Here is a 71,232-nt window from a genome sequence, read left to right as displayed (position 1 = left end):
ATTACAACTATATCACATGTTATTCTATGATTAAAATTGATACTAAACGTTACTAAGGATTCTGTATGGTCTGGTACTGGAGGAGGTCCATGGGGGAGGTGAAAGTATGAATTACCTCGCTGAGCAACACCAACCCCAGTGACACCACTGGAAGCAGATGTGCCCACCCGGAGCCCACACCCACTTCCACACCATGCTCTGGTTTCCTGTGACCCTGGAATTTTCTGCCCTAACAGCTCCAAGCCTGCTTCCAGGGTCTGCATGGCCCCCTTCCCCCACTCTATCCTCCCCAGGTGCCTCCAGCGGGTGCATCTCTAGGTTTGCTGCTGTTTGCATCGGGGTATGTGGGTGGAGGTGAGATGTTAGGACGGGGTGTCCTCATGTTTTGGCACGAAGCCCTTGCTGTACAGGTTGGTGCTGACGATGGGAAGAGAAGGAAGGAATGGCCCGAGGGCCAAAGCCCTAGGCTAGCTTTTCCCCGATGCTATTGTGTTCCAAGGAGTCCAGGAACTCTGAACTCAAATCTGGCCTTCCACGTTGTTATAATAGCATGTTTGTCAAGGTTGGAGGATGAAACATATTTCATTTAAGAGTTTGTTAAGCTTGATTTTTAACACTTAAGTATTTAAACCCATTGCCGTGGAGTTGATTCTGACTCATACAAAAAAAAAAAAAAAAAAGGTTAAGTGCTTGGCTATTAAAGAAAAGGTTGGAAATTTGAGTCTACCCAGAGGTGCCTTGGAAGAAAAGCCTGGCAATCTACTCCCGAAAAATAAGCCAGTTAAAACTGTATGGAACAGAGCTGTCCTCTGACACACATGTGGTTGCCATGAGTTGGAGTCAACTGGATGGCAACTGGAGGTAGGTCCCCATTTTACACTTGCCCCAGGCCCTGCAATTTTTGGAGTGGGCTTGACTTTCAAAGCCCTTTTTATCCTCCACAGACAAAATATTGCTTAGTCATCGCAGTAACCCTGTGAGCTGGGTATGATCATTTTCATTTGCCAGTGAAGAGTCTGAAGCTCAGAGAGGGTAAGACACTTGTCTAAATTCAAATAGCTGGGAAGTGGCAGAACTTGGACATGAAATCAAATCCTCCAACTCCACCTCTGGGTTTTCCTACTGCTCTGACCCCCCTCCTGCGTGGGGGAGCCCTTCCCCCTTTAGGAGGTGGAAACTTCCCCCTCTTTGGGTGCCCAGCCAGGTGGCAGGGGCACGCGTAGGCGGGGAATATCCTAGAATGGCCTCACCCCAGAGAAGGCTCTAAGCTGGGGGTACCAAGAAGAGAACCCACTTAAAAGAAAGAAAAATGAGAACCTTGTTGCCTGTCAAATTGGTAGTTTGAGACAGCAACTATTTCAAAACCATAACCTCATCATGCCTCCCCCGAGAGCCCCCCTCTCCCAACAAACTTAGAGTTTTCCATTGTAGAGAAAGGAAGAAATGTGGCTCTAATCCCCTTTGTTCCATGATTTCATCTCTTTCTCTCTCTCTTCTCGGGGGATTGCAGGCAAACAGAGTTGGAGGAGGGAAGGTGGGGCAGGGAGGGGAGCCAATACCCTCTTTTAGTGGTCTGGGGGTCATCCTAAGCTTTAGGCAGAAGGGAGGGGACCTGGAAGGGACAGTCTATCCCCTCCCCCATCAGGCAACAGAGTGGGAAACCTGGGAGACTTCCATGAGGCTGTCTCCCCTTCCCTCCTCTCTGGCCCACACTCCCCTCTCCATTTCACCTCCTCCACTCTGTCCCCAGTGTTCTCCCGCCGCTTGAGTGCAGGCTTCAGTCATTTCTCATCCAGATTTTGTAACAGACTTCTAAGTGGTTAGGACTCCTGGTTGTGCAGTGGTTTAAGTGGTCAGCTGCTAACTGAAAGATCTGTTCAAACCCACCAGCCACTCTGCAGGAGAAAGACGAGGCAGTCTGCTTCCATATAGATTCCATAAAGATTAAAAATAAAAACCTGTTGCTGTCGAGTCGATTCCTACTCATAGCAACCCTGTAGGACAGAGTAGAACTACCCCATAGGGCTTCCAAGGAGCAGCTGGTAGATTCAAACTGCTGACTTTTTGGTTAGCAGCTGAGTTCTTAAACACCGTGCCACCAGGGCTCCCCATAAAGATTACAGCCTTGGAAACGCTATGGGGCAGTTCTACTCTGTCCTACAGGGTCACTATGGGTTGGAATCAACTTGACGGCAATGGGCTTTGGTCTAAGTGGTTGTAATGGGTTGAATTGTGTCCCCCCAAAAAACATGTTAAGTCCTAACCCCCAGTACCTGAATTGTAACCTGTTACTTCCCCCCAAAAACCCATTATCCCAATTATTGTCTGTGATTTCTGTGGCCATTGCAATAAATTATTGAACCCAGCCGAGTAGTAGAGAGTGCTGTGGGAGGGATGGCTGGTGACAGAAATGGTAAAGAGGGAGGAGAGGGGAGGCATGTCTGACCTCTGCCTCATAGGAATCAGCCTTGGGCTGTTAATCTTGACTCTTCTTACCCCTTGGGAAGTTAGAGGAGGTCAGACACTGCCCTCATGCCATTTTTATAAAGTCTTTTCAACAAATGATGCTGGCAAAATTAGATATCTATCTGCAGAAAAAAGAAACAGGATCCATACCTCACACCATACACAAAAACTAACTCAAAATGGATCAAAGACCTTGTCTTAGTCTGAGTTCTCTAGAGATGCAAAACCAGTGAGGTGTATATATATACAAATATATATATATAGAGAGAGATTTATATCAAGGAAATGGCTCACGAGATTGTAGAGGCTGGAAAGTCCCAAGTCCATGGGTCAGGCTGGAGGCTTCTCCTGACTCATGTAGTTGCAGGGGCTGGTGAACCCAAGATTGTCAAGTCAGACAACAGGCCTCTGGCTCACAGGCTGCGGAGACCAACAAATCCCAGATCAACAGGTAAGCTAGCAGGCCACTAGCTCACAGACTGTGGAGGTTGACGTATCCCAAGATCGACAGGTAAACTGCTAGCTCAAGTCACAAGAGCTAGAAGTCAGATGAACAGGAGCCAGCTGCAGGATCCAGACTGAGCAAAAGCCCGAGAGCCTTGCCAGAAAGTCCACCCGTATTGGATGCAGGCCACAACCCCAAGGAAACTCCCTTTCAACTGATTGGTTACTCGGAGCAGACACCATCTTGGAGGTGATCACATTATATCAGATCTCATCACGGAAGTGATTACATCATTATACGACTGCCAGACTACATCATAGCCACCAAAGCACTGAGAATCATGGTCTAGGCAAGTTGACACACAATCTCAACAATCATAGACCTAAATAAAAAGCCTAAAACTATAATGATCATGGAGGAAAAATTAGGGACAATGCTAGGGGCCCTAATATATGGCATAAATAGATTACTAGACATAATTAAAAATGCCACACACAGCCTAAGATGAACTAGGTAAATGAGACTTCCTAAAAATTAAACACACTCAACAAAACACTTCTCCAAAAGAGTAAAAAGAGAACCTATGGATTGGGAAAAATTTTGGCTGCGACATATCCGCAAGGGTCTAACTTCTAAAATTTATAGAAAACTTCAATACCTCAACAAAAAAAGACAAATAATCCAATTAAAATATGGGCAAAGGATATGAACAGACACTTCACCAAAGAAGACATTCAGGCTGCTAACAAACACAAGAAGAAATGCTCGCAATCATTAGCAATTAGAGAGATGCAAATCAAAACTACTACAATGAGATACCATCTCATCCCAACATTACTGACTAATAAAACAAACAGAAAATAACACATGTTGACGAAGATGTGGGGAGACTGGGACTCTTATACACTGCTGGTGGGAATGTAAAATGGTACAACCACTATGAAAAACAGTATGGTGCTTCCTCAAAAAGCTAGAAATAGAAATGCCATATGATCCAGCAATCCCACTCCTAGGTATATAACGCTAAAAAAATAAGAGCTGTGACATGAATAGACATATGCACATCCAGGTTCATTGCAGCATCTTTCACAATAGCAAAAAGGTGGAAGCAGCCTAAGCGCCCATCAACAGGTGAGTGGATTAACAAACTGTGGTACATACACACGATGGGATGCTATGCAATGATAATGAATAGTGATGAATCCATGAAACATCTCAGAACATGGATGAATCTGGAAGGCATTATGCTGAGTGGAATAAATCAATTGCAAAAAGACAAATATTGTGTGAGACTGCTTTTATAAAGTAACAACAAAAGGTTTACACACAGGAAAAAAAAAGAAAAAACTCTTTGATGGTTGCCAGGGATGGGAGGGTGAGGGGGGAAAAATTGCCAAAGAGACAGTAGACTGGTGTTAATATTGGTAAAGGGAGAGGCAATACATAATATGGGAGAAGTCAGTACAAAATGGCCAAGGCAAGAGAGGACACTGAGAGAAATGCAGGAATAAAGGACAACTATGGTATGGTAACTACTACTAGGAGCCCTGGGGGTCCAGTGGTTAAGAGCTACAGCTGCTAACCAAAAGGTTGTCAGTTTGAATCCACCAACTGCTCCTTGGAAACCGTGTGGAACAGTTCTACTCTGTCCTATAGGGTCACTATGAGTTGGAATCAACTCAATGGAAAGGATTTGGTGTTATGGTAACTACTAGAGCATAACCCATTGCCGATGGTACTGAAGGAAGACGTCCAAACTGTACTGAGGCATTGGCAAAAAACAAGACTCTGGGAATTGATGGAATACCAGCTGAGATGTTTCAACAAATGGATGCAGCACTGGAAGTGCTCACTTGTCTATGCCAAGAAATTTGGAAAATAGCTACCTGGCCAACTGACTGAAAGAGATTACGGCTGCTAATCAAAGGGTCGGCAGTTCAAATCCGCCAGGTGCTCCTTGGGCAGTTCTACTCTGTCCTATAGGGTCGCTATGAGTTGGAATCGACTCAACGGCACTGGGTTTGGTTTTTTTTTTTTCTTATAATCACCTTGAGGACTAAGGTGCACCTGACCCAAGCCGTGGTGTTTTCAATTGCCTCATATGCATGCAAAAGCTGGACAATGAATTAGGAAAACTGAAGAATTGAAGCCTTTGAATTGTGGTGTTGGCAAAGAATATTGACTATACCATGGACTGCCAAAAGAATGAACAAATCTGTCTTGGAATGAGTACAACCTGAATGCTCCTTGGAAGCAAGGATGGTGAGACTGCGCCTTACATACTTTGGACATGTTGTGAGGAAGGATCAGTCCCTGGAGGAAGACATCATGCCTGGTAAAGTAGAGGATCAGCAAAAAAGAGGAAGACCCTCAACAAGATGGTTTGACACGGTGGCTGCAACATGGGCTCAAATAATAGTAACAATTGTGAGGATGGTGCAGGACCAGGCAGGGTTTCATTCTGTTGTGCATAGGGTTGCTATGAGTTGGAATCGACTCAGCAGCACCTAACAACAACAACAGCTATAGCATAGACAATCCTGCAGCAATAGAATCAACAACAATAATCTACTAATGGATACATAGATTTGCCAAGAGGTGAGGGTGGGGATAAGGGAACACACCCACTGGCAGGTACAGGTTTGGTGGTAGAAATTTCTAAATATATGGTGTAAGTGCTCCTCATAGATTAAGATAGACAACAGAGCACACAAGTAGCACAGTCAGGGAAACGTCTTAGAGATAACTAAATTCCTCATGGGTTGAAGTTCCCAGGTTTGAAGCCAAAGGACCATAGACTCGAGAACCCCTATGTCAATTGTCACAGTATAGTTCTTAAAGACAATGTTCTACATCCTACTTTAGTGGGTAGCATCTGGGGTCTTAAAAGCTTGTGAGAAGCTATCTAAGATAAACTTTCCGTCTCGTCTAGTCTGGAGGAAATGAGAGTGAAAAAAATTAAAGGCTCAAGGGATCAATTAGTTCAAATGACCAATGGGCCACAGCCTACATGACCCCGAGACCAGAGGAACTAGATGGTGTCCAGCTTCCGCTACCCATCACTCTGACTGGGGTTACAACAGAGCGTCTCAGACAGAGCGGGAGAAAAATGTAGACGAAAAGATCAAATTCACAAAAAAGACCAGACTTGCTGGTCTGACAGGAACAGGGGAACCACCGAGACTATGGCCCCTGGACACCCTTCTAACTCAGAATTGAAGCCACTCCTTTCAGAAAAAGATTAGGCAGGCCTATAAAACAAACAATAACACATGTGAGGAACGTGCTTCTTAAACCAATCAAATATACAAGATCAAATGGACAACACCTGCCCAAAAACAAAGACGATAAGGCGGGAAGGGACAGGAAAACTAGACAAATGGAACCAAGGAGCCAGGGGTAGAAAGTGAAAGGGGGAGAGTGCTGACACAATAAGAGATTGCAACCAATGTCATGAAACAACTTGTGTATAAAATTTTGAATGAGAAACTAATTTGCTCTGTAAACTTTCACCTAAAGCACAATAAAAAAATAAATAAATAAAGATAGCTAATTAACACACATATCTACTTTTACTCCCTTCCAAACCAAAATCCCACTGAACAGCAAAAACTTTTTTTTTTTTTTGGTAAGACATAAACCCACAGGAACAGAGTGACCAGGAGACGTGACGACATTTTGGAAGCTTGCGAGAAGATAGATTTAACAGAATGGAGAAAGCTCAATCTTAAGTCAGCCGTGGAAAAAGCTGAGAACTAATTTGATGTTCATTGTCCAATTTCTAAAATCTCGGGAATGGTGACACCGGTATCCTCTGGAAGTGGGGAAGATGAGTGAGGAGGGCTCAACTAAAGCAGACCCTCTCTGCCCTCTGAACAGCTAGTGGCTGCAGGACTTCTCAGAGCCTTTAATAAACTGAATTTCTGCATATATTGAGACATTCTAAGAAAGACATTCACTAGGCAGCATTTTCGAAATACATTTATCCTTGGAGCTTTTTTTTTCCAAATCATCTTTTAACATCTTGAGGAACGTAGCTTGAGCAATGCTGTTAAAACATGCCAGTGCATCTCCTGTCTGGAGGGGAGATAGGAGGGTTAGAAACTGGCAAAATCATCACGAAAGGAGAGACTGGAAGGAGGGAGTGGGCTGAGGGGGAGAGTAAGTGGGAGTATGGAGTAAGGTGTATATAAGCTTATATGTGACAGACTGACTTGATTTGTAAACTTTCACTTAAAGCACAATAAAAATTATTAAAAAAAAAAAAATGCCAGTGGCTGGGAGAGGGCGTGAGAGGACATCTCCAAGGTTAGTCCAAGATGTCATTTGAGCAACCTCTTCACTCAGGTCAACTAAGCCCAATAATTTGTTCATTCATTCATTCGTTCATCAAATGTTTATTGAATACACACCATGAGCCAGACTGGGCATACTGTGTATACAAAGATGAATAAGACACTGTGTTTGCCTTTCGGGGGTTGGCCATCTCATGGGAGTGTGTTTTAGTTTCTTAGGGCTGCTGTAAGGAAGTACCTCAAGTTGGGTGGCTTTTAAGAACAAATTTATTGTCTCACAGCTCTGGAGCCCAAGAGCCCAAATTCAGGGTGTCGGCAAGGCCATCTTCTCTTCCGAGGCTCTAGGGGAAAGAAGATCCTTTCTTGTCTCTTGGTTTCTGACAGGCTCAGTTGTTCCTGGGCATGTAGATTCATCTTCACACAGCCATCCTTCCTCTGTCTCTTGTGTCTCTTCTCTTTTATAAGGACACCACCTCAGGTGGGATTAGGACCCATTCTACTCTGGTATGACATCACGTTAACTGATACCATCTTCCAAAACCCTATTTCCAAACAAGGTCACATTCTCAGGTGTGGGAGTTAGGACTTGAACTTATCTTTTTTGGGGGACACAATTCAATCCATAACAGGGAGTAATCAATTGTCTGCCCCTGGGGTAGCCCCATTTAAGTAACAGAAGGATCTAGACCTTTCCCTTTCTCTTTCCAGAGTCACCTTCCTTTAGAATATTTGGGGAAAGAGACATTGTCTCCAGGGACCCCTGGGTCGATCAGCCCTCAGTGCACCTTCCCTCTTGGCTCTTACCTGACTCGCCTCCCTTTGCCCCAATTCTGTCTCAGGCCAACCTGCTGCCAGTCACCTCCTAAATTCTACCAACACAGGGCTGGTGTGTGTTTTACAGACCTTCACCTGAGGTTAGAGGTAACACAGAGTTTCCAAGTGGGAAGCCACTTAAAATTGAGTATCAGCCATTGTTAGACCAGGGGTTGGCAAACTTTTTCTGTAAAGGACTAAATAGTAAATATTTTAGGTTGTGAAGTCCAAGAGGCAAAATCAAGGCTATTATGTACATGCTTATATAACAATAGAGAAACCAAAATTCAAAATATAATAATTACTGAGCACTTTTTTTTTGGGGGGGGGGGTAATGCTGATCTACTGATGAGAAGAATGGACTACTTTTGGGGGAATAATACTTCACTTACTTGGAATTCACAGTTAGTGTTCCCTATCATCAAATTGGAGCCCTGGTGGCACGGTGGTTAAGAGCTTGGCTGCTAACCAAAAGGTCAGCAGTTCAAACCCAGCAGCCCCTCCCTGGAAATCCTATGGAGCAGTTCTACTCTGTCCTGTATGTCAGAATCAACTCGACAGCAATGGTTTTTTTTTTTTTTTTTTGTTATCATCAAATTGATTGCAAATGTTCATTTGTAAAAACCATTTTTGGGTTGTATGTAGGCCAGTACACCATGGACACGAAGATGAGAGATTCCAGGGCCCCAGCCCACCAAGGACACAGAAGGAACCTAGAGAACAGGCATCCCAGCAGCACCTGGGAGACAGAGCCTTCTCCTTCATGTCTTATCCCTGCATAAGACACTGGCGCTGTGGCCACAAACCCTGGGCACGCAGAGAGGAAGACGGAAAAGCTAAAGCTAAAGTTCTCTGCAGCCTATTAGGATCAGGGCTTAAAATAGATACTAAGTTGAGTAGTAGAAAATAAACTCTTCCCTCTCACACACCTAAGTTTGTGGTCTGAGGGTTATGCCTGCTGCAAAGGTAGATGGTGGAGCTGGCTTTGGGGTCCAGATGTCTTGACTCCAAAACCACAGCAGCTCTCCTGCACCTGCTGTCACTTGTATTTTAGGTCTTTGTCCTGGAGTCACCTTCCCCAGCCAAAGGGAAGCCCCTGAGGGCAGGTCTGGGCTGTTTTCCTTGTCAGAGGCCAGAATCTAGCACACAGTAGGTGTTTTATAGCAGTGTGTTGACTTGGCTTAAAAGGAATGGGGGCGGGCCTTGGAGGCTTTTGTTCTTCAAGCAGGATTGGTCATCTTTGATCATCAATGAGCGAATATTCAGTGGGAGAATCACAATAGCTGAATTGAGAACCAGGACTTGAAGGACAGGCTTGACCTTTGCTTGCTGTGTGTGGCCTGGCTGTGTCTGGGCCTCTATTTCCTTCTCTGTGATGGTGGCTTCTAAGGCCTCTGCCTCCAAAATTCTGAGTCTGTAGGTATGACATGAGGTGCACTGCAGGGAATGTGGGGATGGGCTAATGGACTTGGGACAGACTTCCCACTTAAGTCCTTTGCAACACGGCTTTAAGGGCTGTCTCAAGGAGAAGGAGGAGGAAGAGGAGGAGAAGGAGGAGGGAATGGGGTGAGGACCTGTGTGGGTCATCCTTACAGTCTCATGGAGGGGTAGGAGCTAGGAGGAGGGGACCTGACTTTATAGTTGAAGAGAGAACCAGAAAGGTGAGGTTACTGGCTCAAGGTCATAGAGCTAAAGTAGGCTAGCTGGACCAGGCCTGGCGACTCTCAGACCAGCATCTTTTCATGTGTTGTTGGCTGTTTATATGTCTTCTTTAAGGAGCCCCAGTGGTGCAATGGTTAAGCCCTCAGCTGCTAACTGGAAGGTTGATGGTTTGAACCCACCCAGTGGGTCTGTGGGAGAAAGACCTCAAGATCTGCTTCTGTAAAGATTATAGCCAAGAAAACCCCAACGGGCAATTGCGCTCTGTGAGTAGAACTCTACGTCAGAAGGCACCCAATGACCACAACATATCTTCTTTGGTAAAATGTCTATTTAAGTCCTTTGCCCATTTTTTAATTGGGTTATTTGTCTCCTTTTATTTTTATTTATTTTTTAAGTCAAGAGAGCAGCGTTCCCATTGTGGTAGGGGAAATGAGTTTGTTTCCTCTCTTGGGCCCCACCCAGGAATCTTGCAGGACAGACAGGTTCTACCTTCCAGAATGCATCCAGTCTTGGCTAATCCTTGGAGGCTGAGGGCCCATCCTGGGAGCTTGGGGGGGCCAATGGAAGCTGTGGGGAAATGGACTCCTGCAAAGGGCATGATGGGAAAAATGTCCCTGGGTTCTCCTAGCCTCATGTATCCAGCAAGAAGAGCAGACCAGAATCTCCTGGAAGGAAAAAAAAAAGCAGAAAATTTTCCCATCTGTTGAGTATTAACCTCTGAACCATTTAACCAAACATTGGCTTCTCCTGTTATTTGATAAGGTGTATCCAGCAAAGGGAGATGAGAAAATTGGGAGGTTATTCTTTAAATTACATCAGCAGGGGGTTTGTTCCTGCCGCAGAGCTCGGAGGGTCCCGTCTGGGACATCACATCACCACCAGCACACTCAAGGACAGACTTGAGAGCTTTCCTCTGCCTGGGAGTTCAGGCATTCACAGGGATATAAAAAACGCAAGAGGGATTTAAAAATAAAGTCCATGCATGCAGGCTGTCTGCCCTGAGCCAGCGCTGCAGCGAGGGGTGATTATGGAGGAAGGAATGGTTTGTGTCACCATCACACAGAAATGTCCGATGGCTTTTCTGCAGAGACAACACCTCTCAGTCTTCCACAGACGTCGTGTGCAGACTTCCGGAGCTGTCGGAGACCTCCAAGGCCATCCTGCCTGCCCCAGCCCCCCTTCAAGCTATGTTTCTCAGTAGGATGGGCCAGCAAGCAGTCTAGACAGATAGGGACCTACAGTGCCGGCCAGCTGGCTTCTGCTGGAAGATCGGACCTGTCACAAGGACATCAGGGCCTGGACAGAAGGCCAGGAGCCTAGGCTTTGGCTGCTGTCTTTCGTTCAGCCCTCACTCCTGTTCCTCTTCTGACCTCCGACTGATAGGGGCAGGTTATCTCTCCAGGCCTAGGCCCTTCCCTAGCCCCATCTAGGAAGGCCTCACCTCAGCATTCTGTCATGAATCTAGTCCTTTCTTCTTTCTGGGCTTCAGTTTCCCTATGATTCAAAGGAGCTGGACAACATGGTCTCCAAGGTCTTGTCAACATAGTGGTGTTTGTTCATAGGATTCTTCTGATAGGAAGGAAACACCCCTTCTTTGCTTTTCCCCCATGACTCACAGCCCATTCATCAGAAGTCTTCCCTGCAGTCTTTTCTAGACCTGTTACTGAAGCTTCCCTCTGGTCCTCCCTCCTTGGTTTCCAGAACAGGCAGATCTTGCCTGCTTCCTCCACGTGGACTCCCTAGCCTTGTATCTCTGCTATGTCACTTCCTGCCTGACAGGAGAGAAAGGCAGCCCACTCTCCCTCAGCACTGAATAAGCGCCCAGCACTGTACTGGGCTCTTTCACATGTAGTTAGCTCATTTAATCTTCTTCACATCATTTCGGAGGTAGGGATAATTCCCATTTCAGCTAATAAAATTGAGGCTCAGAAACCGTGGCTTGACCAAGGTCACACACTAGGAAACTGTGGAGCCAGGATCCAGACCCAAATCTGTCTGACTCACAAGGCCAGATTCTTTCTACTACATCATGTAACACCTTCCCTGTGTCAGAGACTCCTAACTTCCTGGAGATAGGAGAGGCAGAATGGCACAGTGAGAAAAACATAGTATCTTGCTCCAAAAATCCTATTCTTTTGGCAGAGGGGAGAAGAAGGGGAGGGTTCAAGTCTCAGAAATGGGTTGGGACATGTTATGGATTGAATTGTGTCCCCCTGAAATGTGTCATAGATCCTAACCTCTATACCTGTGGTTATAGTCTCATTTGGGAATGGGTTTTCTTTGTTATGTTAATGAGACAGTATTAGTACCATGTGTCTTAGAGCAAGTGGGGATGCCACATTAAGATCACCAAGGAGCCAAGGAATAGAAGCTGAAGAGACAAGGACCTTCCCCCAGAGCCAACAGAGAGAAAGCCTTCCCCTAGAGACAGTGTTCTGAATTTGGGCTTCTAGTGTGAGGTCAGCTGGTAACCCAAAGTCGGCAGTTTGAATCCACCAGTTGCTCCTTGGAAACACTATGGGGTAGTTCTACTCTGTCCTATAGGGACTCCATGAGTTGGAATTGACTCAACAGCAATGGGTTTTAACTGTGAGAAAATAAATTTCTGTTTGTTAAAGCCACCCACTTGTGGTATTTCTGTTATAGCAGCACTAGACAACCAAGACAGGACATGACAACAATGAACTGGAGTCCAAGGCCTCACCTGTGTGAATTCATACTATTCCATTCCCCACTCACATCATGCAGGGTTTCATTGACCAGCCTATTTTGCCAGATATGGGACTATGTTGAGTCTCACACAACAGCCCAAATGTCACAATGTAAGGCACCACCATTTGCAACGCAGCATAGGTTTGTGGCCTTGGGTGAGTTCCTTCAACTTTTAGAACCTTGGCTTCCTCCTCTGTGTAAGTCACCTGCCCACCTCACCAAGGAATGGTGGACAGCAATAGTGAAAAGTCTTCAAGTCTTGGCTCTGATATAAAAAATATCGTTCATCTTCTTGCCCTCTCATAGTGCCCATGCCAAATCTCAACCATAGCATATACCTGGAAGATATTTATTGAGTATGTAATAGTCACTCAGCTTTGGACAGCCCTTCACAGTTTACTGAATATTTCCCACACACTTTATATTCTTTAATTCTCCCAATGGACCTTTCAGAAGGCAGAGCTGCCCTTGTTCCTGCCCCTAGTTTACAGAAGAGGAAACTGGGGTTGATCCTTTATGATCTCAGCTTGCTGAGGAGTTGGGATTCTTCTCAGAGCCCTCCACCGATGGCTTTCGGTCTCCCTGTCATTTGGAGAGAGCGAGCCTGTAAGGGCAGCTCAGCAGCCAGCTGTGGCCCAGATGTGGAGACCCGGCTGGCCACAGAGGAGTGGGGTGGATGGGAACATCCTCCCATTTCCTCCTGTGAAGATGGATGGTTCAGGGCCCACTGGAGGCTCGGCAGGCTCTGGCTCTGTGAGGCGGGAGGTGTGTTCATCTTGAAAACAATTCCTACCTTGTGAGGTGGCTACTTGGATGATGAAGTCAGAGGACAGGATGCTCAGTAAGCTGCCTCCCCTTTGCCTTTACACCACGACTCTCTAAATCATTTTGTTTAGGCTTGAGGCCCTAAGGGCCCGCATCCTGGTCTATGCCGAGGTGGAGATGCTAAGAGAGGGAGCCATCTTGGCCAGCATTTTGAAGCCCCTCCTCCAGCAACAGAGTGAACAGATACATCCACACAGAAAACATCCACACACGTACACACCCATGTACCCACATGCACACAACCCACATCCATGCACACACAAGTATGCACATGTATACATGTACATACACATGTGTGTACACACATACACCCACACCTCCCAGGAGCAACCATCAGCTCCCTCAAGCCCTCAGAGCTCCCTTGAGCCCCCCAGGAGGGGAGGGAAGGAAGCTGGTGTCATATATCATTTCCCTCAAACAGGCAGTGTTTCAGCCCAGAGGCAGCAGTGAACTGGCCTCGGGAAGGAGCCCCACTGGCCCATATATCACAGATACCCCAGACAGAGCCTGCTGTCAGAGCACTGTCTAATTTCCTTCCCTGCCTGCCAACCCAGATCCCCCCACAAAGAGGGTACAGAGGGTTTTAAGGGCTGAAGGTGCAGCATCTTGCAGTCTCCCCTCTGGATGCCGACGTGTGCCCGGTTCTCCCTACCCTAGACCTTTCACCAGCTGGTGGTTCTGGGAAGGGAACCTGGGTCCTGCAGGCAGTGCCATGGGAAGACGGAATGAGGGTGAGTGGGCTGGCGAGAGATGAGACGTGGGGCCGCATGCCACTCTCAGATTTCCTAGGAGAATGTTGTCTAGTAGTCCCCAGGGCGTCTGCTTTCTAATTTCCTCCAGGGGCACCTCCAAAGAGCGGAGTACCAGAATGCTCCCTCCGAGGTGCCAGGCTCCAGGGTCAAGATCCAAGTGATGTTTCCTTGGAGGGATCATAGGGGTAAGTGGGTTCATGGCATCCAAGCTGCTTTAATAGCTGAGTTACTGTCATATAGTGGGCTTGGGGGCTGTTGTGTGTGATCACGGTGTTGGAGTGGGTTGAGATGCGAATCTGGACCCAGCATCCTCCAAGCCCTTGACCTGCATCACTTCCCCCTATTGTCTTTCAGCAGGACCTCTCATCTGTACAGCTTGGTGCTTGTTAAACATTTTGCCTATAGTGTATGTTCATCATTTGTACTAAAGGCAGAGCAAGGTATAAAAAGCTTCATTTTTGCAGAGTCAGGAAATTGGCCCAGGGAGGGTAAGTGGCTTGTCTAAAGTCACACAGCAAACGTGTAGGAGAGCAGACACTAACACCCAAGCCTTTTCCTTTTCCTTGCTGCAGTTTCTTGGCAAAAGGAGAAGAAAATTCTGCCCAAACCTGGCCTGTGTGTATGTCTATCTGTGTCTCTGTGTGTGTCTGTGTGTGTCCATGTAAGGGGGTGTGGAGGTGGTGAGGCTGGGAGCTCGGGTAGGGAAGATGATAAGGAGTAAGAGATTTCTTCTCCTGCAATGCAAAGAATATTAAAAGCAAAGAACCTGAGGAGAGCATGGTCCCCACCAGGCAGCTGGCCAGCTCAGACACCGCCTGTCGCTCTCTAGCCAGTGCACTGGGCGCTTTAGGCAGGATTTGTATTCCTGGAAAACAGGTTTTAAATCATATTTTAAAATACAAATAAAACCATCTTTTGCAGGCACTGAGGAAGCCTGCTGCTTGGTGGGAGCCTGTGCAAGTTTTCTTTTGTACCATGAAGGATTCTTTAGAGGCTTTGAATTGGCCCTCCTGGATTTCCTCAAAGCATGGCCAGTCTGCTGAATGGTAAATAAAACCACCCATCCGGTCCTTGCCAAGATGAGCCCAGACTGGATGGCTGACGCCTTGCACGGGATTCTCAGAGCCCGGCTGAGCCTGCTCACTTCCCAATAGCGCTGGAGTTAAGCCCAGCTGTGGGCCCCAGCTCTGGGGACGGGCTGGAGTCCTGAGCCAGCAGCTCCAGTTAGAAAATCAATAAAGAAAGAGAAGCTCTTGTAGCCAGGCCCATGGTGAGAGACGAGTTAGGTCATGTCTCTTTCTGTTCAATCCGATATTAGTCCCGACCCTGATGTCACCTTGAAGTTATTAAGCATCACCCTCAGAGAAGCACAGGAGTGGCTTTCAAGTCCCTTATCAGGCATGCCTCTGAGTCTTGCTGTTGTCAATGGTCAGGCCCTGAAATCTGTTTCTTTGGCAACGCCAGGCCAAAGGGGGCAGGCTGTCCAGACTCCAGCCAGGGCTCAGGGCATGGGTGGGGGAATGGTTGGCAGGGAATCTTGTCCCCGGGCCAGGATCAGAGACAGCTCCCCAGAGGCATACAAACAGGGTGGGTATCTAGTGCCCCTCTTTGGCGCAGGGGCATGGGGCCATGGAGCATCAGACCTGGTGGCTCTGGAGGCTTTGACTGCATCAAGCCATCATTCTAACTGGCTTCTGGGCCAGAGTTCCCCTACATGGCCCGTGTCTCTAGCAATGGGGACTTCTGAGCCGAGAAACCAGGCAATACCACTAATTTAATAATTCCTTCCTTCCTTCGGTGAGTATCTATTGAGCATTTATTATGTGCCAGGCACCCTGCTGGGTGGGAGCTGGGAATAAAATGGACAGAAGAAATACCCTCCCTCCTCTTTCTTCCAGCTTGGAAAGCTGACCACAATGAATAAACAAACTACAAATAAAATAATTGTAAGTTGTCAAAAGACTTTACCAAAAAAGTGAAAAGACAAGCTGCTGGCTGGGAAACTGTCTTGGGAAACCACATATGAGACAAGAATCTAATAACCAAAATATCTATAAAACTTCAACAACTGCATCATGGTGGATCGCTTTTGTGTGGCCTTTCTCGCCATGGTCTTGTAACTCCCACCCAGGTGACTGGGCGAGACTGTGAAGATAAGGCAATTGTAGCCCACCAAGGGGATCGTCAGTTTTGCCATCCCTCTGGACTTGAAATGAGTCACCCCAGAGGCAGGAAAGAGAGGATCCTACCACCACCAAGGAAGAACAGCCAGGAGCAGAAAGCGTGTCTTTTGGAACTGGGATCCCTGCGCTGAGAAGCTCCTGGAACCAGGAGAGAGAGAGAGAGAGAGCTCAAGAAGCAGTGGCGGAGTAAGGACAGCAGGAGACAGTGTGGTGGGCTTCCTGGCCCACGGAGTGAGAAAGCTGAGCACCTTTGAGCAAGAGGTTTGCTGGCGGAGTTGAGTGGTTCTGGGCACTTATTGGCAGAGCTGAAAGAGCTTTGTAACACTTGCCTGAGCAGGCAGAGGTGAGGGCCAAAGAGGTGTGCCTGCAAGCACAGCTAAGAAGTGGCTGTCCTGATGGAAGACCTGTATCCTGTGCGTTTCTGAACCTGAATTGAAACCTGTTACTTCCCTAATAAACTCCACAATCTTGAGCATTGTCTGGAGTTCTGTGTGGCCATTGCAACGAGTTATTGAACCCAGCAGAGAAGTAGAGAGTGCTGAAGGAAGGATGGTTGGTGTCAGAATTGGTAAAGATGGTAGAGAAAGGAGGCATGTCTGACCTCTGTCTGCCTCATAGGAACCAGCCTTGGGCTGTTGATCTTGATTCTCCTTCTCCCTTGTGAAGAGAAAGGATGTCAGACGCCTCCTCAATGATGCTTTTACAACATAACAACAAAAAGATAAATAACTCCATCATAAAATGGGCAAAGGACTTGAATAAACATTTCACCAAAAAGGACATTCAAATGGCCACCAAACGCATGAAAAGATGTTCAGCGTCACTGGCCATCAGAGAGATGCAAATCAAAACCACAATGAGAAGCCATTTCACTTCCACTAGGATGGTTAACATTTAAAAAGAACAAAAACAAATATGGGCAAGGATGTGGGAAAATTGGAACCCTTATCCATTGCTGGTGGAAATGCAAATGGTATAGCTGTTGTGGAAAACAGTGTGGCAGTTCCTCAAAAAACTAAAAACAGAACACAATACGACCCAGCAATTCCACTCTTATGTACGTACCCAAAAGACTTGAAAGCAAGACTCAAAAAGAGACTTGTACGCCAGTGTTCATTGCAGCACTATTCACAATAGTCAAAAGGTGAAAACAACCTAAATAGTTTTTTAAAAAGTATAATGCTCAAGGCAAACCTTTTTTACTAGTTAAGCTAAACTAGTGTTCAGTTTTAGGATGACTTCAGGGGATATATTTGGTTTAAGCTTTCAAGATTATCTCAGGGCAATAGTTTCAGGGGTTCATCCAGCCTCCATGGTTCCAGAAAGTCTAGAGTCTGTGAGAATTTGAAATTCTGTTCTGCATTTTCCCCCTTTTGATAAACAAAATGTGGTACATATATACAATGGAATACTACTCAGCCATTAGGAGAAATGAAGTCTCGATACACACTGCAGTATAGATGGAGCTTGAAGGTATTATGCGGAGCAAAATAAGCCAATCACAAAAGGACAAATATTTTATGACCTCACTGATATAAAAAGACAAGAAAAAGCAAATGTATAGAGACTAAAGTTTATTAGTGGTTACCAGGGGCAGAAGAGTGAGGGATTAGCAGTGAAAGAAAAATCGCATTGATTAAGGGTAGAATTGCACAACCAGTTATTATAATTGCTGTCAATAAGTTGTATACCTGTAAAAAGTTGAATTGGCAAAAGTTGTATGATGGGTATATTTACAACGATGACCAAAAAAAAAAATGACCAAAAAAAAAAAGAATAGCTGCTGAGTCTGCTCAAACAAATACCTCATGGTGTCTGGTTCCTTGGTTTGGAGGTTTAAGGTCGTGGTTTCATGGGACATCCCAGTTAATTGGCCTTGTAATGTATTTAGTACTTCTATTCCACCTCCTAGGTCTTGGATAGTGCCTGGCATCTTAAAAGCTTGCAAGTGGCCAACGAAGACACAGCAACTGCTCTCTATCTGCCTGGAGCAACAGAAGAAGGAGAGTCGGAAACAGGAGGAGGAAATTGAATGTGTCATTAATTGCCTCCATGAACAACTGACTCCTTTGCCAGGAGAACAGAAGAACTGGATAGTGCCCGGCTACTACTACTGAACATTTTGATCAAAGATTCCATAGAAGAATCCTAATCAAAAATGGAAAAATGTAGAACAAACTTTCAAATTCTCATGGACTCGCCTTTCTGGAACCATGGAGGCTGGATGAACCCCTGAAACCATTGCCCTGAGATAATCTTGAAAGCTTCAACCAAATATATCCCTGAAGTCATCTTAAAACTGAACAATAGTTTAGCTTAACTAGTAAAACAGGTCTGCACTGAGCATTTTGCTTTTTTAAGAACCATCTATATGGCATCAAATTGACAACAGCAAATCCAAAGATTAGATAGGTACTTTAGGGGGCAGCGAGTTTATACCAGTGAGGGAGGAATAACTCAGAAAAGGAGGGTGAGAATGGTTTGCACAACTCAAAGAATGTAATCTATGTCCCTAAATTGTACATGTAGAAACTGTTGAATTGGTGTATGTTTTGCTGTAGATATTCTCAACAAGAACAAAATTACTAAAATTTAGGGGAAAAAAGAATTATAAATTGTGGTAATAGCTATGAAGTAAAAAGGTAGAAAAACAAAGATAAAGTGATAGTAGCTGCCAGGGATGATGGTGGCATTAGAGAAGGATATGGATTAAAAGGTATATTTTGAAGGTGTCTATATTTATTCTGGATTTGGAGCCCTGGTGGTGCAGTGGTTAAGAGCTCGGTTGCTAACCAAAAGGTCAGCAGTTCAAATCTACCAGCCGTTCCTTAGAAAACACTATGGGGCAGTTCTACTCTGTCCTACAGGGTCGCTATGAGTTGGAATCAGCTTGATGATAGTGGGTTTATTCTGAGTTTGCAGCAAATAAGACTGAGAAGGAGCTGCCAGTGAGAGCAGGAAGATCATGAGAGCCCAGGGTTGGGGTAGCCAAGAGAATAGGTGGATTGTTCATGGCTTGTACTGGTGATTGTGAGGAATTAGCTGGCAAAGGCCCCCTTTGCCTGGCTGGAGAATATACAGCTTTTAATGGCAAAAAGCTCAATGGAAGAAAGGCACCCACCACAGGCTCTCCTGGCTACTGGAACTGTGCCACTTTGGGGGTCCAGACTAGAAAGAACCAATCCCTGCCTGAAACCAGGTTCTCTTCTTTGAATAGTTCTCAGAATGCATCTTTCCATTCCAGCACCTGGCCCAGAAAAGTGGGTGGATTTCTGAAGCCCCGAGCCACCCCTGGAGTCCCTGGGTAGTGCATATAGTTAAATGAATTTGACTGCTAACCAAAAGGTTGGAGGTTCAAGCCCATCCAGAGGTGCCTTGGAAGAAAGGCGTAGCAATCTACTTCTGAAAAATCAGCCACTGAAAACCCTATGGAGGACAGGTGGGGCCACCAGGAGTTGGAGTCCACTCAAGTGGTTTTGGAGCTGCCCCAGACCCTTTCATTTGGAAACCGATTATCTACTCGCTTCATCTCTCTGCCCCTTGGAAGGGCAGACATACGCTTGTCTGTCCTTGATGCTCTCTCAAGGATGGAGAAACCTGTTACTGAAAAGTTAAAAAAAGTTACTGTCTGGGAATTCTTTGTTGTTCAGATCCTTACCAAGCCACCAGCTCTGGTCACAGTCATTGGCTCACATCAGGGAGTCACCTGCAGGTGGCCTTGTTTCCATTGCACAGCTTTGCATTTGAGAGAAAGCGGAGGATTTTTACCATCATGAAGAGCAGCTGGTCCTGGGTACTGTTCAGCCAGCACTGGTCAATCAAATGCCGACGCTGGCAAGTAGGCGTGCAGGACACACTCAAAAGACGCCAGAAAGCACTTGATCGATGTGTGCGTATGCACCTTTCATTTCACGACCATTCTCTACTCAATGGACTTATTAACCGTGCTACAGGGAAATCAAAATTCTCACACTGAGAAGGATTTTTTTTTTTTCCTACTAATTTTGGAAACTGGCTAATGTGGCTGCCTAATGTCAGACATCAGTCTACTGCTCAAAGTTAGTTGGGTCATATTTACATGTTAAAACTTCCTCTGTGTTCCTTTTGAGTTGTCCCTTTAAGTGCTCCTAGAATGCCTAAGTCTTTGGGGAGGTGGATCCAGCTCTGGGAGAGCATTCCAAACAGAAGGGAACAAGCTAAGCAATGTAGGTGAGAAATCACAAGGCCTGATCTGATATCGCTGGAGCATAGATTCCCGGCTGGGAGTGGTAGAAGAAGGCTGTAGAAGTAGGCAGAGGCCCAATAATACAACCTCCCATAACTACTAACTGGCTCTAAAAGCTTGGGGAGTTACTTAACTCCTCTCTGCCATGGCTGTCTCTTCTGTAAAATGGAAATAATTAACTCTTAGGATAGTTAAGAGAATTTAATTAGTTCATTCTTGGAAAGTACTTAGAACGGTGCCCGACACAAAGTAAACACTATATTTATGTAGGTGGATGGAATCATCTGGGGAAAGAATGAAGAGTGGGAAAGGTGTTGGGCAGAAGAAGAAAACCTTGGAACCTACAACAGGTGCAAAAGCATCGGGCAAGGGGTCTGCATGGGAAACAGAGAAGGAACCATTGGGATGGAAGAGGAGAACCAGGAGAGGTGAAGTCCCTAAAGCCGAGGGAGTCAAATTTCCAGTAGGAAGGGGTGTCAGAGTGCCTGTGGGTGTGTCTGGCTTGTTTGGCTTTGAACCTGAACCTTAGTCGAGCCCCTTTTTGGGCACCTTGATTTTGGAGGGTCTGCTTTACTCTGCCAGCTCCTGATGATGTCACATCCAGCCATGCACATAGCTGGCCCAGGCCACCTCAAAGCCAAATCTTGGCCAGCTGTCCTCTCCTGGCTCCCTCCCTCCCCTCTCCTCAGTCCTCTTTTGCCCATTGTTGACATCTTGGTAAGATCAATCTTTTTTTTTTTAATTAAAAAGATATAGGATTGTCAACTTTTTTTCTTATGTCTTTTTAAATTACTGTTGGTGTCTGTTTTTCTACCCTAGAAAATGAAACTCTCCCAAACTCTGAATTTAAAACTTAAGGGTGGTTAGAGTTCATCTTTTGTTTATAGAACTGTGACTATTCGATAAACTATTAGGGAAGTTGAACTATTAGAAGATAAACTATTAGAGAGTTAAAATTTTACAGTGGGAAATGAAGATAGTGCATCCCCATGAAGGGACAGATTTTTTTGGCAATGATTATATTGGCACCTAACTTTTGAAGAACCTAAAGGGAGACAACTCGGTCTGGATGATTTCACTCCCCCTTTATTTTGTTACTTCTGGAGCTTGTCTGGCAAATCATCAAATACACATCACAGGACACGCAAGAGCTGTGGCTCTTAGCTCTGCAAGGAAAAAGGCCTGTGCACTTGGCTTTTTAGATGATTTTATTTCTTCAAGAATTTTCTTACAAAGTGAATTGACCTTGCCCAGTTAACTTGATGTAATCTTAAGAAAATATATGAAGTATGCTTTAGAAAAAATGACACACGCTTTAACCAGCCATCTTATTTGGCAATCATTTTCCACAGCTTTTGTCCTTTTGGGATGGGGAGGTGGGACTATTTTTACACATGAATGATATCGTATAAGAGATCCAAACTCTTGCTGACCTCCCTTTGTGATCCCAGCTGGTATTGGGAGGCAGCACAAGGTAGGCAGGGGGGTCTCGTTCCAAGGCTTCAGTCACCCCAGGCTGTTTGGTCATCAGAAGTGTCATCCCCAGAAGATCTGGCTGAGGTCCAGGCAGCCCACGCACACGAGCTTCACAGTTACTTCCGTAATAACTGCATTTATGGAACACATAACCAGTTGCCATCAAGTCAGTTCTGATTCACAGTGAATCCATGTGTTACAGAGTAGAACTGCTCCACAGGGTTTTCTTGGCTGTAATCTTTATGGAAGCAGATTGCCAGGCCTTTCTTGTACAGGCCACTGGGTGGGTTTAAACTGCCAACCTTTAGGTTAATTAAAAAAAAAAATTTTTTTTTTTTTTATAGTTCAGTGCAAACTATCTGCACCATAAAAAAAAAAAAAAAAAAAACCGTTGCCATCAAGTCGATTCTGACTCATAGCGACCCTATAGGACAGAGTAGAACTGCCCCATAGAGTTTGCACCATAAGAGGGGCTAAAATCCATCCCGTGGAGGGATAGGGACTGTTTTCTTTTTCCCGTTGCAGCTAGAGTTCTTTGAGAGCATGTCATGCTGCAGCCAGAGTATCTTCCACTCCAGGGCTCCACATTTCTATGCCTTCAGCCAGCAGCCCTAGTTTGTAGCTCCCCATCCTCAGAACACAGGAGCCACTTTCTAGCCCTCAACTCAACAACGTGAGCATCTGATAGGTTTTCAATCTGGAAACTGTGGATTTAGAAGGAATAGCTGCTCCATCGCTCTGGGGCTCTGCTCAACGGCCCAAGTTTAGTGCCGAATTGATTTTTGAAGAAGCAGGTGCTGTCCTGGCTTCGTTCTCACCCACCCAGTAAAGCTAGTGTGAATGGGCCTGTTTGGGGACCACGAGATCTACACCAAGCTATCTTTCTGTCTTTTGCCAGTCAACCCTCATAAACCTGCCCACTTAATAGCCAATAAACTTGGAGACACGGATGGGTTTCCTATTTGCAGCAGCAGAGTTTCTGTCCTCAGCCCTCCCCACATTGATTTTCTCTGGGCTTCTGGGATGACTAAGAGTCCCTAGGAGCCCTGGTGGCGCAGTGGTTAAGAGCTCGCCTGCTAACCAAAAAGTCGACAGTTGAAATCCACCAGCTATTCCTTGGAAACCCTACGGGGCAGTTCTACACTGTTCTATAGGGTTGCTATGAGTCAGGATCAACTTGACAGCAACAAGTTTTTTTAAGAGCCCCTAAGACCTCCAACGTAGAGTCCAAAGTGGAGAGGTGGTCCTGGAGGTGTACGTCTCAGTCATTTCCTTTCTTCTGGAAGGTTCGCTTTCACGAGACACCAGCTGGTCCCAAGGTGCCTCTCCCAGGAGGCCAGGTGGTGTCCAGACCTGGACAAGGCCTGGCTGGTATAGGAAGAAGGTGCCAGGAGAGGGTGCAGGTGGCAGCCAAGGAGCCCTGAGAGGCTGTGTCCCTGGAGCTGTTCCCCAGACTCACTTGGGTAGGACCTCTGCTCGATTCCACAGAGTTATGGGAAGCAGAGGCCCTGGAAAAGGGGTTCCTAAGCCACAGCAATGCTGAACAGAGCTTTCTGGGAAACTTCAGGGTCTCCAGAAATGCTGGGCAGCTTCATATCCATGAATCACTGCGAGACACGGGGAGGCCACACTGGGGGTGGGGTGGGGGGGAGAAGGTGAAGGTGGGACAGGGGTGGGGTAGTGGGTAGGAGGCTCAGTCCTCAGTCTTTTTGTCTCCATGGAGCATCTCACTCTGAACTTGGAGAGGCTGCAGAGTCCCCATCCTCAGGGTCCGGCCCATGTGGGGAGACGGGCTGACCTCCCTTCACACGCTTCCACTTCATCCTCCGGTTCTGGAACCATACTTTGACCTGGGAGAGGAAGCAAAGGAGGCCAGTCACTCCAGGGCCGGTGCGACCTCCTCCCCATGTCATGCCCAAGCTTGCCAGGGTGCAGCTCCAGGGACCCAGCTTGAAACCCTCACTTGCCCCTCTCCACTCCCCAAAGGCCCAGGAACTGAGTCCAAGCGGAGGATACTCAAATTGGCCTGGAAGTTTGTCTCCTGGTCTCCAGATAAAGCCGAGTCCCAGACAGTCAGGGAAACTGGTTCTAAAAGTCACTCTGCACTGGCTTCACCCCCTTCCACATGCCCCGCCCCTTCCATGCCAACACCCCCTCCCTCCATTCCCCATTCCCCAAGCATCTGGGATCAGAGGATCACCAGCCTCTTTCTTTGTTGTTGCTGTGTGCCATCCAGTCGATTCTGACTCATAGACACCCTATATGACAGAGGAGAACTGCCCTATAGGGCTTCCTTTAGGCACATTTATAAAGCATTTTCAGTTTAGATGGCTCTAGTCTGCACATTTCTGCACTTCAGTATTGTCTGCAGGCTGGGATTATGACCCCGTTGTACAGATGGAGACCCACGGAGGTCCAGAGACAGGTCTCAGAGGTGACAGAGCTAGGAAGTAGCAGAGGCAGGATTTGAATCTAAGTCTTCTGATTCTAAATCCAACAGTCTGGTAAAGTGCTTTATATATTGAAAGTTGCTACCAACGTCAGCGCCTAAAATAAAGGGTCCAAGCAGTTTTCTTCAAAGTGTGCCCAGGAACCATCTGCATGTCTGACTCACCTGGAGAATTTCCTAGAAATGCAGATTCCCAGCCCCACTCAATCTTACTGCAGAACTGCCCTCCAGAGCTGGGGTTCCAGAATCTGCATTTGAAACAAGCCTCTCAGGTGATTCCAATGCACACTCAAGTTCGGAAATAACCATACCAGTGTTCAAGGCTGGCTGCACGGGGGAGGGGGGCGGCTCTGCAAAATTCTGATGGCTGGACCCTACCCCAGACCAATGCACAGTCTCTAGGGATGGAGCCTGGGCATCGGTGTTACTAAAGTCTCCCAGGTGATTCTTCCCTACAGACACCGTTGAGAATCACTGGACTGGGGAGAGGCAGATGATAAAGAAGGTTCAGCAGTGGTGGTGGGAAAGAGGAAAGGGAGGAGACTGAAAGAACAGAAGAAAGGAAGGATGACCGAGGAGAGAAGGTGCCGCCTGCGCCCCACCTGCCGCTCAGAGAGGTCCAGGTTCACCGCGATCTCGTATCTCCGGAGCCGAGTCAGGTAGTTGTGGTGCGCAAACTCGGCCTCCAGCTCCCGCAGCTGCTCCTTGGTGAAGGCTGTCCTCTCCTTGCGGGCCTTGCTGCCGCCTTCCGGTTTCCCTCGGGTCTCCTGGTTGTCTGGAGAGAGAAGGCCAGACCAGGAAGCCATGAGCCCGAGACGCCTCGGTTCCCTTTCTTTTGCCTTTTCTCTGTCTCTTGCATCTAAAGGATTCTAAGAAGCTACGCAGCCGCCTCCTGACAGTCCTTCTAGTGTCTTAGCCCCCGGAGTACTGGGAAGTTCTTTTTTGCTCCCAGCTTCAGGTACACCCCCCCCCTTTTTTTTTTTATTCCTGAAGCTTATGAAGCTGCCTTTGGCTATTCGGTGATCTCCATCACCCCACCCATGACATCATTAGTGACTGAAAGTTTATGGGGTGAGATGCTCTAAGGCAGAGAGGTTCTCGAAGTGTGGTCCCCAGACCAGCAGCATCAGCATCACCGAGAAGGAGAACGCGTTAGAAACGCATCCTCAACCCCACCCCAGTGTAACAAGCTCTCCAGGGGAATCTGATGCATGGTCAGGTTTGCAAGCCACTGCTCTAAGTGTGATTTGGTGCCGGCAGCATCGGGGAGAACTGGTTACCTATGCCCTGCCACTACTGAATCAGAATCTGCATTTTAGCAAAATCGCACGGGATTTGGGTGTGCATTGAAATTAAGAAGTGAGGCCGTAAACTTCTTTCCCTCTTTAACACTAGGAGGGACCAAGTCTGGAAAGTCCATCCAGACCCCTGTAATGGAGGCCCCAGGTTAGACACAGTGGGAAGTGGGGGACTCAATCCTAACTGCTAACGGGGGCCCAGGGGAACAGACTCTGTGCAAGGTGTTGTACCAAACACCTTACCAATACAGCATCAGTTGCCATCAAATTGATTCCAACTCATGGTGGTCCCATGTATGTCAGGGTAGAACTGCCCTCCACAGGGTTTTCCAGGCTTTGATCTTTCAGAAGCAGATCACCAGGCCGTTCTTCTGAGGTGTCTCTGAGTGGATTCAAACTGCCAATCTTTCAGTTAGTAGTCAAGTGCTTAAACATTTGTGCCACCGTTATATCCTCACACTAACCCAGAAGGGTGAGTTCTAGTATGATCCCCATTTTATAGACCAGAAAACTGAACAGAGAAGTTAAGCAAGTTGTCCAAGTTCAGTTCATCCAGCCAGGAATCAAACCCAGGCAGTTTGACTCACATACTATTCAAATGAAAAATATGTAGGAAGGTTTTGCAAATTGTAAAGTGCTGTACAAACAAAGGGACTGTTAGAATGGTTATCTCCTGGGCAGTGTAAGAGGCAACTCTACTGTCACTTTAAGGGTGGTGGAGGGACTCACAGGAAGGAGACACAAGCACCGACACAATTAGCTAACAATAAGTCACGGGTTCAGTGAAAGGCTCCAAGAACCGCTTTTCCTGCCGGGGTTTAACATTTAGAAGCTTTTCACTCCATCATCTTCTTTTCGCAGACAAGCAGACTGTGGCTCAGGGCAGGTGTCTTACCCAAAGTCACACACCTGCACACCCAAAGCTGCGCCCCAGCCCCCTGCGCCCTCAAAGACCCCACTCCCACCCTGCAGTGTGTGTGCGCGCTGAGGCGGGGGCGGCAATGTCTCAGCAGGCCTGGAGGGCTAGGCGGAGGATTTAGAAGGGTAGTGTAGGGGAAGAAAGCCGCCCACACTCGCGGCCCAGCTGCCAAGTTGCGGGGGCAGGGGAAGATGTAGAAACCTCGCATTAACCCTGCGTTCCAATCTGGAACTGCGAGCCTCGCTGGTTCCCATCTCAACGCTTCCTTCTGCTTTTCATTCGATCTCTTTGTATTGCAGTTTCCGCGTCCTCCGCCCGCCCCCGTGCCAAGCTGCTCCGAGGCCGGGGAGGAGGGCCGGGGGTGGGCGGCTCTGCGGCGCGGGGAGGTGCACGGTAAAGCGATTTGGGCGCCAGCCGAGGGCCATCTCACCGCTGAGCGCCCGCCCGGCGCCCCGAGAGGAGGCGCCGCTCCCCCGGGACTCCCGAGCTGCGGGGCACCAGACGGGCCAAAGGGGTCCCCGCTGTCCTTGTGCCCGAGTGGGGGGTGTATCGCTGCGCCTGGCCCGAGTCGGCCGCCTGCGGGACTCGCCTCCGGCCGGGGCTGCCTGCCGGGTGGCCTCTCGCTCCCGGCCGGAGAAGCAGGCTCAGACCCCTCCGGAAGCGAGCGTGGGCTGGAAGGACGCGCAGCCCCGGGCCGGGGTCCCCGAGGAGTCCTCTGGCCTTGACCGCCGCCAGCGCCGCGCCCCCTCCTGGCCGCCGGCCCGGGAGGGGCGGTCACGCAGCGGATGCGCGGCCTTCCCGGAGACTCCCGGTCCGCTGGCCGGAGAGTGAGGCCAGGAAACCCGGGCCACAGCTCAGACCCCGGGTGGAGTCAGTGGCTCATTTCACAATCCTCTCGGGCCTCAGGGCTCAAAGTGTTCCACTCTTCCGTGTAACGAAGGGGGGTGTAAAGTCCAGGGGACCTGTCCCGAGGTTTGAATCCTGAATCTCTTGCTGGCGACTTTGAGGATGTCGCTTAACCTCTCTGGGTCTCAGTCACCTCCTCAAGGAATTGGGGAAAATAACGCACCAACCTCACAGGGTTATTGAGAAAAGTAGACAAATTATTGTGTGAGAAATGCTTAAAAAATCATGAAGTGCTGGATAAATACACAGTTTTCTTCCAATTCTTCCACTCCACTAAGTGCCTTTTGAAGAGCTGGGAAAATAACAGCCGGCATTTCAGGAAGGCTTCTACGTGCTTGGAGAATTCACTTCTTTAATTCTTGCCACGCTTGAGGGTAGTCACTTCTGATGGCCTCTGTAGCATTGTTACGGAGCCCCTGGGTGGTTCAAACAGTTATTCCAATAGTAACCAAAAGGTTGGTGGTTGGAGTCTACCCAGAGGTACTGGGGAAGAAAGGCCTGGTGACCTAATTTTCAAACGGTTATTCCAATAGTAACCAAAAGGTTGGTGGTTGGAGTCTACCCAGAGGTACTGGGGAAGAAAGGCCTGGTGACCTACTTCTGAAAAATCATCTTTTGAAAACCTATGGAGCACAGTTCTATGCTGCCTCCAACACACGTGGGACCCAGGTTGAGCCTTAATTGATTCCACAGCAGCTGGTTAGCATTGTTATGTCGATCTATGTGATTATGTGATTAGTAGCTCTCTCCACAGGGATGTAGCTCTTTTTTTCTCACCCATTTTGCCCCTAGTTGCTCCTGTTCCTGGCAGGTAGGAGGTACTTGGTAAATATTTTCTAAATCATCTTCAGTTTATAGAGGAGGAAGTAGGCTTAGAGAGGCCAGGAACTTGTCCAGCGTGCCCAGCAGCTTTTAGGTGGCAGAGCTGGGATTTGAACCCAGGTTCCCTGACTCTAGAGTAGTATCACTCAATGCTGGCATCAGGTTCTCCATGTTCCATGTGGCTGGCTGGGCCTGGACCATGGCAGCCCTGCTTGTCTCCACATCCAGGGCTCTTGGGGTCATCGATCTGGATTTCATTCCACACCTACCCTCCTCTTCTCCCAGGCCTGCCTAGGTGTACATAGGTGCCCCGTGGATTCCCCCACCAACCCTCGTCACACACACACAGTTCTGCACATAGTCTTCCCTAGTGAGAAGAGAACAGAGATGGAGAGGACTCCCTTGGAGTTGATCTTGGTCTGACTGTGTGCGTAGCTGACCACTGTCAACCAAGACAAGCCCCCTCCCCACTCACCTCTCTCATCTCTTAGCCTCCACCTGTTACTTATTGTTCTGATTTGGGAACTATCAACCTCAGGATAGGAATGAAGAGGACATAAAAGCCTGAACCTTGGGGGCCACACCCACTCATGGTGGGGTGGGATACTGGCGCAGGGAGGACACTGCTCCCTCATTAACTTCCTGGAGGGAAAACTTCCATCACTGTTAGAAATGGTAAAAGGGCCAGAAGTACTGGAAGCTAGCTGTGAAAACTAAAGTGGGAGCTATGGCTCTCTTTGTTCTGCAACAGTATAAAAAATTGCAACATTTTTCATCAAAATAGAAAAATTATGAGCACTTGATGTTGTTTCTGGCCAGGAGGTGTTCAGTCTGCCAGGTCACCAAAATGCTAGTTCATGTGCACAGCAAGTGTCCGCTCCCCGCAAGATGGTTTGGTTTCAGTAGAAAAGATTTTTGTTGCGGACTCTCCCTCACTCTCTGGGCCTCAGTTTCCCCATGTATAAAAAGTATGGGATTGGGCTAGATCGTCTTTCATCTAGGAAGCTAGTGTCAGAGTTCTCTCAATATACAAGCTCAGCCTCCTAGCACCCTCTTCTCCTTTCCCCACCCCTTCTCCTGTTGACAACCCCTGGCCTCGATGATCTCTGAGGCCTCTTCCAGCTGCAGACATTCTTGTCCTGACCCCTAATTCCTCCTTTTAGTCAGATCTGGAGACTCCTGTGCCCTGTCCCAAGGCTCTCCCTAACCTTCCCAAAGTCTTCAACCCAAAGATTGTGGCTGTGGGGTGAGGGGGTGGGGGGATTTCTCTCTCCTTCTGACTTGTAACACTCCCTGCCCAGAGCTGAATGGAGAGGAGTTGTGTTTGTCTGAGGACCCTTTGCAGAGCTTGCGTGGACATTAACACCTGGTATATGCTGGCTCCAAGGAAGACCTCTCTGACCTTGGGCAAGTCCCTTAAGTTCTCTGAGCCTCAGTTTCCTCATATGTAAAATGAGAAAACTATATACATAAGGTTGTCATTGAGTTGGAGCTGACTCAATGGGCGCTAATAAGAACAATAATATACCCACTGTGATCATAAGACTGTTGAGAAAGTAAAATGAGATTGACAGTGTGTGTTAACACCAAGCACAGTGTAGCATAGTGCCTGGACCTGCTGTTGAGACTCAGTTTGAAAGAACCATCTTAAGAGGGTCTATTGGAGATGATGCTGGAGAGGTGGTTCATGGGCAGAGGCTGGATAAGATGCTCTTTAAGATACCATGTCTTCAGGGCAGAGCAAAACAGGTGCTTCTTAAAGGTTAGGCCTTTTAAATATTTTCCCTGCTCCGCTACTTTTCTACATCTCTGCTTGGATCTGGCCACTACTTGGGGGTGGGGGTGGGGGTGGGGTGGGGGTGGGAGTGGGGGGGCTTCAGCCTCCCAGGGGCCTGCAATCCCAGGCACAGTAACTAGATGTGATAAGACTACTGATGGATATCAGTCTTCCTGGTCCCTTTGAGCAGCGGTTGCCTATTCCAGGACTGCAGAGGGTGGGTGCCCACACTCAGCTGGCTGCCTCTATGGATCAGGAGGAGCTGACCCCGTTCCAGCCCCTGCCCAGTTGTGGATTCTCAGCATGAGCCTCAGAGCAAGCAGGGTTGTGACGAAACAGTCAACGGTGGCCAGACAAAAGCAAACGGGATGCGTGTGTATGATTGCGGTTTCCACCCTGAGCTGTTATACCATCCAGGGGAAATTATTTCATAAATAGCTGTCATGTTCAGCAGGCCTTCCTAAAGTTAGCAGACAGCTTTATCAGAACTACATGGAGGTTCAGACAGACCCAGAGGGACACACCTTTTTGGAGTCCTGCTGTCCTTACTCCCCAGCTCTCAAAGCATCATTTTATATAAATTTCTACCCATGACCAAATAGAGTCGTGTGCCCCATATTTGAATAGCACTTTGCAGGTGATGATGGGTTTCTTTCCCCCACAGAGAAACTTCCCATGGGCTTTCATATGTACTACAGAATCAAAGAATAGTAGAGCTGGAAGTGGACTTGGAGATGAATTAGTATCATTAGCCTTTTCATTTCCGGAGAGCCCAGAGAAGGTAAGGTACTTGCCTAAGGACACACAGCAATTTAATGGTAGAACTGAACCAAGAACTCAGAATTCCTTCATATTTTCACACTATTAGGCTGCTTCCTACTATATCTTCTTAATTATTCTGTGACGTAGGTAAGATACGAATTTGTCTTGAATTAAAGACTGGAGAAATTAAGGCCTAGAGAAGCTAAATGGCTTGTCCAAGGTCCCCTGGGACCAGTCCAAGGCTGTGGCCACCATGTCATGCTGCCTTTGGGGGGAGAACGAGCATGGAAGGAAAGTGTCTGTGTCTGGGCCCAGATTTGTGTCCCTGGGATTCCTCAAGGAGAAAGAAGGGAGGGGACATCTTGGGTGTAATGTAGGTGGGCAAGAGCTTGGCAAACCCCCCAAAAATGGTATTTGTGACTTCCTCAGCTATCACAGCATGCACACTTTGATGTTTCTGTTAGTTCTGCTACTTTCAGCTTCAGAACAAGGGATCAAACCATCAAAATAGACAAAACCTGGGTGGAACCAACCTGAGACCTGCTGGATGTTTGCATCTGGGACCTCCCCAGAGTCCAGGACAGGTCTGCTTTTCTCACTGGGTCCTGCCCACCTCAATGTCCAGGTCCTTTCCCTCTCCTATACTTGCCTGAAGAGACACAGGTAGGACTCTCAACCTCTTTGAGAAGCCCAGTGGTGGGCTGGGGCCTTCAGGGTATGCTTTCTGGAATGGGAATGTCTGGAACTGGCGTTGTCTTTTCTGAGAGGCCCAGATGGGGTGGCGCAGTGAGGGTGGGCAGAGGTGAGGGGGGACAGTAAGTATGTGGGGTGAGGGGGAGTAGAGGTAAGGGAGAGTGGGATGAACTAGGTGATGAGATGGGATGTTGGGACCCTGGAAGAGGGGTGGGGGCAGAGGGGGAGAAGAAGCAGAGAGGGGGAGGGAAGTGGAAGGAAGAGAGGTGGAAGCAGTGGGTCTACAAGATGGGGGTGAGCGTGGGCAGTGCTGGGCTTTGTTTGTGTTTATAAGTTCCAGATGTCACCCTCAGCTGTCACCAAAGGAAATGTGGGCTTTGGGCCCGGGGCCCCATTGTTCACACTGTTTCTCCAGCACTGTATACAAGGAAAACAGGGATAAACGTGTAACATAAAAGAATGGGCTAGGTGGAGCAAATCGGTAATGCGCTCAGCTGCTAACCGAAAGGTTGGTGGTTTGAGTCCACCCAGAGGCACCTTGGAAGAAAGGCCTGGTTTGAGTCCACCCAGAGGCACCTTGGAAGAAAGGCCTGGTTTGAGTCCACCCAGAGGCACCTTGGAAGAAAGGCCTGGTTTGAGTCCACCCAGAGGCACCTTGGAAGAAAGGTCTGGTCTGAGTCCACCCAGAGGCACCTTGGAGGAAAGGCTTGGTGATCTACTTCTGAAAAATCAGCCATTGAAAACCCTATGGAGCATAGTTCTACTCTGGATATGCACAGGGTTGCCATGAGTCTGAATCCACCTGATGGCAGCTGGTGAAAGATGGGGAGTCGGGGAGACAGCGGGGGTCCTGGCCAGAGGCCAGTGAGCTGAGTTGGGTGGGAAGCCTGATTCAGTAAGTGGAGAGGGAATTGGGGGCAGGGGCTGACTCCAGGGGTCTATAGGGGCCTTGAGTCCTGCTCTTTCTCTGGGATCCATCCCTGCCTGCCTGGTCCAGGTGCCCCTGATTTATTGAACTCAGGGAACTAGGCGAGACGGGCAGAACTGCGAGCCCTTAGCCTGGCAAGGTTTTAGGGCCGAGCTGAGGCAGCCCTTCAGCCAAGCTTCGCATGGCCACAGGCTCTTTGGACTCTTACGCCTCAGAAATTGTTCAGGATCCTGGTGCCTTGGGGGAAGCTGATGTTCTCCAGAGCTTCCCGACTATGCCTGGGTGAGGGCCTGAGCAGGCCGAGGCCTAGGCCCAGGATTTGTGCTGGTGCCTCTGAGTTAAGGCAGTGTTTGAGCTGGCAGGGGGCAGGCAGGAGCTCCAACCAGGAGGCAGGAGATGCCCAGAGGAATCTGGGGAGAGTGTGGGGTTCCCACTGCTCCGCCTTAAGGCTTCTTCCTTGCTGGGGGATCTGGAGTTGGGGTTGGGGTAAGGGCAAGAGGTGCCGTAGTGCCTGTGCAGTCAAACTGCACCCCATCCAGCACCGCACAGACCATGGGCTGGGGGTCTGCAGAGGTCAGGCAGGCCAACTAGCGGTAGGCTGCAGGCTGCACAGGCTCTGTCTGAGCTCATCAGGTCACTCATCCTAGCTAGACGTGGAGTGTGGGCATCTTGGGTGCAGCCAGCATCAGGAGAAGACTGTGAAAGAGAAGGACTCTGACTTGTAGGTTTGGGAAAATTGGTTCGAGGGATTATCAAGGGCCAGGCATCACTGGCTGTGGACTTCACATCCATCTATGATCTCATTTGATCCCCCAAGGCAACCCTCTGAGGTAGATACAATTACTCCTCATTTTTCAGAGGAGGAGGCCAGGGCTCAGTGAGGTTTTAGGACTTGCCTGAGGTCACACAGTCAGGAAGCTGGGGACCCAGGATCAGAACCAGGTCTGCCTGGTTAGCACACTTAACCTTGGTCCCCGCCCCCCCCGCCCCATCACAATGCTGCAGCCCAGTGCTGGGGGTTGGTCTAGGGATGAGTTCACCCAGCCTCGTAGTTGGAATCACTGCAGGGACCCAGGTGGCACTCACTGGGGTTGTTCTCACCCCCACCATCACCTATTTCCTTGTTGAACAGCCCCCTTCTTTAGAGATTCATTCCTGAAGTTGTCTCCTGTTATTTCATCTCTATTTGATGGTGTAAGAATTCAGGAATCTGATTGTGGCCAGAATCGATGCCTGATCCCAAATGGGAGATTCTAGTAGTGGATGGGACCCTGACTTAGGAAAGCTCTGAAGCCTTCCACACTCTGAGATGCTGCTTTTATTAGAGGTTTTATAACTGGAACATTTGTGTCACTGCTAGAACCCTGGCCCTGCCCTTGTCTTTACAACCCCTAGGTCCCCATATTTGGTGCTCACTGCTGAGCAGTGAGAGAGCAAGGCAAGAAGTGATGTTTGGCAAGGCTGATGCTCACCCACAGGGTGCCTCTGTGCAAACCAGAAACAGGCGCCCTTTCCTCTGGATTGGAGCACACAGCCACACTCCAGAGTGGTCACTTGACCTTCTAGCTGCCCAGCCATGGCCGCACCCCTCAATGTGCTGCCCCGCTGTGGCAACCTGGTACTTGGAGATCTGGCCCCAGCCCCCCTAAGGGGCTCCTCTACAGAGGCAGCCCAGCCTGCAGGTGGGTGTTTATGGGTCTTTCTGACCCCAGCACTCACCCTGACCCTGGCCTGGTTTTATGATGAAAGTCTGGCTCTCTGCACGCCCCCCTTGTGAGTGACAGCGTAAGGGGCCTGATGGATTTTGCAGAAGGCACAGCACACATAGTGGAAACCCTTGTGCCAGGCTGAAACGGAGGCTACTAACCAGACAGCGAATGAGCTTCTCCCATGTGCAAATGTTTTTCGGCGATAAGGAGACTGCACAGGTGAATTAGACATTATTTCAGCCCTCCAGACACTCCATTTTAGGGAGAGAGGCAACCGTATGCATACATAACTGGGGATGCAAGGGCAGCGGTGGTGAGTTTGTATGTGTAGAAGGGTCAAGAAAGGATTCTTGGAAGGGGTAGTTTTTGAGCTGGATCTTAAAATAAACAGGACTTGAACAGGCAGAATAGCGGGAGAAGGGAAGCTTCTGAGCTGAGGCAGGGAGGAGAGAAGAAAAAGCAGGTGTGTCTGCACCCTGGTTGGTGCAAATGGTTAATGCACTTGGCTGCTAACCCAAAGGTCAGAGATTTAAGTCCACCCCGAGGTGCCTTGAAAGAAAGGCCTGGCGATCTACTTCGGGAAAATCAGCCACTGGGAACCTGATGGCGCGCAGTTCTACTCTGGCACATGTGGGGCCATGTTATTGGTGGGTTTGCAAGGCAAGTAAACTGGGGTGGCTTCATGGGAGGGGGAGAGGGTGTGGCGGTCAACTGGGGGTGGTCTGTATAGGAAGGTCAAGGGCAAGAGGAGCCAAGTTGTGGAGAGTTCTTCAACCTCCACAAAGTGAGAGTTTGGTGTTGAGCAGGGGCCACAGGAGATCAGCTCTTGAAGGGGAGAAATGGAGGAAGGACAAGCCCTGGGAACGCTGATGGAGGAATGAGAAAAATGGAGTCTGATCAAAGTCCTCCCTGTGGAGTGAGTGGTGGAGTGAGTGTGCCCTGAGCTGCCCTGAGGGCTTTCCCAGGCCGCCATCAGATTCACCTGTAGCAGGCCAATCACACTCGACCTTCCCTTGAACCCCATCAGATCACCGCGAAATCCCCCACTCCCATAAACTAAAGACGACCACGGTAGCAAGGACAATTTGGGGGAAAACAACAGTGGCCTGGCAGCTGTCCCTGCCAGCGGGGATCTTTAACACCCACTGGCCTGGGGCTGGGAGTGGTCCTGCAGGATAACATCACACTAGCCTCCTAAATCAGTTCTGTGCTGTGAGTCAACAGAATGTCCCAGTGTGGGGGAGGGCCAGGGACCCCATTTTCCAATCTACTTGAGCAAATCAGCCCCATCTTTCAGGGGACATGAGGGGGAAGCAGTTGGGCGAAGAAAAGAGAGGGGAGAGCAAAGAACTTTCCCCTTGAAACAAACTTGCGGTAACTTCCATTAATAGGCACCTCCTCAGCAAGCTAGGCTGGGGTGCATTTACCAGGCACAACTCACCCCCCAATCTCTCCAGCCAGCCTCTAAGCTCCAGGCTCCTAATTGATGAAAACCAGATTTTAGGATCAACGATGATTACAAGAAATTTCCCCATGTTATACCCCAGACTCAGGAATTTCTGAGACAGTGTATTTGAAATACTCAATTCCGCTCTCCCTGTAAATACAGGAGTGTTTGTCAGACCCTGTGTTCTGAAGTCTGGTTCAGGAAATATGGCCCTAATACAATTCACGACTGCTATTTATTGAACTCTTACAATATGCCAGGCACGGTGTTAATCTTATGGATCACCACATTCATTTAACCTTCACAGCAACTCTGTATGGAAGGTGCTGTTAGTATATTCACATTTTACAGCTGGGGAAACAGAGGCCATGAGAAATTAAGAACTTGGCCAAAGTCATGCAACCGAAAGTTGGGGTACTGACACCGCACCCTGTCTGTCTGACTGTGAAGAGGTATGGAAAGCATATTTCTGATGGAAGCCAGTCCCACTTCCAGAGATGGCTCAGTCGGATCTAGGGTGAGGCAAGTGAGGCCCTTGCTTTGGGTGTAAAATATAAGGGGTGCCCCAAACCCCAGTAATCAAGATAAGTAATATTTTAATGTAATATTTTTTAAAAATCAAAATTAATGGAAAAAATATCAAACATTTAAATAGAAACAGGCTCTAACAAGTGACTCGGGATCAGCAGGGTTGGGTGGTGGTTGGGGTTCTTTGTGGATTTGTCTATTCTCAGCTGAAGTTTTGATTCTTAGAGTTGGTTTAAAGACTTGCTCTTCAGTTTCTCTCTTCTTTAGGCTCCTACGAAGTGGATCTTTCCTGCCTTCTGCCCTTTTAGTTAAATCCCAAACAAAGAGTCAAGCAACCAGGCAAGAAAGATTCCCATGTGGGTTTAGAGCTACATGGGAATGAATGAACGTCAACTTGCTGTGCCCTGCTTCATGCCACTGCTGCTACTCCTGAGAGGACCCTGCGGGAAAACACAGGGCCTCTCCAGAATGGGGAACCCCACCCCCGAGTCGGAGCCTATGAGGAGCACGGGTCATTCAGGAGAGGGTGCCTATGTACTCTTGGGGTGGTCAGCTGCTTGACATCTGAACTGACTCGTGCCCTGGGCCATTCGCTGAAAATGAGGAATGATGACAGAGAGTTTGCCTGAGCCCAGTGGACTCTTGGTTTTGCCCATCCCTTTCCAACGCCTTTCGCTCACAGTTCCCTGGAAGGTGGCTGGACGCAGCTTTTGAAGAGGGGTAGAGATGGAGGAGGAGCAGAGGCAGGCACTATGAAGAGGAAAGCTGTTCAACTAGGCGCAGTGGCCAAGTCGCTGAGAGTTCCTTGGAGAGGAGAAGCAGAAAATGCTCCAATTCTCGGCAAATCTCCAACCAGGCAGGGGTAGGAATTTAACCAGCTGAGGATTTAAAGGGCCCTTCTATTTTTTTTTTCTATTTAGCAAAGAAGCCCTGGTGGCACAGTCAATAAGTGCTCAGCTGCTAACCGAAAGGTCAGAGGTTCGAACCCACCAACCGCTCCTCAAGAGAAAGATGTGGCAGTCGGCTTCTGTAAAGATTACAACTTTGGGAACTCATAGGGTCAGTTCTACTCTATCCTACAGGGTCTCTATGAGTTGGAATCAACTCGACAGCAACAGGTCTTTGGTCTATTTAGCAACCTAGGTGGTGCAGTTAATGTACTTGGCTGCTAACTGAAAGGTTAGAAGTTTGAGTCCACCCAAAGGTGCCCTGGAAGAAAGGCCTGTTGATCTACTTCTGGAAACTAGCCATTGAAAACCCTCTGGAGCACAGTTCTACTCTGATACATGTCAGGTTGCCATGAGTCGGAAGCCACTTCATGGAAACTGGTCTTTTTTTTTTTTTGGTTTCTATTTAGCAACCAGGAGAGAAGCTGTGGTTATTACAATCTATTTGAGCACATCAAGGGGGCTTCTTCAAGCACAGAGAACAAATATCATTCAAAAGTGAATACTGTGCTAGAAATTCGACTGAAAGGTATGGGACTTGGGGTCTGAAGGGCTGGGTTCAAGCTCACTGCGAGGTTTACTTGGGACTGAGGGGTTTCCTGGGACACAGGACTGGCCAACTAGGATGAGCTAGCCAGTCTGTTTCTACCCACTGTAGCAGCGTTCCTCTCAAACTGTTAGCCTCTTATTTTCCACATGGATAGAACTGAGATAATAAAACTTTCCATACTTTGGACGCATCAGGAGAGACCATTCGCTAGAAAAGGATATGACTGGTAGAGGGTCAGCAAAAAACGAGGGAAAGCCTCAATGAGATGAATTGAACATAGCCTCAACAATGGACTCAGACATACCACTGATCATGAAGATGGCACAGGACTGGGCAATCTTTTGCTCTATTATACATGAGTTCACCATGGGTCGGAGCCAACTCGATGGCAACTACAACAACCCACCTTGCCAACTTGTGGGACTCAAAGGAGGTAACGCATGTTTCCCGAAGCACCTTGAACCTGCCCACATCATAACACCTCCCACTGCCTGACGGTCCTCTCAGACCTCTTCTTCTCAGTCTGAGCAATTTGGGGGCAAGACCACCTTATTTATCTCTGCACCCCCGTTTTCATTCTCTTGCTGGTACATCCTCCCGGGGCCCAGAAGTGCTGGGGATACAGACTTAGCCCCCACTAACAGAGAATCCTAGAACTCTGAGTGGTAGAAACCCCAAAGGTTATCTGGCCTAGTCTCGTGCCTTGTGGTTAGCGAGGTAGTTTTACTCACATTTCATGGTCAGGGCAGCTAGGCTCAGAGTGAGTGACCTCCCCACGTTCACATAGTAAAGGAATGGTCAGCGGCTCCCCAGCCACCTACCTGAAATCTCCTTTTTCCGTCGGGTTGACTTCTTCTCCGTCTCATTGGCAGTGGTCCCAAGGACCCCGTAGTCCTCGCCTGGGCCTCCCAGGGCATCCACCAGGCCTGGGCTGCTGGCCCCCATCTCCCGGGAGCTCCCAGATGGGCCTGGGTTGAGCCTGCGCCGGGCCTCTGAGACAGGGAAGTGCCATTCGGGGGGCTGTGGGAAGGCAGGGTGCTGCTCAGTGAAGATGCGCTCCTCCCGGGGCAGGCTGTGTGGGGTGGCTGCGAGGCAGGAGGCAGAGAAGTCGGGGTAGGCTGCTGTCGCCGTCGTCGGGAACTCTGGTTTCTGGTGGAAGGAGAACGGGGTTGGCGGGTAGTGGGGGAGCCCTGAGGTCCCATTGCCTTCTGAGTAGGGGTTTCGAAGACAGCCCCAGACAGGGGCTGGAGGTTGAGGGTTCCGCATGCAGCTGCTGGCCACGGGATCCATCTGTGTCGGCTGCCTGCCTCAGTCCTCTCAAAGATTTGTCTCTTTACACTTGTTAGATTGAAAATTTTAAAAATGCAAAAAAAAAAATTTTTTTTTTTTTAAAAATAGGAGGTAAAAAAGTTCAACGGAAAATTCACCCCAGGAACCAAAAGAAAAACCAAAACTAAAGCCTCTCCTGAAGGTACGCACACATGTGGCCCACTCCACACATGTGTGACACACACCTATGTCAGACTTTACTCCTCACTTCCTGCCCCCCAGCACACCAGCCTGCCTATTGGGGTCCCTTGTACATGTATTTGTCGCTGATGACACTGAACATTTTCAATGGCCCAGCTCGGCCCCACCAGCTGATGATGGACTGGTCCTGGCGCCTGAAGCCAATGCCTGCAGAGGAGCAGCCCGGCGCTCTGAGACACACTTTAAATCCTGCAGTGGGGAGAGAGTGACACATTTCTGAAGTGAAATGTGAGAGAGGAGAGGGAGGGGTTAACCCGCACACACACGATCCCCTCCAACCAAAACCCGAGCAGGCAACTATTAATCATCAGAAACCTTATATGCACATCTAATGGGATTTGCAGATGGAGACTTTTAAAGAAACATTGTCTGTATTTTTTTTTTTTTAAAGGGGAGAGCAGCTCACACACACAACCTCTTTAATGTGTCTCCTGTAACACTATGAAGCTATTTTTATTGCACTGTTAACAAAATTCCCCAAGTCTTGGATTTGGAAAAAGCCTTAAGTCAGATCCAGAATCCATCAAATGCCAAATTCCAGGGAGTGAAGCAGGGAATAAGTGCAAGAGACAAGCTTGCTGATTGCATTTGATTTAAAGGCCCTTCTACTGCTGCCTGCAGAAAAGGAAGGTGGATTAAGAAAAATCTTTTTTGCAAGTCTCGGTGGCTCACTATGCTGGGTAGTATAAAGAAAGACACACTCTAGTAAAAAGTCATGTCGCTCTGCCCAAAGCGACATTCTCACTTTCTCAGTAACTTTAAAAAACCACCAGATTCTTCCTTCCGCTCTTTAACCTCCAACTTATATGCCAATTAGCCACACTCTTTTCTAGAGGGGTTTATGGGTCATTTTTCTCCCCCGCAAAGGAAAGCTTCTTAAAGAAGCTCCTTGAAGTTTCTTCGGACCTCCCCCCACCTGCTCCCTGCCCCCTTAACCTCCACCCATCTGCTTTCCTTTGCCCACCCCAGAGGCTGAGACTTCCATGGAACCAGGTGCATGGAAATTGGAATCGGGGGGATTCTTCTTTTTTTACTCCTGTAAAAATATATATAACACAACATTGTCCAATGCGACGTTTTTCACGTGTCCATTTTAGTGATATCAATTACATCAGTCATGTTGTGCAACCATTACGAATACTGTGGCCAAATTTTCCATCACCATAAACAGAAACTCACTGCTTCCCAAATAATGACTCCCCATGATTCTTGTTCCCCAATGGAGTTCTCCTTGGCAAATAGGTCACTCAAGTCTTCCTGGCTGGTGCTTATCACAGGAGGCCCAGCCCAAATGCCGCCTTGGGCTGTCAGCCACTCAGTCTGCCAGGCCCTGCTGGTCTCCCCGAAGGGCTAATGGGATTTCTCAGAGGTTGATGTTCCAAACACAAGAGGGTCAGCTCTCCCCTCCCATCAAATATTCCCAGAGCAGCAGGATCAGGGCATGGGACCCTAACAGCAATGTCTCTGCCGGCTGGCTGGCCCCGAAGACACCCAGGGTTCCCTGAGGAGAGGCTGTGGATCTTAGCTCTGCCACCTGAAGAGGGGAGCCTGGGGAAGGACACAGGAGATGCTCTATGCAGGAAGATGTAGGCAGAGAGGAAGGGGGGCTTGGGGTGGTGAGTGGTGGCCACGACTTGCGTTTAACACAGAAATTCCTTAGATATACATTCCTGTGGGCAGGACAAGCTGTAAAGAGATAGGTGTGTGTGTCGTTAATCAAGAAACAGAAGTCCTTCTCCTGGCATGGGCAGCTGAGGTGGGGGTGTCGTAGACAGCAGAGGCAATGGGGTCGTAGCCACAGAAAAGACCCATCGCTCTGCTTTATCCAGGTCTTAGCTGTTTCGTGTACATTTCTCCTTTGAACCTCACAATTCTCCTATTATGGGTAAAGTAAGAATTATGTTCTACACTTTTACATGTGAGGAAACTGAGGCTTAGACAGCTGACGTGAGCTCCTTAAATCATCCAGCTAAGAAATGGCAGAACCAGGAGTTGCCCTCAGGGGCTCGGCTGTCAAGTCTGCAACAGCCTGATGCAGTGAAATAAGCACGGGCTCGAAAAAAAATTTTTTTTTTGGGGGGGGGTTAGACAGAGCTGAGTTCAAGTCCTGGGTCTGCCACTTCCCAGCTGTGTGCCCTTGAACAAGTCGCCTCACCTATGTGAGCTTCCGTTTTCTCATCTGGGATGCTAATAATAGCTGGTGTTCATCCACTGATCTTAGCACCTTACACAGATTATTACCCTAATGGATCCTCGCAAAAGCCCTCAGGCAAGTACTGTTCTCATCATCTCTGTTGTTCAAAAGAGGAACCTGAAGCAAAGAGAGGTTGTGTAGCCTGCACAAAGTCACGCAGCTGATATGTGAAGGATCCAGGATCCAAACCCAGGTGCCCCGGCCCTGCTGTCTCAGAATGTCCACCCCAGAGATGTTTGTGAGTTTTAAATAAAATCATTTATGTGAAGTAGGTAATTAATATATGCAGCTCTCTTCCTCACATCGACCTTGATGATTCTGAAGGGAGGACATGGGAATGCGGAACACTGAGGAAATTCTACAGAAACAGAATTCTGTGCTGTGGGGACTCTGGAAGGAATCCACGGGAGCAGACATGGATTATCCAATAGGCAAGGTAAGCATGGTGCTTACCTTGCTTACTAGATCATCTGTACTGAGCAATTTCACGTTCTTCACCACATCAAAGATTCTGCCTCTAGGTATGGCTGATATCTATCTCTCTCCCAACCCCACAGCACCTTCCTACAGAATCAAGGCCTCTTTTCAAATCTACAATCCCTGACAGGGGTACATGACCCAGTAAACAAGGTAAGCATGGGCTTACTTGTGCTTACTTACTAATCTGTAGTAAACATTTTCACTACAGTTGATCTGGTAAGCAAAGTAAATGCCATGCTTACTTTGCTTATTGGATAATCTGCCCTTGCTAGGAGGCTGGGAGGAAGATCTTGCCTTTCAGCTTCCCTAGGAAAACTTTCCTGGGGGCCTGGCAACTAGGCCCGTAGGCTGTAACCAGATCCCTATCCCTGCTCCAGCCGCTGCATCTGGCTGAGAGACCCCATCCTAGGAGGCCCAGCAGCCTGGCCCTTTGCCCCTGGAAGGGGTGGTCCCTGGGTCATGGTGGGGTAGGCGGAGAGGTCAGGAGGGGCAGTGGGGAGGGGGCATGCAGGGGCCCTTTGCACTGAGAACGCAAGGCCCTGGCACCCCGACGCCCACACAGCTGCTGGTGTCTGTCAGCCACCCCACGGGGGCACAGCCGGGGGCCCGCTGGCCTCTACATCTTCCTGACAGGCCCCTCTTCTGAGGCCAGGAAAAAACAACAACAGTTCCTGCCCTCATGGCAACCCATTTGTTAGATGAAGGCCGGGGACCAGCACCTTTAACCTCCTCAAAGTCAGTGTTTCCCTGTCAAGGCCCTGCAGGCCCATGAGACAGAGATGGATGGAAATGGCATTTGTAGAAAAAAGCCCTGTGACCAGGCAGCCATGGAGAGCAGGGTTTTCAGGAAGGGAGGAGACCCCAGTTTCTGGTTGTTGTTGGGGGTGGCAGGAGGAGGAAGAGGAAAAGCGTGAGTTGTGAGGAAGGCCCCTGAGGGGCCCTGAGAAGGGCACTCTGCTTGGCAATACCTGAGCCATCCAAAGAACTGCTGCAATTTCCTGAACTGTGCACAACAAGCAAGCAAGTCTTTGGCACTAGACTTGCTTCCATGCTAGGCCACCCCGCCCACCTGTGCCTGGAGATGCGAGGTGTTGACTTTGCTTTCCAGCCTCGGTTCTCTCACTGGCAAAACGGAGATGATAGCACCAGCCTCACAGGGCTGTTGTATAAATAAATTAACTGCCATCTGGGAACAGAGTTTGTTGACTGTAAAGGGAATTATCATCCCTTCTCTTGCCTTAAGTGTGCTGAACCACGGAGCAATTCACGTCTGGATGCCGAGTGGACAGTGCAATGTGAAAAATACCCATTCTATCCCCCAAATACCTTCTTTGGCAACATTACTCAAAGGTCAAGATCATGGCCTTGGGAGTCAGGAGGGTCGGGTTCAAATCCCAACTCCCCACTAATAAACTGGATGGTTTTGAGCAACCCTGTTTACCTGAGCCTCAGTTTCCTCATCTGTAAAATGAGGATAAACTTTTTCTTCCTTCCCCATTGGGTAGCTGAGAGAAGGGAGTGAGGTAATCAAGAGAAGCTCTCGTCATAGCCCAGCATACAGTAAGTGTTTAATAAGTAGTATGTCTGGATAAGGAGCTCTGGTAGTGCAGTGGTTAAAGCACTCAGCTGCTAACCAAAAGGTTGGTAGTTCAAATCCACCAGTTGCTCTGTGGGAGAAAGATGTGGCAGCTGCTTCGGTAAAGATTTACAGCCTTGGAAACCCTATGGAACAGGTCTACTTTGTCCTTTTAGGGTCTTTATGAGTCAGAATCGACTTGATGGCACTGGGTTAATGTTTGGATAATGATGATGATGATGACACCTGAGATTCTCACCTTAAGGGCAACTCCAGAAGGCCCCTGTGAAATGTTTACTTGCCACCTGAGAGGGGACCAAATGATGTAATTAGTGTCCACTCACGTGGTAGAACATGTGACTCAGATAAGATGCTGTTGCCTAGCAAGGCCTGAGGGGTGGGACTGGAGACAGACAAGTTTTTGATATGGTGGAAATACCTCTGAACTGGGATTTTTACCCTTGGGCCTGGTATTATTTTGACTGTATATGTCCTTTGCTTCTCAGAAGGTTTCGAAATAGTGGGCTTACTCCTGTTTGTCAGCCTGCTCTTCAGGGCTTTTGTGAGGCTCAAATGAGATGATTCATGGGACAGAGTTGAGGAAACTACAGAACACAGTCCTCATGATCAGGGCCAAGACATTCCACCCCAAGGACTCAAGAATGAGGTCTTTCCCTAAATCACAGAAAACAATGAGTTAATGGAGTTAACAAGTTCCTCAGACAAAAGTTTTCGCTTATGTACATATTTTTCAAACTTTTGATGCTGGCTGTCACTTGTCTGCTACCAAGATTGTAGACAGACTACTGAAAGACACGGTAACACACAGAATGGCCAGCATTCTAAACCAAGCTCTTGGAGAGGGTCATGTACCCTCATTAAGCCTCAGTTTCCTGAACTGTGAAGTAGAAGCTCACTGAACAGACAAGGTACAGATACTTAAAGGGTGCTCAGTAAATAGGCACCTTTAGGGCATTCTGTACCTGAATTAGTTACAGGACATGTTGATTTGCAAAGGTGGGGGATGATGCCCCTGCAGATTAACGTTGCAGGTGGGGGGACTTGACTCAGTTAAGGCTGGAGTCAGTGACACAGAACAGAAAACTCAAAATAATTAAATGGAAAACACAGAGTTTATTGTCCCTAATAAAGGATCCAGGTGGTGGCATTTCAGGCTGGAATGGCAACTCCTCAGGGTCATCAGAGACCCAGGCACTGTCTCTCTCTCTCTGCTTCGCTCCCATCAGCACCTCTTGGTCTCCTGGTCCAGGATGGTTGTTCACACTCAACCATCATGTCAACATTCCAAGTAAAGGGAAGGACTAAATAACACAATCAACCAACTTGACCGTATAGACATATACAGAACACACCACCCAACAGCAGCACAGAACACATTCTCTTCCAGCGCACATGGATCATTCTCCAGAATAGACCCTACTTTAGGCCACAAAGCAAGTCTCAATAAATTAAAAAAAATCAAAATATTACAAAGTGTCTTCTCTGATCATAAAGCTGTAAAACTAGAAATTGATAACAACGAACAAGGGAAAAAAATTAAATACATGGAAACTGAATAACACCTTACTTAAAAACTACTCGTTAATAGAAGAAATAAAAATTAAAACTGAAAATTCCTAGAATCAAATGAGAATGAAAACACAATATTCCAAAACCTTTGGGACACAGCAAAAGCAGTGCACAGAGGAGAATTTATAGCAATAAATGCACACATCAAAAAAGAAGAAAGGCCAAAAACCTATAGCTTAACCTTACAACTTAAACAAAGAGAAAAGGAGTAGCAAAAGAATCCCACAGTAACCAAAACAAAGGAAATAATACAGATCAGAGCAGAAATAAATGAAATAGAAAACAGAAAAACAATAGAAAAAAATCAAGAAGACTAAAAGCTGGTCCTTTGAGAGGATCAATAAAATGGACAAACCACAAGCCAAACTGACAAAGGAAAAAAATGAGAAAACGCAAATAACCAAAATAACAAATGAGATGAGCGGCATTACAACAGAACCAACTGAGATAAAAAGGATCATAACAGGATATTATGAAAAATTATACTCTAACAAATTTGAAAACTGAGAAGAAACGGACAATTTTCTAGAAACATACTACTTACCTAAAATAACACAAATAGAAGTAGAAAATTTGAACAGACCCACAACAAAAGAAGACATTGAAGAGATCATTAAAAAACACTCCCAAATAAGAAAAGCCCCAACCCAGATGGCTTCACTGGAGAATTCTAACAAACATTCAGAGAAGAATTGACACCAATTCTACTAAAACTATTCCAGAACATGGAATAGGAGGGAATACTCCCTAATTCATTCTATGAAGCCAGCATAACCCTGACACCAAAACCAGGCAAAGAAGCCACTAAAAAAGGAAATTATAGACCAATATCCCTTATGAATGTAGATGCAAAAATTCTCAACAAAATTCTAGCCAACAGAATTAACTGCATATCAAAAATAATAATAATAATGCATCATGATCAAGTGAGATTCATACCAGAGATGCAAGGATGGTTTAACATTAGAAAATTAATCAATGTAATTCACCAGTTCACCAAGTAGTGGGCAAGAAGAACAAATAGGTTCTCCCCATCTCTCTGCCCCATTTTAAGGAAGTTTACTGGAAGTTCTACACAACAACTGCTATTTAGACTCATTGGCCAGAACTATTTGCTTGGCCAATTCAATTCACTACGTGTGGAGCTGCGAGGGAGCAGTCTTTCCGCATGTTACTGGCCTCCATAATCCTTATACTGCCTTTCCCCTTCTCCTTCCCTCTCAGAACCTGTTCTCAAGGAAATGGTTGAAGGTAGGTTTGCCAGATAAAATACAGGACACCCAGTTAAGTATGTGTTATGCAATATTTGGGATATATTTATGCTAAAAATTTATTTGTTGGTTATCTGAAATTCAAATATAACCAGATGTACCATTTTTCTCACCCCTAGATCTGCCAACACTAAGGCTAAACTCATCTTCAGGTTGGAGAAGGCTCTGGCCTTACTTTTAGACATGTGCACCTTGACAGAAGGCTCTGGAAGGAGACTCTTAACAGGGGCATTCCAAGGGCAGGCCTGGTGGGCCTGGGGAAGAGATTTTCCTTTGACTACAGGCTTTCTCATGGCAGGGTTCCTGTGAGGGCCTTCTGAACTAGACAAAGCAGGTGGGGAGAGGGGAGGAAGGGAGGAGGAGGTCGTTCCAGGTGGAAAGAGTAAGGACAAAGGTGAGTGCCCCTGGGCAGGAAGTGCTGAAAGAGAGAGGAGGGAGGCCACCGGGTGCTGGGCAGGGAGCCAGCCTGGGAGACTCCCCAGCTGCCCACTTCCCGGCCACGCTTTTCCAGGCCCCTGCTTTCGAGGCAGCAGTGTCATTATTTGGGGAAACCAGCTAACCAGATAGGACAGCAAACTGGGGATTTATGTGGTGTGGGAACAGCTCGGGTTTCCCTCACTGTTTACCCAGCAGTATTTTTTAAAACAGAAATCAGCGCGCGGGTAACCGCAGCTGTGAGTTACTGGCTCTGGCTCAGAGGGCTGGGGTGGGGTGGGGGGGGGGCGCTCCTCCAGGGCTCCTCAGAGAAGCTCCGAAGGAATATGCCCCTCCCCAGCCAGGGTCCAGGTGGTAAAGGTGGCCCTGGGCAGGTCCCAGGTCGCCCTCCCTCTCCCAGGATAAATGCCAGCTTCCCTGGGGAAGCCATGATGTTTTAAGGCCTCAGAGCCTTCGAGATGGTCAGTCAAGAGCCTACATGAGACCAGGCAGGTAAATGCAAGGTAGTGACGCCAGCTGGGCAGGAGACACAGGGATGTAGTGAGAGCTGGAGGAGGCCCCAGCAGCTATTTGGCGCTGGCCGATTTTGCCTGGTTTTATCAGATCTTTCCATTTTCCAAGAGAAGCCATAATTCTAGATTTTTACAAGCAACCTCTCAACTTTAAAATGTTGCCAATGGATTGAAAGCACTGCTGGTCAATTAAAAGAGGCCTGTGGGGATGATTTGGTTCTTGGACTGCCAATTTGCAATCTCTGGTCTTGAGACCAAATCTCCTTGCTCCCCATTTTACAGATGAGGAAGCTGAGACTCAGGGAGCCTAATGACTGGCTGCATAGGTTGTTATTGGGAAAACCAGGAAGCCTGTTCAGTGCTCTTTGCTCAAGCTGCAGTTTTGGGGGCTGAGCCAGGCGGTCCTACCCAGCAGTTCTCCAGAGCTTCCTGAGCATCTCTCATTTGCATAGACATTTACAAACACATCCATAACCTCCTTGATTCTGACAATGACCCTGAGGGACCAGGGCTACATTCATCCATTTTTTACAGGTGAGGGAAACCGAGGCTTGGAGAGGCTAGCCAACTTGCCAAGGTCATGGTCTAGAAAGAGCTGAAGCTAAGGCCTCCAATTGCAGATCTAGGGTTTTTTTTTCACTTCCAAACACTGTCACCCCATAAAAATGCCAGGGCTCCCTGGCAAGATATAGCCTGAGATGGATAATAAACTCCCCCTAAAAGGGAACAGTGAATGGATGGGATGCTCGGGTAAATGGAATACTCTTTGTAACTTAAAGTTAATTGAAAATCCATAGGTTATCAATTTTCCAAGCCACAGAGTAAAATAGAAGGTATTTCAAAGAGCAATTATACTGGGCATGGCTTAATCTTTCTTTGATGATTCTGAAGGCATTTAGGGCATCATTATGAACACCAATAATTACGGTGTAGGGTTGTGAGACAAGTTCTCATCAATCCCCCACTGGCTTTTGGGGTGTTGTATGGGATCTCAGCAGAGGGTGGTGAGCTTACATCTGTCTGTGTTGCACACTGCTCCGTTGTGTCTGTTCAGGGCGGTGTTGTAGATAGAGCACTGTTGCAGGGGGAAAGTAGGGTGGGTTAACCTTGCAGAGCTTCAGTTTCTTCTCCTGGAAAATGGGGATAAGACGTATTAACTCCCATGCTCACTGTACAATGTTCTACTTATGAAAGGGCCTGCGATCTCACAGCATCAGAGCAGGAAGAAACATCAGACCACATTGTACAACAGCTTCATTTGATCCTGGAGGAAATGGAGGCCCAGAGAGGTTAGTGGACTTGTCCAAAGGTCACACAGCCAGGAAACGGGTGCTAGGACTGGGTGTTCTGCTTTCTAGCCTCTTTCCTGAACGCCACACTGAAGCAGAAAAACACCTAGGGGAACTGAAAGATTAACACACAAACAGAGACATTTAGGGTCTCTGGCCACAGAGGAAAAGGTCAGGAATCTTCAGCCTCAGGAGAGGGGCTGTCCATGCCTGGGGTGGAGGTGAAGCCCTTAGTTCAGGGCTGGGATGAACTCCGGGGGGCAGCTGGGACACCACTGTGGTGCTTATGGTTTCATGAATGTCAGAGTTTTAAAATGTGGTAATTTCAAAGCATTCAGCCTCCCAGGACCTTTCTTCTTTTAATTAAAGAAATAAACAACCTCCCCTAAGGCGTGCTTGGCCAAAGAGAAAAGGCAGGTGTCCCATTCACGAAGGAAGCAGCTACTGGGAAGGATTCTGTGTTCCAGAGAGGGAACATATCCAGGAAATGGAGAGCAAGCTGGTCTCACCTGAGCTCCAGGAGGTCATGGGGCACACACACATAAACACACGTACACAGATACACAGCCTTGGGAGTCCCTACATAGACTCCACACATCTGAGTCACATGTCACACAAAATCAATTGCAGATAGGCCCCGGGCACCAGGACATGTGTGCCCATGACAAAGGCTCGGAGAGATGCCAGTGCACATACCCACTCATCCGTATGGCAGAGCCCCTGTCATCTGGGCAGGAATACGGAAGCAGGGGCAGACAGACAGACAGACAGACACACACACACTACGATGGCCACAAAAGCTCCACCCAGGCGCTCTCAACAACACACACAACCAGACATGCTAGGAGGCACATCAGGACACAAGTGTTTCCATATCGCCTCCACATATACACACCTGTATGTACACCCAAAGGAGCCCTGGTGGTGGCCTCGGCTGCTAACCGAAGGTTGTCAGTTTGAACCCACCCTTCAGCTCTAGAGCAAAAGATCTGGCGATCTGTTCCCCAAAAGATTACAGCCTAGAAAACCCCATGGGGCAATTCTACTCTGTCCCATGGGGTCGCTATGAGTCAGAAACGATTGGACGGCACCTACCACCATCACCCTCCCCAGGTGCTGTGACCTACAGTCTTATCAGCAAACTCTCAGACAGTTGGGCACAGAGATAAGCTCTGAGATCTTCATGTCTACACGTTCTCTGGTCTCTTACACACACACACACACACACACACACACACACACACACACACACACACACTGTACCAATGTCTTCCTGCCTTGGGTTATTTTTGAGAGCTAAATGTTTAGACAGCATCAGCGTTCATCTCCTCTGTTGGCTTAACCACAACTCCCCCTTTTGGCACTCAGTTAATGTCTCAGTTTTTGCATCTCCAAGGCATCTTCCACCCTGGTTAAAGGTCCTGCCCTAGATTTTCTGGAGGAGCTTTCACCTACACCTGAGAGGAAGAGTAACAAAAATTCATTTATGGGATTGAGGCTGAACTATTTTAGCGTTATGAACGGGATGGTGGACCCCGAAACGCCGCCTGGTGGTAGGAAGCAGAACTGCAGTACATTCTGCAACGGGTCCAGGCCTGAGCCTCTTTCTCAGAGAAAGTAGGACCTGCTTCTGACCCTAGAATGGTTGGGGGACGGGGGTGGGGGTGCCAAGTCTTTGTGGTCCCTGTGGTCCTACAGTTGCATGCAAATACAGAGAGTGGGAAGAGAGTTGCCTTGCAGGTCACCAAACCCCTCCCCTCTCCAACACAGCCTCAGGCTTATGTCTGTCCTGCACTTCTAATTTCTGGGCTGAAATGGAGATATTTGAAAGCCCGGAGGACTAGTTGGCTGCCCCCACCGTAGACCTGTGCTGTGATGTCCCCTTCCAATGAGCCCAGAGCAGAGCTGGAAGGCAGGTGCTGTCAGGTCTGCATCTGCCTTGTTCACTGGGTAGGCCCCAGGAAGCACCTGGAACAGTACCTGGTTCAGCTGGGCATTTCTAAAGTGGAAAAAGGAATCCTTGCTGCTGCTAAGCTCAAGGGCTTGGTTTGAGGGTTATGCATGATAATGTATTTTGAGACCACTTTTCTATTGTAAAATGCTGTAATTATGGGGACTGAAAGAGAGAATCGACATGATCTGATTTTCATTTTTCAAAAGGCTACTGGATAGAGGATGGATTAGAGGAGAGCAAGTGTAGAAGCAAGGAGACCAATTAAGAAATGATTTCAGGAATCAGGTCCAAGGCAATGGCAGTCCCAATGGTAGCAGAGTGGGGAGAAGCAGTTGCATATATATTCAGGAGGCAGAACCCATGAAATCATTGATGGATTGGAGGAGGGGAAGAGGCAAAGTGAGAAATCAACGATGGCTCCTAGTTTCTGGCTTCAGCAGCAGGGTGGGTGGTGGTGCATTTACCAAGGTGGGAAGAATGGGATGGAGCAGATGGGTGGGGAAGTCCTCTTGGGGCAGGAAACATTGGAGAGACCATCTTTAACCCTGGATGCCCATTAGACATCCAGGATCTAGGCTTACACTGTCTAACACAGCACCCTCTAGCTACAAGTGGCTGTTCACATTTAAATGAACTAAAATTAAAAATTCAGTTCCTCAGTCACACTAGCCACATTTCAAGTGCTCAGCAGCCACATGTGGCTAATGGCTGTCATATTGGACAGTGCAGAAATAAAGCATTTCCATCACTGCACACAGCTCTGTAAGACTTACACACATCAGATATGTAAGTCTGTAGCACAGGGGAGAAGTTGCAACTGAGGGTTGGAGTGTGGGTGGAATGCCACACAGGTGGTGTTTCAAACCTTGAGAATTTGTGAGCACACCTAGAGTGTTCTCTAAGAGAGTCCATCACGAAGCCCTGGGTGTGATTCAAACAGAAATAGAGAACACACACACACATGCACGTGCGTGCGCGCGCGCACACACACACATACAGCATTTTCTGAGAATGGAAAATCTGGGGACTTGAGAAGGGGGAAGGAGGGCTCAGCTCCTGCCAGCCGTCCAGATGCACCAGGTGGTTGGCGCAGAGGAGAAATGTGTGGGAGCTGGAGGGGGCCAGACGGAAGGAGGTATTAGCAAAGAGAGAGGGGGGCTCGAGTGAGAAGAAGCAGGGGCCAGAGCTGGGCCCTGCCACCTGTCACTCTATAGATCCCTGTGTCCTCAAGAACTCGGAGCCCAGAGAAGTATATTGAGGCTGGGGTGGATGCTCCCAAGAAGTGGGACATTCTCCCAGGCGGAGGGCACAGACTGCGGCGAGCCAAGGGCTGTAAAGAGGCAGTGTATATTGGGAACTGTGGGGACAGCCTTGGCCCCAGCTCCTGGAAGAGTTGGGCTTGGCTTCAAGAAGCTTCTTCCAGCAGCGAGGCCATTGAGGTGAGAGCTGAAGAGCAGAGAACTGGGTAGGGACCATTACCCAGAGGCCCCCCACCCTAGGACCCCAAACCTTCCAGAACCTGCAGTTTAGGATTCTGGCCTCTCCAGGGAGCTGTTTAGAAACATCCGGCCTAAATCATGGGGAAGGCAGTCTGGCTCAGTTCTCCACGTGAACTGTGTGTTTAAGAGGCCCTTAGACACTGGAAGCTACATTTCCAATCGAATCCCTTAGTGACTTTTTTAGGCTCTGTTTCCAGGTACAGTCACTTCAGTAGGTATTTTTTGTGCACGTACTGTGTACAAAATAGGAACTGCAGTCAGTCTGGATGGACCACGGGATCTGGCATCTTACAGACTTGAGTTTGAAGCCAATTGAGATACTCACTGGCTGGGTGGACCTGTGTGAGTCCCTGAACCTCTCTGAGCCTTAAGGGGGAGATGGTAATGACCCCATGCCAAGCCTGGTGCACACATGTGGGGCCCATGATGATGTGTGGGGCGCCATGGGGCGGGGGGCGGTAGTAGGATGAATGGGTCGCCAAGCCAGCCCTGAAGGAGTACACAGTCCAGGACAGGAGGATGGCTGGACTTCATTACCTCCAGACAGACAGGAGAACAGAGGTTCTCAGGAGCTGTTAGGACTGGGGCAAAAGTAGCAGGGTACATAGAAGGACAAATCACCTAGCAGGCTGGGGCTGAAGTCTACACTTGACAGAACCACCTGGCTACCTCCCTTGCAATAAATTTTTCTAAGCAGACTTGTCTCTCTGAAATGCACAAATTGAATCCTTCCAGAACCTAACTCATTCCCCATGCAGGAGCTGGCTACTTAGAGGAGACTGTGGTGTAAATTGAAGAATTATTACATCTATCCACAAGCCCACAGTGTGCCCAGCCTTCGGAGATCAGATAAGAGACCCCTGGTCTTGGTAGCTCCTGTCGGAGCTCCAAGGGAGGCTTCGCCAGCTCTTGAGGTAGAGAATGACTGTGCCAGGGTGTGGAGCAGATAGGTGTGGGGACTGCTGTCCAGAGGGGAGAGGGCTCCCGGGCAGGGGTGGCCTGGGAGGGGTCCAAGGAGGACTCAGGAGGCCCAGAGGAGGGAGGAAAGTGTGTGTGTGTGTGTGTGTGTGTGAGAGAGAGAGAGTGTGTGTGTGTGTGTGTGTGTGAGAGAGAGAGAGAGAGGAGGGGATGGGAAAGAACAAAGCAAGAATGTGCCCTGGGAATCCTGAAGTCAGGGCAGTGGGAACGGGAACAAACCAGTTTGGCTAGAAGGGAAGGCTCTGGCCGAGAGCAATGCTGAGAGGCAGAATGCAGAAGACCCGGTAAGGAGTCTGTAGGGCAACAGAAGACTCTGAGGTTGTTGGGGATGGGGTGGGGGAGGCTCCAGGGAACTGGGCTGCTGCCTGGAGGAGGTGCATGAAAGGGGCAGGAGGTGAATCCAGGAGAGAAATGCCTAGTGGGGTGGCCTGAGATGGGCTGCTGCAGGCATGGGGAGGGGAAGGCAGCAGGGAGGCCAGCAGCCCAGAGGAGTCTGTGGAGGTCATCGAGTATCTTTACACTGCTCCCTGGGGAATTCTGGTGGGAAGCAGCTATAGGCTCAATAGGTCTCTAGCATTTGCCACTGAAATGCCTCTGGGACTAGCAGAAGGCTCCTTGAATTACTGATGGGGCCGGGGGGGGGGGGCCTCCTAAGTCTGGGGTCTCAAATTTGGAAGCAAGGCACACCTGTGTCTGCCTGAGCAGCCCAGCCTGGGCTCGGAGTTGTCACAGGTCACTGAACTTGCAGAGCAACCAAATCCCAGGGCGGAAGGAAGGGCAGGGGGCAGGGTCCCCCAGGTGGGAGACCTGTGTGGGCAGCTCGCAGGGGAGCAGCTGGTGCCTCTCTGGATGCTAACATGTCTGCTCCCCTTTCCTGGCTGTCTCCCTCCCTCCTTCTTCTCTCTTGACTTGGGAATCAGACAAGATGGTTTAAGGCCTGGCTGTGCCCCTTACTGGCTGTGTGACTGTGGTCAAGCTCTGTGACATCAGGGGCAGCTTCCTCACTCCAGTAGCCTCTCAGGCTGTAAGGAGGTTTGAGGAGATAGTGAAGCCCAATGGGCTTTGCAAATACTAGACGGGGCATATGAACATTCTCCTCAGTGCTCTCTCTCCTACTTCCCTTGTTTAAGAAGCTTCTCGTGCCCTACTCTGACAGGGACCCCCTCTCTGTGTACCACTGGGCTCCCTCCCACCTCGGAAGGGTCAGGCTGCGGCGAAAGGCTGAGGTAAAGGGTCATGATAGTCAAGTTGCTACAAGATTCCCAGGTGGCTTCCAGGGGAAGCTCAGAGGCCTATGGCAGTCCAAGCAGAGGTTGTCCCCAGGGTTCAATAGGGACACTTGGGGTGACCCCAGAATTTTGCATTTTTTCTCTGCCAAAGGAGGGCATTGTGGCAACTGCTCCCAGGTCTCAGATTGCAACAACATCCCTCCAGCTCCCATCACTGCATGCTTGGCCTCCTCTAGGCATCTGTCATCTTGGTCCCTGCACTGGAGAGGAGTTTGCACCGTGAATCCCTGCTCAACCCCGGAAAGCTGGGAAAGGTTAATGCTGGGGCAGCCCCAGGGCCCTCACTGTCCCCCCATCCAAGTCCCAGGGCCCTGACTTTCCTCCAGAGAAGGGTGCACCAGGGCCAGGCCTGCGGGACTCACCCTCAAGCCCCATTTTGTTCCTCTCAGAACAAAGCCCTGTTTCGGGTCGTAATTAGGGCTGATGGCTTTGTCAGTGGGGAGGACACAGAACCTTTCAGGCGTAGAAAACTGAAGCTTGACAATTTCTCTTTGGGGAAGAGGGGAAAGCCAGGGAAGGAAGACTGGCTGTTTGGTGAGGTGGAAGGGAGCTGAGGCCTTAGGAACCTGTGGTTCCCCACCCCTACCCCCAATCCCAACCTCTGGGACTCCGATTTGATATTCTAATTTACCGAAGAAGCTGGGTGTGCCTACATTTAATTTCTTATCCCAAGTCAGTCATCAGGGGCATTTCTTAGTTTTGGATCAAGCAGACCACTAGAGTCTGTGTGGCAGCCTTTAAGGTAAACGTGACCCTTCTATTAGGTTTTCTGAAATGGCACAGGCAGGACTCCCCCTCCCCCACTGCCTTCATGGACTCAGGGGTCTGGGGTGTGCCAACCCTTTGATTTCACAGGTGGGGAAACAAGGCACCGAGAAAGCCTCAGTCTTCCCATGGCCGACTGTGACCAGAACCCAGGAAACAAGGATCAGAAAAAGCACCTCCTTCCTGTTTTCGGGAACTAGCCAGGAACCAGATGGGAACAAGCTGCAGCGCTCGCATTGGCTGGGGGCGGCTGCTGTCCCGGCACTCCCAGTTTTGGGATGCAAGAAAAATGCCCAGGTAGTGTATGGCGTCCATCTGCCCACAGATTTTGGCTCCAGGGCAGTCTCTGAGAGAGAAATTGTGGGTCCTCGTGGCCGCGGGGCTCTGAAGTCCAGGAACGGTAGTTCCTGCGTGGGATCCGCCTGGCCCCACTCCTCGGGGTCGCATGGGCCCCACGGGCTGCGTTCCTACGGAATGCAGGACCTAGAGCCTCGGTACGGCCTGCCAGCCTCCCACTGCCGCTGGTGGGGCGCTGGCCCCCTCTACTGGCCGAGCCCAGAACTACAGCCCTGCCATGCGTGGATCTGTGAGGAAACACTCCCAGAAACCTGCCAGAAGCTCCCCTTCCAGCCTGCGGGAGTGAAGACCAACCATGGCTGGTAGCCCTGCTTTGCTACTTTTTAGCTGCATAACCTTGGACAAGTTAATTAACGTCTCAGAGCCTCTGTTCCCTACCTGTGAAGTGAGAATTATAGTGCCTACCCTTCAGGGTCAGTGGGAGGATTACATATGGAAAGCGCTCAGCGCATATATACATATACATACATACATATACATACATACATATACATATGTAAAACAAAACATTTGCCATTTCAGCAGTCTTTACATGTGCAGTTCATTGACATTGTTTTGATTTTTATCATGTTGTTCCACCATCACCATTAGCCATTCCTAAATTTTTCCATCACCCTTAACAGAAGCTCAGTGTTCCCTAATTGTTGTGTCTTCCCTTCCCCTTCCCTCCAGTTCGCCCCTGGCAACTACTAATACACTTGTCTACTTTATATATTTCATACAAGTGGAATCACAGAATAAGTAGGTGCTTTTTAATGGTAGTGTAGTGGTTAAGAGCTACAGCTGCTAACCAAAAGGTCGGCAGTTCGAATCCACCAGCAACTCCTTAGAAACCCTGCGAGGCAGTTCTACTCTGTCTGCTATCAGTCGGAATCAACTTGATGGCAAAGGGTTTTTTTTGTTTTGTTTTTCATAATACCCAGCTCATACAGGGATCAGTCCCTGGAGAAGGACATCATGCTTGGTAAAGTAGAGGGTCAGCAAAAAAGGGGAAGACCCTCAACGAGATGGATTGACACAGTGGCTACAACAATGGGCTCAAGCATAACAACGATTGTGAGGATGGTGCCGGATCAGGCAGTGTTTCCTTCTGTTGTACATAGGGTCACTATAAGTTGGAAACAACTTCACGGCACCTAACGACAACACCACCACAGTGGTTCTCAGCCCTGAAAGATAAGATCTGAGAGGCCTCCTTATAAAGGTAAAATAATAATTAAATGTTGTCTGGTGTGTTACTAATACATCCTGTGGTGGTGGGCTCTGTGGGATACTGTCTGGGGCCTGTCAGGAAACTAGGAGACATTTCAGAAGGTCTTATTCAAGAACTCAGTCTCCTGAGAGGGAGGGGCTGTGCCTTCCTGTGAACTGCTCAGCAAGCAGTTCCACCTCAGGGGGTACTAGAGGGTGAGGAGGGAAAGCTAGGAGAGAAGCTGAGAAAGTGTAGGGAGTGGGGCGAGGAAGGAAAGAAAAGAGGGAGGGAGAGAGAGACAGAAGTCAAACAGACATGCAGCTCCTTGACAGTTTGCCTACCTTTGCCTGAGTTGGCCGGGCCACCCCAGAATGGACTTCCTGCCTCACCCCTTCATTGCTCTGCATTGCTGACCCAGGAGAAACTCTCCTTCAGAGAAGAAAATGGCTGTCGGAACGGCAAGCAAAGATGCTGAGAGGAAAGGAAGCACAGCCCACTGCCCAGGGTATTAATATGATTTAGGAGATACACAGGTCACCCCCTCATGACTGAAAGCCATCTTGGAATGAAGGTTTGCAGCTATTTCTAGGCTAAGCTGTCTGATGGGATGAAATAGCTCAACTCCTGACCATTAAGTTGCAAAGGCCGTGGCCATCGTAAATCTCTCTCTCTCTGGCCCTCTCTGGCCTGTGTGGAAGTGCAGCCTGGCCAGTACCAGCGCCTCTGTGGGAAGAGCCTTCCTGGGCCTGGGGCAGTGCCTCTGAGGACCAGGTGGGCTCTGGTGCCAAGGGCTGTGAGAGGACTTGGAAGCCACCCAAATTATTTTTTTCTCCAGGATGATATAGAATTCCTCCTGGTTTCTGCTAGCTCAAATCCTCCACAGCTCACATCAGACAGGTTCGAATCCTGGCCCTACCGCTTACACATCTGATCGTTTAAGGGTAGTTAAGAGTCTTAGTTTTCTCATCTTAAATATCTGAGAGATAATGAATGGGTTCCTGTTTGGGGTGATGAAAAAGTTTTCATTTTTCACCGGGTCTGCAAATACTGTAACAGTTTCTGCAAGCAGATTCCTCTGGATTCAGAAGGCCTCTTGCCTTAGTTTTTTATTAAAAAAAAAAACTGAAGTCAAATTCACATAACATACAATTAACCGTCTTAAGGTACAGTTTAGTAGCATTTAGTGTATTCTCGGGGTTGTCTAGTTTCAGAACTTTTCATCACCCCTGAAAAATCTGTACTCATGAAGTGATCACTCCCCATTCCTCCTTCCTCCCATACCCTGGCGACCACTAATCTGCTTTCTGTGTCTCTGTGGATTTGCTTATCCTGAATATATCATATAAAAGGGTCCATACAAGATGTGACCTTTTGTGTCTTGCTTCTTTCACTTACTATAATGTTTCTGAGGTTCATCCATGTTGTAGCATTTATCAGTACTTTGTCCTTTTATTGCTGAATAATATTCCTTTGTATGGGTATACCCCATTTTGTTTATCCAGTCATCAGTTAATGGACATTTAGATTGTTTCTGCTTTTTGACCATTCTGAATAATGCTGCTGTAAGCATTACTGTATGGTTTCTGTGTAGACATACGTTTTCAGTTCTCTTGGCTCCTGAGCTTCCAGCCCTGCTTTCCGAACCAAGGAAGGCATCCTGGGCTCTGGACATCAGGCAGTGGCCTGCAAGGAAGGGGGTGCTGTGGATGAGAAGCGAGTGAGGCTACTGGAGGTCCTGGAACCTGCCAGGGAAACCTGGGGCCAAAGTTTCCCATCAGCTGTGTGGATTGGAGGCACAGAACATGAGTTACAGAAAAGGACTACCACCCATCTGTCAGTTTGTTATTATGCAGTAGCTTGTGTGTTGCTATGATCCTAGAAGCTATGCCACCAGTATTTCAAATACTAGCAGGGTCACCTATGATGGACAGGTTTCAGGGGAACTTCCAGACTAAGACAGATGAGGAAGAAAGGCCTGGTGATCTACTTCTGAAAACCAGCCAGTGAAAACCCTATGGATCCTAACAGAGTGTACTCCAGTGGAGTGCTGGAAGACAAGTCCCTTAGGTTGAAAGCACTCAAAATAAACAGTGGCCACAATGATGCACTTGAGCATACCAGTGATTGTAAAGACGGCACAGGACCAGGCAACGTTTCTATTGTACACAAGTCAGAGTCAACTCAATGACAACTAATAGCAACAATAGAAAAGCAAGGACGGTTTCATTCCAGAATTTGTGGACTGGCTGTCCTGTTCCTGACCATAGTTCTTGTTAGTTCTTTAGGTAGTTCCTTATGCGTAGTTCCTGCCTGGTTTTCTAAGCATTTCTCACAAATGTGGTCTCCTGGGGAGACTATCCCTGTGAGGTAGTCAAGGAGGAGGTCCTTCTCCCCCCTTCACAGCTTAGGAAACTGAGCCTCAGACATTCCGTAAATGACCTACCCACAATCCCAGGGGTAAAAGAGGCAGACCTAGGAGCAAACCCAGGTCCTTGGACCCCCCCAAAGACAGGCCCATGGGCAACCGTGTCATATTGCTTTGGGTAATTTGAGGGAAAAATTTCCCCAAAAAAGAGGGTTCTGAGCTGTGATTTCCTCTGAAGGTGTGGTTGGGTTAGGACTGATCCCAATTTCAAAGGGTTGAAACTCATTTCTCTACTTTTCCAGCTTAGGCCCAGAGCTCAGAAGTGTGCCATCCTCTCTGTCCCTCCCAGCCTCCCTACCTCCCCCCAACCCGCCACCAAATGCTGCAGGCAGGTGACACCTGTATTATTGCTAAGGGTTAAAAAGCCCCCGAATCAATAAAACCCATTAATGAGTGTTGGTACCTCGAAGGCTACAGATAAATCCCTTCTACTCAGAGAGTTCAATCCCATAAAACAGCTCTCCCCTTTCAATCCTAGCATTCATTTGATAGAAAATGTGAAGAAATTTTAAAAAGGTGACTTACTAATTGCCTGTAAAATAAAAGGCAGATGGAAGCTTTATTACAGTTGAAGGAAGTCGGGAATATTAAGGTAAAATGTCAAATAACAATTGATTTTCCTCAGACATAAAGGGGCGATTTATGGCTTCCTAGTTACTACAAACGAGAAATTATTTGAAGTTCTAAAAAGTATGAGGCGAAATAAAGATTAAATAGAAGATGAAATCATAGGGATTTCTCTGGGAGGTGACTTTAATGCCCCCGGGGGCTAGAATTCCTGTGGCTGGGGCCCGGGCAGCTGGGGCTTGGCATGACAGCTTAAAGATTCAGAGGCGAGGTGTCCTAAGGAGCTGGGAGAGACTGTGTTTGCGGAACTAGGAAAGGGAGATGGAGGTTGGAGAAGGTGGTGGTTAAGGGCAATTTCAAACTGAGGGACACGGGATTAGGGGAGATGGGATTCTAGGAGATAGGGCTAAAGCTCCTTTCCCCTCCTAGGTGTTGTTAGCCACCATGAAGTTGGCCCCCGACTCATGGTGACCCCATGCATGATGAAACAAAATGCTGCCAGGTCCTATGCCACCCCATGATGGGTTATAGATAGAACAGTTGTGATCCGTAGGGTTGTCACTGGCTGATTTTTGGAAGTAGATCACTAGGCCTTTCTTCCTAGTCCATCTTAGTCTGGAAGTTCTGCTAAAACCTGTTCAGCATCATAGCAACATGCAAACCTCCACTGACAGATGGGTGGTGGCTGTGCTTGAGATGTACTGACCAGGAATTGAACCCGCGTCTCCTGCATGGAAGGCAAGGATTCTACCACTGAACTACCAGTGACCGCCCCCCACCCCCAGCAGATTCTGGGAATCTATGAAAAAGAAGACTGATCTGGCTTTCCTTGGACCCCAATGGCGTTCTTCCAGTTGGGTGGAGGCACCATCCTCACTGGCTGCTGGACGGCAGTGGTTACACACACACCCCTAAGGCACGGCACTACCCAAGGCTCTGGGGTGCTTCTGCTGATCTGGGCCAACCTGCTCTCCAAGCTGAGAGCCAAAGAGGAGGACAGGGAAGAAGATTTGCTTCTCAGCTACCAGACCTTGTGCTAGGGCTCGTCTTACCTGGGGATCCCCCAGAAGCATACCTGAGACAAGGATCAAGGGCAAGTAGTTTATCTGAGAGGCGCTCATAGTAAACTTCAGAAGGAGAATGGGGAAGTGAGACAGGGAACGGAAGGCAGCTTATAAAGGGTGTGCTATCAGGCAAGTTTCCCTTGTGGGTGATGTATTTATACATCAACCTCTTTTGGTCATTGGTTGAGGGCTACCAGGTAGAGGTGGAGGTTGGAGCATTAATTCCCTAGCACTTCCAGGGACCCTCAGGCAGTCAGAAGTTAGGCCCATTGGGCTCCAAGATGATGGGGTTCTGGGGATATGCGCAGGGCACCCACAGCATCTGTCTTTGTGTTTTGTGTGTGTTAGTTAATCCTCATAGTTCCTGTTACGTTGCATAACATAACCCCCAACTTTATGGAAGAGGAAACTGGGGCTTGGAGAGGTTAAATAACTTTCCCCCAGTTAGGAGGTGGAGGCAGCTGGAGACCATTACTCTGCCTACCAAAAATACTCTGATGCATCTCAAAAAAGGGAAGTGTGGGGCTGCCGATGGAACAGGACTTCCCTCCCTTGGGGTAGGGGGCCTCTTTGCTAATCCCCAAGATTTGGCCATTTCAGAGCATAGGGACTTCTGTCTCAAGAAGCTAAGGGCTTCCTGGAGGAGGATTCCAGGGCTGGGTCTTGAAGTGGGAGTAGAGTGGGCCAGGTGGGTAAAAGGAAGGGCATTCTCTGCAGGAGGGAACAGAGTGTGCAAAAGCACAGAGGGCACAGAGCCTCGTGGTCCCAGAATGACTTGCTGAGGGTCTGCTCAACCACATAGAAGGATAAAGTGGGTTGAAGCCTGGTTTAGACATACGTGTCTGGGGAGCCAGTTGGACCCTGAAAGATGCAACCGAGGGTCGGAATGAGGGTCTGGGATTATTATCTTACATCAGCCTCAACAATCTGGGTGTCTTATTTCCTAGGGCTGCTGAAACAAAGTACCACAAACTGAGTGGCTTAACACCACAGAAGTTTTGTTTCTGGAGGCCAGAAGTCTGGAATCAAGGTGTTGGCAGGGCCATGCTCTTTCCGAAATGCTAGGAAGGAATCCTCCCTGCCTCTTCCTGTCTCCTGGTGGCTCCTGGCAATCCTTGACGTACTTGGCTTGTAGCTGCATCACTCCTGTCTCTGCCTCCATCATCAAGTGGCCTTCTTCCCTATGGGTGTGTGTCTCTGTGAATCCTCTCCCCTTCTCATAAGGATACCAGTCATTGGATTTAGGGCTTACCCTAATCTGGTATGACCTCATTTTAACTTAACTAATTACGTCTGCCAAGACCCTATTTCCAATCAAGGTTGCATTCTGAGGTTCCAGGTGGACAGAAATTTTGGGAGAACATTATTTAATTCACTACACCGGGTGACTCTGAGTAAGGCACATCCCCTCTGGGCCTCAGTTTCCCTACACGTGCAACAAGGGCGAGCCCCTCTGGCTCCCTTGCTCTAAGCTTTTCAGTGAGAGAGCATCTTGTGGATCAGGGAGGAGGGTGTATAGCTGTCCCATTCCATGGCCTACCAAAGTCCCACAGTGGTCTGCAGTATGAGTGAGTGTGTGAGTGTGTGTGTGTTTAATCTTCTACATTTGGATGCGGTCCTAATCCAATAAATGCTTAGGAGATTTCTGTAGAATAGATTAATTTTTACTAGAAAAAGTAAAATTGGTTGATGTTAAGGCTATTGCCCTGACAAATCTGCCTTGGCCATATATCTGAGAAAGTGGAAGACCTGATCCACTGACACATGAATAGGCCATCCTCCCCGCAGGCTCCGGCGAAGCACTCCAGGGAGGTTTCCCTTGGTGATTTATTCTTCATTAATAAGCTCTATGCTATATTAGGATCAGATTTATGACTCTGCCTTTCCAATATTTCTGACATTTCATCTGAAGTGAATTACAAATGAAATCTAGAAACTGTGTCGCTTCTCCCGCCTGGTGCCCAGACCCTGTACACCCAAGGGGAGCTGGTGGGATGGGGAGGTCCCGAGGAGCAGGGAACAAAGATGTATTTCCAGTAGAAAGGAACAATCAGCTTGATTTTGGGAGGACTTAGCTAGACTTGCAAGCAGCTCAGGAGGTGAGCAGTTCACTCTAGAAGGTTGCAGACCACCAGGGCTGCAATAATGATACCAGTTATTAGAAGTCTACCGTGGTGTCAGGCTGTCATGGGTTGAATTGTGTCCCCCCAAAAGATAACGTTGAATCCTAACCTTTGGTACCTGTGAACATGACCTTGTTTGGAAATAGGGCCATTGCAAATGTTATCAGTTAACATAAACTCATAGGAGTAGGGTGAGTCCTGATCCTATATGAGTGGTGTCTTATAAAACAGACACAGATGGACACACAGAGGGAAGACGGCCACGTGAAGACCAAGGCAGAGATTGAAGTAATGAATTTATAAGTCAAGGAACTCAAGGATCACTGCCATCTTATTTCCTAATAAAACACAAATCAAATTTAAGGTGCATCGGGATTTTCTTCTGCAAATAATGCCTAGTGAATTTAGTTCTATCAGCTGCTTGAGAAGTTCTAGTAGCTCAAATAGACGTGAAGCACCAGCTGGGGCACAGCAACAGAGATGTTCTTTTGACCACCACACCTGGAATTCCCCTTATGGGGGCTTTCTGCGGAATGATCTCATCTCAGGCTGCCACAGAATCATCTGGACCTAAAAACCACAGATGCCTGGGCTCCATCTCATGAGATTCTGGTTCTCTACTTTTGGGGTGAAGCCCTGGCACCTGGGTATTTAAAAAACTCTATAAATAATTCAGATGAGCATCCAGGTTTCCAACAACCTGATATTGTTGGGGTTAGTTGCCATCAAGTTAGTTCCGACTCATGGGGACTCATGTGTGCAGAGTAAAACTGCTCCGTAGGGTTTTCAAGGCTGTGATCGTTTGGAAGCACATTGCCAGGTATTACTTCCGAGGTGCTTCTGGATGGGTCTGAATTGCCGACCTTTAGGTTAGCAGTCCAGCACTTAACCATTTGCACCATTTCCCACCAATTCTTCTTTGTCCCTTTGTCCCTCCTTGGAAATAAGGTCCCAGGCTCTACTGAGGTGCAGTTCTGAGACTAGCTACCAGATGTCGCTGTTCAGTCACAATTCTTGCTGGGTGGCCCTGCAGGGAGGTGGGTGCCTTCCACTGAGGGAGGTGGCCTTTGCTGGTGGGCCAAGGTGGTGGCGTCCTGGCTCCTGGAAATACAGCCTCTCCACTGATGTGCACTCTCCCGGGCCTCTGCCTGTCTCAGTCCTCAAATGGAAGCCTCTTGGCAGGCAGGAACTGGGGACAACCAACTGAGCAGTTACTCTTGTGTTTGAAATAAGAAAAGGCAGAATTACTAGGGCTGAAAGGGACCTCAGAGTATCCGGTGCAGTGGGTTTCAAACTTTTTTTTAAAAGTGGTGCAATCTTGGACAAGTTACCTAACCTTTCTGCCTCAGTTTTTTCATCTGTAAAATGGGGATAACAAGATACCTTGCTCATATGGTTGTTATGAGGACTAAGAGAATGAATGCATGTACGGTGCACAATTGTATACTGCATAAGTAGAAGGTTTTGTTGTTACTTTGGCTTTCAATATAGGTAAACTGATGCTCATGGAAGAGAAGTGACTTGCCCAAGGTCACGTGGCAAGATAGTTCTGGGTTTGCGATCCGATTCCAGAACTCCTGACTCTCAGGCCATGGCTCTTTTCAATGCTCTAATTTTTCCTTTAGGGGAAAAATCAAACCCCCAAAAGATGGCACAAAGAACAAGAAAAGATGGCTCTTGAGACAGCTGAGTTCCACCTGAAATTGGGAAAAGCCCTGATCCTAGGTTGGGGCCAGAGTGGTGAATTCTACTCACAGCCTTTCTCTGGCTTTGTGGGTGAAGATGGGTCTCTGCCCCTGAGGCTCAGTCTGTTCGTCTATAAAATGGGGATGACAATGTCTGTGCCTCCCAAGAATGGAGTAAGGATCAGATTAGAAAGTCATAAAAGTACAGCGACATGTCAGGTATTGGCCCTTGGTGTGATCAGAGAGCCACATAACCCTTCCCTTTCCCCTAAGGGAGATAGCCCCTCTCAGGGAGGACATGGGTCCAAGATCTGCCATCAAACTGGGAGCCCAGGGACCGTGGTTTAAATCTGGTTCTGCTCCAACTTGCTGCTCAGCCTTTGTCAAACATTTTTCTCATTTGTAAATTGAGGGAATCGGGTGAAATTATTTTTGGGGTTCCCATCTTCCATACGTGCATACCATGTCCTTTTCAATTTAGCTAGCACAGCTCATGAAAGGGTTAAGCAGTGGCAGTCCCTTCCCAGGGGTAGCAGCCCCTCTCCTCCTTTGGACAGGAAGGTCAGAGGTGAGGCCAATCTAGGAGGAGGCTGCCGTTGGCGGAAATGATAATATTTACTTCCTTGACTCCCATTCGGTCCCTCTCCCCGAGGCCTTGTCTTCAGTGCCTTTGTAAGACATTGGTGAGGAGAAGCAGCGAGGCTCAGCCTTCTCTGAAATGGATACACCAGTCGCACCCCCTCAAGGCTGGTCTCATTTGCCTTCTTCATTTTTAGACACATTCCAAACTTTTCAGCAAATTACAGTGTTTGCCGTCTGGAGCCCAGGAGATACACTATTTATAGCAGTGTTGGGACGCTGCCATCCCAGAGCAGCCTGGTGAGAAATTGGGCCAGAGTCGCCAGGAGTGGCGTCCTGCACCTTGGGAGAGACTGAAGCTCCTGGGCAGGGTGGCGAAGCTGGCACACCCCACACTTGGGCCCATGAGTCTGCCCTCGATGCCTGCGCTTTGTGGTGCCGAGGGGGAGCTGCCTCCATGTCCTTGGAGATGCCCAAGACCCAGTGAGACAGCAGTGCTGTCACGACCACTGAGGAAAGTCAAGGTTAAGGCTCACCAAAGCCCAGCTCTTGATCATGCTGACTGCTGCCCCATGTCACTCCATTCGTTCATTCATTTATCCACTCATTCCTCAGGGTCTGAGGGCTGGCTCTGCCACTACCTGGGAGTGCTTAGTCGCTTTTTCCCATCTGTGTAAAGGGTGGATCTGATCTCTGAAGTTCATTCTAGCCATAAATGTGAGATTCCAGCCAGTGCCTAACACACAGTAGGTGCATACTACATGTGTTTATATCCTCGCTCTGCTCGGTACTGGGCCTTGCAGCATGCAAGGGAGAAATGTGAACAAATGTGATCATTGTCCCCAAAAGATTCATTACTGAGACTGGGATCCAGGACACAGGCAAGGGACGTGCCCTCACCTGTGTGTCATGCATTACAATTGCTAAAGGGCTTTTATGGCATTTCTGCTCCCCACAACTCTGGAATGGAAGTGATGCGACATGGTGCCCACACACACAGGAAAGGTCTACACTTCAGAGGCTGAGGGACTTGCTCAAGGTCTCAAAGTCAGTAGTGGAGAAGGAGCCAGTCCTCCGGGCTCCGTTTCCAGGGCCCTGCTGTCCATTCAAATAGCCTTGGTGGCACAACAGTTAAGTACTCAGCTGCTAACCAAAGGTTGGTGGTTCGAACCTACCCAGGGGCTCTGAAGGAGAAAAGACCTGGTGAGCTGCTTCTGTAAAGATTACAGCCTAGAGATCCATATGGGGCAATTCTACTCTGTCATATGGGGTCGCTATGAGTCGGAATCAACTCTACAGCACCTAATAAGACAACAGCCCTCCATTCTAACCTGTTCTTGGACTTCCCGGCTTTGGGTGTCCCGTCTGGGTGCCCCACCGTTTTGCATTAAGAACACTTCTCTTATGTTCGCTCCTCTCCATTCCCCACCCCTGGAAAACTCTGCCCACTTCCAGAAAAGACTTTGGTTTGGTCGTTTACAGCTAGCCTACGCCCCCATTACTGTGGGGTCCCCGTGTTGGCCTTGTCACTGGGGATCCAGGCTGCTCTCCTCTGCCAAGAAGGGGTATGGAAAGCGAGCAGCTGAGGAGGCCTTTTTAAAGGGACCCTTCCTTGCGTCCTGAGATTATTTGCTTCTTTCTCTTCTCATATTTTCTCATATTTTCCACAATGAACATGTACTGTTTTTATAATAATAATAAGAAAATCTTCATTTCAAAGAAAAATCAGACACAAGGCAAGATATGCTGAATGGACAAATGACCAAGTGTCCAGGGAGACAGAGGCCACTGAGGCCCTGGGTGGCAGCCTTGATGGAGGGCCCGGAAGGAGAAATGCAGGGAGGGGCATCATGCAAGGGGGACTGTGCATTCTGCAAGGTCAAGGGCTCTAGCAAAGGCCCCTTATCCCAGCATCCAGGACGGTGCCTGGCACACAGTAGGCCCTCAGTAACTACCTGTTGCTGGAAAGGCCCAGCTTGCACCAAGACTTAGAAGCAAGGTGCCCTTGAGAGGTGGGGGTGGGGGTGGGGCTTGGCTGGAGGGAAGGGTCTATCCAGGAAGCCGGTGGTGCCAGAGTGAGCTGAGCCCTCCCTGCAGAAGCCCTGCGGTGCCCAGAAGGAGAGTCATTTGTCCTCTGGAGAAGAGGAGCTGTCCCAGGAGGTGGGGAGCTGAGGGGAGATATTTTAAAATCAGCATTTTAGGAAAACGGAGCCAGTGGCCTGGCCAGTGCTGTGCGATGTGAACTCAGAGGGTCATGGAGAGGCTCTGGGGAGCTCTCGAGTCCTCTGCTTGGGGCCTGGCAGAGAGCCAGACGGTCCCCAGAGAGGGGACTGATGATGAAGCTATGTCCAGTGCAAGAAGACTACAGGCCACCCGGTGGACATACACAAGCAGGAGCTAGTGACAGAATGCCCAGGGTCCCAGGGGTGGGGCTGGGGAGCTGAGAGTGGCCCCATTTTGCCCGGGAGCAGTGAGAGCCGAGGGCTGTGTGTGGGGAAGGTCCAGTGGGGGCAGGAGCAGGGGGGAGCAGAGAAGGAGATGGAGAGGGTCAGAGAGGTGGGAGGGGAGTCCGGACAGAAAGGCTCACAGAGACCAAGGAGGGGAGATCTCGAGGGAAAGCGGGAGAATGAGGGCTGAGAAAAGGTCCCTGGACAGTGGCTGTGTGTGACTTGTCCTGGTGCTGTCTGTCATTTCCATCTCGTTGATCCACTGTCCCCTCCCCTCCCTGCCACTCCCAGGGCATGTTCTCCTCATGGCAAATGGCAGGAACTCAAAAGCCAACCCAAACCTCCCAGCACATTTAAGGGTGCTGATCACTTGCAGCTAACATTGCGCCAAAGAAGTGTCATGGCCATGCCTAACAACCGTGGGGTGGGGAGGTTACTCCCCGCACAACAGGTAGGTGTGTGTTTGGAGGGGCGGGCGGGCAAGGGAGTGACGACTTTCAGAACAACAATCCAAACTATCAGATTCCCCGTAGAACATACACACCATGAGGGCTGTACGGTCCAGCGCCTTTAATCCTTCTCAGTACGTGTCATTGTTGTTAGCTGCCGTGGAGTCAGCCCCGACTCCCGGTGACCCCATGCCCAACAGAATGAAGCACTACCCTGTCCTGCATCATCTCCAAGGTTGGTTTCAGATTAGACTGTTGTGATCTGTAAAGTTTTCATTGGCTGATTTTTGGAAGTAGGTCACCAGGCCTTTCTTCCTAGTCCATCTTAGTATGGCAGCTCCACTGAAACCTGTTCAGCATCAAAGCAGCACGAAAGCCTCCACTGACAGACGGGTGGTGGCTGCACTTGAGATGCACTGACTGGGAATTGAACCCATGTCTCCTGCATGGGAAGCAAGGGTTCTACCACTGAACCACCACCTGCCCACCTTGATACATAGTGTTGTTGTTGTTGTTGTGTGCTGTTGAGTTGATTCCAACTCATAGTGACCCCACGTGACAAGGCTGTAATCTTTGCAGGAGCAGAGCGCAGGTCTTTCTCCCACAGAGCCACTTGGTGGGTTTGAACTACCAACCTTTTGGTTAGTTCAGTGCTTAACTCCTAAGCCCCCAGGGCTATTCTGGTACATAATAAAACCCCATTACCATCGAGTCAATGCCTATTCATAGCGACCCTATAGGACAGAGTAGAACTGCCCCATAGGGTTTTCAAGGCTCTAAATCTTTACGGAAGCTGACCGCCACATCTTTCTCCTGCAGAGCAGCTGGTGGGTTCAAACTGCCCATCTTCCAGTTAGCAGCTGAGTGCCTTCACCACCAGGGCTCCTTGGGCACCTAATAAAGGTATAGTAAACATTTATTGAATGAATATATAAACTAGCCAATTGGCATAAAGATGACAAGGCTGTCCCTCTTCTCCCAGGTCCTGTGCCTAGAGGGTTGGTTACCACCTTCCCATCTCCCTAACACAGTTCTCCTGCCTCCACCTAACCTTGCCCGGAATTGGCTACTGTAACAAGAAGTGTGGGAGCCTCCTGCTTTTCTTGGGCTCCCAGCAACTTCGAGAAACTGTGTGCCCCTCATCCTGCTTGCTGGGGCTCCCATTCCCCACGCTCCTCTGGAAGCAGCTTCCAGGACTCCCTGCCTACATCTGGACCCACTTGTCATCCAAGCTTGGCCTTGTTTTTGACCTGATCACAGCGTCATCATTCCTACCTGACTTCAGGATCCTGGCCAGGGGTGGGGGTGGGAAGCCAAGGGTATCAATTCCCTGGGACCCTGGCTATTGAAGAGCTGGTCAGGCTGGGTTGGAAAAACGATTGCTATAAGTATGGTACTGGACAATTGGTGGAATTTGATTAGACAACAGTATTATATCGATATTGAATTTCCTGATGTTAATAATTTTTCTGTAGTTATGTAAGAGAATGTCCTGGAAATATTTAGGTGGAAAGGTCATGATCTCTGCAACTTACTCTCAAATTGTTCAGCAAAAATAAAAGAAAAAAGAATAATAACATGTATATTATTATATCAGAAACCCTGGTGGCATAGTGGTTAAGAGTTCAGCTACTAACCAAAAGGTCAGCAGTTCAAATCCACCAGGCACTCCTTAGAAACCTTATGAAGCAGTTCGCCTCTGTTCTGTAGGGTGGCTATGAGTTGGAATTGAGTTGACAGCAATTTTTTTTTTTTTAATTATTATTATATCGGAGCCCTGGTGGCACAGTGGTTCAGAGCTCGGCTGCTAGCCTAAAGGTCAGCAGTTCAATTCCACCAGCCACTCCTTGGAAACCCTATGGGACAGTTCTACTCTGTCCTATAGGGTCACTATGAGTCAGAATCGACTCCATGGCAACGGGTTTGGTTTGGTTTTATATTATGTTAGGTATATAGTTAGAGAGAAAACTAAAGCAAAAGTGGCAAAATGTTAAGAATGGGTGAATCTAGGTGACAAGTATTGGGAGTTTTCTGTAATATTCTTGTAACTCTTCTGTAGGGCCAAAATCTTTCACAAAAGAAGTTTGATAACACAGAAGCTGGTGGGTGGGCCTTTTGAGCCCCTTGAGGGAGCTTTGGCCCCCCTTCCTGTCCTGTTTTCTTTCAAGCATCCCCGCCCCTACTCGAGGGCCCAGGGCTTTGTTTACTAAACACCTCAGCAGTGGGCGCTCAACCCCTGATTTCATCAATTGCAAATGTGCTGGCCACTCACCACAGGACAATTTATGATGCACTGTGGCTTGTGGTGAGGGTAGCATGATCCAGGTTCACCACAGCCTCGAGCGGAGATGAGGGCTGGGGCCAGACACGGGGCAGTGGGGGCGGCAGGGGCACCCAGCTGCTCTGCCACCTTCCTGTTTGTCAGCCAAGAGAGGATTCAAAGGGCATTAGGCAGTGGGTCACTGCTCAGGGCTGGCTGCTGATGCTGCTAGGCCAGTCTGGCCATTTCTGCACAGCCAGGGCCGGAGGCTCCCCAGGGCCTGAGGGCTCCCCAGCCCCTGGAAACTGAAACAAACACACTGACAAGCTCTGCTTTAAGTGCTTTATGTGTATAAATTCATCTAATTTGCACAACAACCCAGAAGCAGCTTTTATGCACATTTTTTGGATGAAAAAACTAAGGCGTAAAGAAATTAAGTAACTAAAGTAACTGGTAAGTAATAGAACCAAGCCTTACTCTCTTACTTTTTTATCCTCTTAATGATTGTACTATATTACTAAATATTTACATTAACAGACACGAAAACAAACAAAAAAAAACCCAAACCGTCTGTTAGGTTTTTTGTTCCTAACAGACACTAAAAAAAAAAAAAAAAAAAAAAAACAGACACTATGTATGTTTAATTAATACCAAATGATTAAAAGTCACGAGTAGCCACAATTTCACTGCTGCTTGATCCACCTTCCTGAACCCCAGTATTAACAATATCTTTCCCCCGTTTAAAAGCATTTATCAGCTCCCCACCGCCAATTTATAAAGCAGTAATCTTTACTCTGGCATTCAAAGCCTTCTTCCCTACTTTCCCACAAATCTCCCCCTTCTTTCAGTAACAAGTCCTTCCCTGCCAGCATTCGGTAAGGCCCAGGGAGAGCTGACCCCACTTCCCCTTCGTCCTTACCACTCACGTGTCCTGGCCAACCAGGCCATCAAATCCATCAGCTATTGTGATTGGTTCAGAGAGAGCACATGACCCAGCAGAGCCAATGAGGATCTGTTCTGGGACTTCTGTCTGAACCCTTGGGGAAAGAAAATCTCTCCTAATGTTGGGGTGGCTAAGTGAATGTGAGCCAATAGCTGCCAGCAGCCATCATGGTGTTCCCCTCAGCTTTCAA

At 48.5% G+C, this 71,232-nt stretch overlaps 1 protein-coding gene across 3 annotated transcripts; it reads right to left on the bottom strand.

Annotated features, from left to right (window-relative positions):
• Window positions 1-22,246: 22,246 nt before the first annotated feature.
• MEOX1 (mesenchyme homeobox 1) lies at window positions 22,247-40,024 on the bottom strand. Of its 3 annotated transcripts, XM_003414275.4 has the most exons (3): window positions 38,411-40,024; window positions 24,906-25,078; window positions 22,247-23,704 (listed from the first exon to the last, which is right to left on the bottom strand). In XM_003414275.4, exons 1-3 carry the CDS (start codon window positions 38,877-38,879, stop codon window positions 23,582-23,584), a joined length of 765 nt encoding a protein of 254 aa, XP_003414323.2. In that variant the 5' UTR covers window positions 38,880-40,024; the 3' UTR covers window positions 22,247-23,581. The 3 variants fall into 3 exon arrangements, with proteins under 3 accessions (XP_003414323.2, XP_003414324.2, XP_023409501.2); XM_003414276.3 differs by lacking the exon at window positions 24,906-25,078; XM_023553733.2 differs by lacking the exon at window positions 22,247-23,704 and having other exon boundaries at window positions 24,690-25,078.
• Between the last annotated feature and the right edge of the window lie 31,208 nt (window positions 40,025-71,232).

The sequence above is a fragment of the Loxodonta africana genome, chromosome 18 (assembly GCF_030014295.1).
Source record: "Loxodonta africana isolate mLoxAfr1 chromosome 18, mLoxAfr1.hap2, whole genome shotgun sequence".
In the NCBI taxonomy this organism is placed as follows: domain Eukaryota; kingdom Metazoa; phylum Chordata; class Mammalia; order Proboscidea; family Elephantidae; genus Loxodonta; species Loxodonta africana.
The sequence above is the reverse complement of the archived record's forward strand: the minus strand, read 5'-3'. Positions and strand labels throughout refer to the sequence as shown.

Coding starts and splice junctions, on each gene's coding strand:
- MEOX1 (XM_023553733.2), bottom strand. CDS start 38,879: ATGGATCCCGTGGCCAGCAGCTGCATGCGGAACCCTCAACCTCCAGCC. Junction 25,079..38,410: donor ACGGAAAAAGGAGATTTCAG/GTAGGTGGCTGG, acceptor TTCTCTCTCCAG/ACAACCAGGAGACCCGAGGG.